Raw genomic sequence first — 72,089 nt, forward strand, 5'->3', positions numbered from 1 at the left:
TTCTAATTATTTTAATTAGACGGGGAAATTTGTTTTATCATTTTTGGATTTTTATTTATTTTTCTGCGATTTTTTTTAGATTCGGTGGAATATATTAAAAAAAACCCGCGCCCGACCGGGCCGAGGCCCAGCCGAGCCGGCCGGCCCACCTCCCTCGTCTCCCTCGCGCGCACACAGCCGCCGCCGCGCCCGAGTCCGCCTGGAGCACGGCCGCCGCCGCCTTGCCCCCTCCCCCACGCCACCAGCCCCCCCTCTCTTATAAGCCGCCGCCGCCCCCCTTCACCCCGTCCCCGCCCCAAGCCGACCCCGCCGGAGCCCGCAGCGCCGCCGCCCGAGCCCGCCGCCCCGCTCGCCGTGCGCCACCGCCGACGCCGCCCCTCGCCGCCGCGCGCCCCGCCCGAGCCCCGCCCGAGCCCCGCCGCCCCAAGCCGCCCTCGCCGAGCCCCCGCCGGAGCCTCGCCGACCCCGCCGGAGCCCGTCCCGACGAGGTACCGAGCCGCCGCCGTTTGCCGGTTTTCTAAAAAAACCGTTTGTTTTTTTTTCTAAACCCTAGATCGGTTTATTTTTTTTGGTTTTATTATTTAGTGAACGTTCACCGGCCCGTTCGTTTTAACGAACGTGTTCGTTGGATTTTCGCTGTTAAAGAACGTTCGTTCGTTTAACCGTTCGTCAGTTTTCTTTTTTGTCGGATTTTTTCCGCGATTTTCCAGATCCTGATTCCTGATCGGATCTTCGTTTTCGTTTAACTTTTCGCTCGTTTATCGGAATCAGGCGATTCAAGCGCCTAGAGTTTCGTCTCGAAATTCTCTTTCCGTTTAACCTACTCAAACAAGTTTTTGCTACTATAAAATTTGACCTAGATCCAGATTAGTAAATGAAGCTTGTTTCTTTCGCCGTTTGACTTTCGTTGCTTCGTTCGATTTGATTCTTTTTGCAAACCGGAGTTCTTAAGTTGAACTTTCTGTTTGTATCTTTTATTCGAGTTTTACCTGTGCATTAGATGAGTACTTATTGTTTGCTTGTTTGTTTGCGATAGAGTACCCGGAGTGCGCCGCTTGTTACTTCGAATCTCTAGGTTTCGCGGATCATCAGCAAGGCAAGTAACACTTTGATCATACTTTTCCATACCCAGTTTTTATTGCATTAGATCAATCCTCAAACATTGCATGGTTAGGATCTAATTAAATTGTGGGTATTGGGAAGTAGTTGAGGTAGTACCTATTACCTGTTTTATTTATCAAACCCTTGGGAGTTACTTCTACGTTGCTTATATTGCCATGCTATGCTCGTAGACGTGGATTGGGTTTGAGAGATATTCATGACAGATGTGAGATTGTTAATAATGGTTTACTTAAGGTGGCAACTAAAACTCACATCTGGGTGGATTGAGGTACCTGGGGAACCCAATGCTGCCTGTTTTTTTGGATATCCCGGGGTACCCGTGTGATCATCCTATGGACCGCCACCCAGGCTAAAAGGGATCATGAGATTTTTCATGCTAGAAACTTCTGTGTGCAGCCACAAGCTATTATGGGCTCTAGCATAGTTGATTAAGTTGTGTGAGCTCTTGAAGAGGTAGACTAGCAGATGTAGGGGATGTAGGTGGTACGGTCTACCCGGAGTAGAGAGTTAACGCTTCTGAAAGACTGTGTCTCGGTCATCCGTTTCTCAAACATCATGCAGTGCGAGAATCAAGCGGAGGCGATCGAGTCTTGTGGGGAAAAGTGCGCAAACCTCTGCAGAGTGTACAAACTAATCATGGTTAGCCGTGTCCCTGGTTATGGACAACTTGAGTATCTAGTACCTGGATTATCATGTGAATCTCATCACCATGTTACTTTAATTAATTTTGTTGGGTTAATGATGACACTTAATTGGGATTGAGTTGGAGGTACCTTCTCAATGTTTAACAACCACCATGATAGTTAAACATAACTTATTCCTTTGCAGTAGGGAAAAATTGGCTTTTCGCAAAACTGTATAGCATTATTATGTTCATTATTCTCTATGTGTTATATTGCCAGCATATTCCATGTGCTGACCCGTTTTCGGGCTGCAACGTTTCATGTTGCAGACTTTTCAGACGACGTGTAAGGTGCCTTAGGTCGTGGTCTTATACTCAGTGATGCCGTTGGAGTTGATGGACTCACTTATCTTCGAAGCCTTCCACTGTTATCGTTTTTAGATGGCCTTAAGCCATATTTATCATACTTATTCTCTTTTGAGATATTCATTGTAATAAGTGTGTGATTGCTACTCTGTTATAAATCCTCCATTTGTACTGTGCGTGTCAGCATTACTGATCCAGGGATGACACTGGTGCACAGCAGCACAGACTGTTTGAGGTCTGGTCGCTACATGAACCTCGAGCGTCGGTTGTGGATGTTGCGAACATCTGACATACACGTTTTGATGACTACATGATAGTTCAGTGCGTAATGCTAAATGGTTTAGAATTGAGGCACCAAAGACGTTTTTGAAACATCGCAGAACATATGAGATGTTCCAAGGACTGAAATTGGGATTTCGGGCTAGTGCCCACGTCAAGAGGTATGAGACCTCTGACAAGTTTCTTAAGCCTGCAAACTAACGAGAAAAGCTCAATCGTTGAGCATGTTCTCAGATTGTATGAGTACTATAATTGTTTGAATCGACTGGGAGTTAATCTTCCAGATGAGATAGTGATGGTTCTCCAAAGTCACTGCCACCAAGCTACTAGAGCTTCATGATGAACTATAACATATCAGGGTGTCACCACCCTAGTCAGTATATGCATTAGAGTGTATGCATCATGTCTACTTTACTCAGAAAGTTGAAATGGGGATGACAGAAACCCCCAGCACCCCCCTTAATCCAACTAGGGTTTACCGAAATCTTTTTCAATGAAACTGAAATGCCCTTCTAAAATGTTCATCATCTTTGCCTTGGTCTAGAACCCCTGACAAAAATGGTGCACATTTTTCTGGGACACATAAGTTCACTGAATTAAATCATATGCTATTTGCAATTGGGCATTTAAATGCTATATAATATTTTAAATGCTCAATTAATTCTGAAATTAAGTGAGGGCTGTTGGGAATATTCCAAACAGAGCCCACAATTCTTTTCAGGATTTTTGGAAACGTTCTGGTATTTTTAATAAAGCCCAGAAGTTACAGAAAAATAGAAAAACATTAAAAAGAGAGAGAGAGAGAGAGAATACCTGGCACTTACCTGGCCGGCCTGGCACTGTAGCAGCCCACCAGGCCCATCTGCCAGTCGTCTCCCACCTCGCGCCAGAAGGACGCGAGGCGTGTGTTCGCCGCACGCCGGACGCGCCCGTGCCACCTCCTGCTTCCGCCGCTTCTGGAGCCAGCACCGAGTGCCATGCACTCCCCCTCGCCCCCCTGCACCTCTCCTCAATCCCCCTGGACCCCAACCCCTCCTCTGCTCCCCTCTCGCACGCACCACCGAACGGAGCTCGTCGCCGCTTGCCGTTGCCACGACCACAGCCTCCGCCGTGCCTCTCCGACGCGACTTCGAGCTCCGCCGTCGACCCCTACGCCGTCTCCACCGAGCCACGCGACGGGATGAGCCCCGGAGGCCGTCCCCGACGTTTTCTTCCTCCTCGGGTCACCGAGATCTCCGGCGACCCTGCGCTGCCCCCGATGCACCCCCGGCCTCGTCTCCGCCTCGGTTGGATCCGCTGTGAGCTCCTTCTTCTTCTCCTGTGCTCGCCCCCTCCGTTCCTGTCCCTAGCTCCGTCTTCCACCACGGCCGACGCTCGCCACCGCCGTGCCTCGTCGCCGTCGTGGCCAGAGCCACAGTGGCTCGAAGCCGGGCACACTACCGTGCTCCACACCTCACCAGGAGCATGTAGCACACACCAGCGCCTCCCCTAGCGCCCTGCATCGCCTAACCCGCATTTGGCCGAACTCCGGCCGCCGCCGTGAGCTCGCTTCCGATGAGCTCGGTCCACCCCAGCTGCTCCCGCTTGCCCCGTTAGATGCGCGCGATCGCCAGCTCCCCGTAGAGCCTCTCCGCCGCCCATTTGGACGCCCGTGGGCGATTTCCGAGCCGCGCCGCCGTCTCGGGCCTCGCCGGCGTCGAGTCGCCGGCGGGTTTGACCCCGTTGACCAGGGGTTTGACCTCCCCTGACGTGTGGGCCCAGGCGCCTGTTTAATTAGTGTTAGGTTTAGTTAGTGTTAATTAACTTAGCTAATTAGATGAGTCAATGACAAGTGGGACCCGCCTGCTAATTAAGTTACGATTAGGACTAACTAAAAATTAGTTGGACTAATGACACTGACATGCGGGACCCACTAGTCAGGTTTGACCTGGACCGTCCCCATGGACTGCTGACGTCACCCTGACGCACTGCTGACGCAATAAAGCATTTACTGGATTTATTCTTATATAGGAAATTCCAGAAAATGTTGCAAACTTCAAAAATTCATAGAAATTAATCTGTAACTCCAAATGCAAAGATTTATATATGAAATTTGATCAGAAACCCAATCTTTCCATCTGTAATGGTTTCATGCATGTCAGTACACGTTAACCTTGCTGTTCAAGTGAAACAAGTTAATGCACCTTTATGACTTCATAAAATGGGTTTGCATTTGAATCTTTGGTTCAAATGGACTCATTTCAATCTGTTCTAGCTTGCATTAGCCCAAAACACACCCATATTGCCATGTCATAGAATGCATCATATTGTTGCATATTGGCATGTGATGATTGTGTTCCGATGTGTCTTTCGTGGTAGGTTCTGCCTCCGAGGATACCCACGAATATCCGACTGAAGGGCAGAATTCCACTACCACTCTGTCAGGCAAGCAAAACCCCCTTGTTCATTCCGATACAATCCACTCTCTCGCTCCTGCTCTCTTTTACTGCATTAGGACAACAACGATTCAACTGTTACATGTTGCGGTAGTTGAACCCCTTTCCTCTGCATGACCTGTCATTGCCACAGTAAATAGATGAAACCCACTAGCATGAGTAGGAGTTGTTTGAGCCCTGATGTGCCTACTCATTCATGCTTGTTTGTCATGCCTGCTACTGCTTAGAGTTGAGTCAGGTCTGATTCATCGGGAATGAATTGGAATGGTGATGAACATGTCCTACTCTGTGTGAGCTAAGTGTGTGAACACGATTTGGTAAAGGTAGCGGTGAGAGGCCATGTAGGAGTACATGGTGGGTTGTCTCATTGAAACCATCCTCAGGAACTGAGTTCTGTGTTTGTGATCCATGAATAGCTACTACCACACATTGGGATCCTTAATTGACTCTCTCAGCTTCTTAACCACCCTTGTCCTCTATCCAGGAGTTGCAAGTAGTTTCTGGTGTTTGTAGTATGCTGGAGGCCCGTGCGCAGCGCTGACCTGCGGGGTGGGCTGTGATGCGGTAGGCACGTGGCACGGTGTACCAGGCGCCCGTTTGGTGTCTCGGGAACCCTGCTCACATCGTTCGGGGTCGTATGTGGAAACTTCGGCCGGACTCCCTGCGGATGGAACCTGAATAGGTGATAAACCTGGACCAGAGACTTGAGTGTTTAGGTAGGCCGTGGCCGACACCCTCGCCAGGCTTCCGCTTGAAGGTTGCCGAGATACATGACGTGTACATGGCGGTAAGTGGCGAGAGCGTGTGTGAAGAAGTACACCCCTGCAGGGTTAGCATCATCTATTCGAATAGTCGTGTCCGCGGTAAAGGACTTCTGGGTTGCCTATAACAGTTCATAGATAACTTGAAGTGGATACTCTAAAATGCGCAAGATAAGCGTGAGTGCTATGGATGGCGTTCTTGTAGGGAGACGGGAGCGGATCCATAGTGGTGTATTGATATGGTGAATATGTGGACTCGTGTGCGCCACCTCAAAGAGTTATTTGCAGTCGTATTTCAGGATAGCCACCGAGTCAAAGCTGGCTTGCTGCAGTCAAACTCCACCACCCCTTTATTGATACTGATGCATATGTAGTTAGTTCTGATGTAAGTCTTGCTGGGTACATTTGTACTCCCGTTTTCCTATTTTATGTTTTGCAGAGAGACGTCAGTCTCGCTAGTAGTTCCACGTGGACTTTGACGTTTAGCTTGTTACCTCAGCTACGATCTTGTACCCTTGGGAGGGTCTTGTAGATAGTCAGGCTTCTCAGCCTTTTTCATTTATAGATGTCTGTACTCAGACATGTTAAGCGTCCGCATGTGCTTGCCTTGTATGCTCTGAATGTGGGGCCATGAGACCCATGTTTGTAATATCTCGCTCCTCGGAGCCTAATGAATAAATACTTGAGTCGTAGAGTCTTGTTGTGATGCCATGTTGTATTTACACATATCGAGCATATTGTGTGTATGATTGAAATGCTTGGTATGTGTGGGATCCGACAACCTAGTTGTTTATCCTTGGTAGCCTATCTTATGGGGAAATGTAGTCTTGTGCTTCCATGAGCCATAGTAGTCCGCTACAGCCCGGTTCACCGGAGTCCTGCTAGCCCAGCACTACTGCTCCGGAACACTTGACTGGCCGGCATGTGATTCACTTCGTTCCTGTGTCTGTCCCTTCGGGGAAATGTCACGCGGTGACATCCAGAGTCCTGCCTAGCCTGCTACAGCCCGGTTCACCGGAGTCCTGTTAGCCTAGTGCTACAGCCCGGATTCGCACGCTGCTGACCGACATGCTCGATGTTGATTCATGTATGCCCGTCCCCGTAAGTTAGTGCCACTTTGGGTTCACGACTAGTCATGTTGGCCTGGGTTCTCTGTCATATGGATGCTAGCGACACTATCATATATGTGAGCCAAAAGGCGCAACTGGTCTCGGGCCATGGTAAGGCGACACCCGTGGGAATACCGTGCGTGAGGTCGCAAAGTGATATGAGGTGTTACCGGCTAGATCGATGTGACTTGGAATCGGGGTCCTGACACAGGGATAGATATGATGATCCTTGAGCTATTCGCGACACCGCGAAAGTAGAAATCAAATAGGAGCATCAGTTGTTGATTGTTAGTAAAACCACTAGTTTCAAGAAGGGCAAGGGCAAGAAAGGGATACTTCATGAAACGGCAAATCAGTTGCTGCTCTAGTGAAGAAACCCAAGGTTGAACCCAAACCCGAGACTAAGTGCTTCTGAAATAAGGGGAACGGTCACTGAAACAGAACTACCCTAGATACTTGGTAGATGAGAAGGCTGGCAAGGCCGACAGAAGTATATTGGATATACATTATAATGTGTACTTTGCTAGTACTCGTAGTAGCACCAGGGTATTAAAATACCGGTTCGGTTGCTAAGTGTTAGTAACTCGAAATAAAAAGCTACGGAATAAACGGAGACTAGCTGAAGGTGAGATGACGATATGTGTTGGAAGTGTTTCCAAGGTTGATGTGATCAAGCATCGCATGCTCCCACTACCATCGAGATTGGTGTTAAACCTAAATAATTGTTATTTGGTGTTTGCGTTGAGCATAGACATGATTGGATTATGTTTATCGCAATACGGTTATTCATTTAAGGAGAATAATGGTTACTCTGTTTATTTGAATAATACCTTCAATGGTCTTGCACCTAAAATGAATGGTTTACTGAATCTCGATCGTAGTGATACACATGTTCATGCCAAAAGATATAAGATAGTAATGATAGTACCACATACTTGTGGAACTGCCATTTGAGTCATATTGGTATAAAGCGCATGAAGAAGCTCCATGTTGATGGATCTTTGGACTCACTCATTTTTTGAAAAGTTTGAGACATGCGAACCATGTCTATTGGTTTATACGCATGAAAAAACTCCATGCAGATGGATCGTTTGGACTCACTTGATTTTGAATCACTTGAGACATGCAAATCATACCACATGGGCAAGATGACTGAAAGGCCTCGTTTTTAGTGAGATGAAACAAGAGAGCAACTTGTTGGAAGTAATACATTTGATGTGTGCAATCCAATTAGTGCCGAGGCACGCAGTGAATATCGTTATGCTCTTACTTCACAGATGATTTGAGTAGATTCTAAGTATATTTACTTGATGAAACACAAGTCTGAATTATTCAAATGTTCAAGTAATTTCAGAGTGAAGTTGAAGATCATCGTGACAAGAGGATAAAATGTCTATTATATGATCATAGAGATGAATATTTGAGTTACGTGTTTGGTACACAATTAAGACATTATGGAAATTGTTTCACAACTAATGCCGCCTGGAACACCATAGTGTGATGGTGTGTCCGAACATCATAGCTGCACCCTATTGGATGTGGTGCATACCAGGATGTCTCTTATCGAATTACCACTATCGTTTATGGGTTAGGCATTAGAGACAACCGCATTCACTTTAAATAGGGCACCACGTAATTCCGTTGAGATGACACCGTATGAACTATGGTTTAGAGAAACCTAAGCTGTCATTTCTTAAAAGTTTGGGGCAGCGACGCTTATGTGAAAAAGGTTTAGCCTGATAAGCTCGAACCCAAAGTGGATAAATGCATCTTCATAGGACACCCAAAACAGTTGGGTATACCTCCTATTTCAGATCCGAAAGCAAAAGTGATTGTTTCTAGAAACGGGTCCTTTCTCGAGGAAAAGTTTCTCTCGAAAGAATTGGGTGGGAGGATGGTGGAGACTTGATGAGGTTATTGAACCGTCACTTCAGTGTAGCAGGGCACAGGAAGTTGTTCCTGTAGCGCCTACACCAATTGAAGTGGAAGCTGATGATAGTGATCATGAAACTTCGGATCAAGTCACTACCAAACCTCGTAGGTCGACAAGGATGCGTACTATTTCAGAGTGGTACGTAATCCTGTCTTGGAGGTCATGTTGCTAGACAACAATGAACCTACGAGCTATGGAGAAGCGATGGTGGGCCCGGATTCCGACAAATGGCTCGAGGCCATAAAATCTGAGAGGATCCATGTGTGAAAACAAAGTATAGACTTTGGAAGAACTACTTGATGGTCGTAAGGCTATTAGGTACAGATGGATTTTAAAAGGAAGATGGACAATGATGGTAAGTATCACCATTAAGAAAGCTCGACTTGTCGTTAAGATGTTTTCCGACAAGTTCAAGGAGTTGACTACGGTGAGACTTTCTCACTCGTAGCGATGCTAAGAGTTTGTTGGAATTGTATTAGTAGTTACTGCATTATTTATGAAATCTTGCAGATAGGATGTCAAAACATTGTTTCCTCGACAATTTTCTTGAGGAAAGATTGTATGTGATACAACCAGAAGGTTTTTGTCAATCCTAAAAGATGCTAACAAGTATGCAAAGCTCTAGCAATCCTTCTAAGGACTGGAGTAAGCATCTCGGGGTTGGAATATACGCTTTGATGAAATGATCAAAGATTTTGGGTTTATACAAAGTTTATGAGAAACTTGTATTTCCAAAGAAGTGAGTGGGAGCACTATAGAATTTCTGATGAGTATATGTTGTTGACATATTCTTGATCAGAAATGATGTAGAATTTCTGGAAAGCATATAGGGTTATTTGAAAAGTGTTTTTCAATGGAAAACCTGGATTAAGCTACTTGAACATTGAGCATCAAGATCTATAAGGATAGATCAAAAACGCTTAATAGTACTTTCAAATGAATACATACCGTGACAAGATTTTGAAGGAGTTCAAATAGATCAGCAAAGAAGGATCGAGTTCTTGGTTGTGTTATAAGGTGTGAGCATTGAGTAAGACTCAAGATCTGACCACGGCAGAAGAGAGAGAATGGACGAAGGTCGTCCCCTATGCTTTAGACGTAGGCTCTACAGTATGCTATGCTGTGTACCGCACCTGAAGTGTGCCTTGCCATGAGTCAATCAAGGGGTACAAGAGTGATCCAGGAATGGATCACATGACAGCGGTCAAACTTATCCTTAGTAACTAGTGGACTAAGGAATTTTCTCGATTATGGAGGTGGTAAAAGAGTTCGTCGTAAAGGGTTACGTCGATGCAAACTTTGACACTAATCGGGATGCCTCTGAGTAGTAAACCGGATTCATATAATAGAGCAGTTATTTGGAATAGCTCCAAGTAGCGCATGGTAGCTGCATCTACAAGATGACATGGAGATTTGTAAAGCACACACAGATCTGAAAGGTTCAGACCCGTTGACTAATAACCTCTCTCACAAGCGAGATATGATCAAACCCATCGGTGTTGGATTCATTACAATCACATAGTGATGTGAACTAGATTATTGACTCTAGTGCAAGTGGGAGACTATTGGAAATATGCCCTAGAGGCAATAATAAAATGGTTATTATTGTATTTCCTTGTTCATGATAATTGTCTATTGTTCATGCTATAATTGTATTAACTGGAAACCGTAATACATGTGTGAATACATAGACCACAACATGTCCCTAGTGAGCCTCTAGTTGACTAGCTCATTGATCAATAGATGGTTATGGTTTCCTGACCATGGACATTAGATGTCATTGATAACGGGATCACATCATTAGGAGAATGATGTGATGGACAAGACCCAATCCTAAGCATAGCACAAGATCGTATAGTTCGTTTGCTAGAAGCTTTTCTAATGTCAAGTATCATTTCCTTAGGCCATGAGATTGTGCAACTCCCGGATACCGTAGGAATGCTTTGGGTGTACCAAACATCACAACGTAACTGGGTGGCTATAAAGGTGCACTACAGGTATCTCCGAAAGTGTCTGTTGGGTTGGCACGAATCGAGACTGGGATTTGTCACTCCGTATGACGAAGAGGTATCTCTGGGCCCACTCGGTAATGCATCATCATAATGAGCTCAATGTGAATAAGTAGTTAGTTGCGGGATCATGCATTACGAAACGAGTAAAGTGACTTGCCGGTAACGAGATTGAACGAGGTATTGGAATACCGACGATCGAATCTCGGGCAAGTAACGTACCGATTGACAAAGGGAATTGTATACAGGATTGATTGAATCCCCGACATCGTGGTTCATCCGATGAGATCATCGTGGAACATGTGGGAGCAAACATGGGTATCCAGATCCCGCTGTTGGTTATTGGCCAGAGAGCTGTCTCGGTCATGTCAGCATGATTCCCAAACCCGTAGGGTCTACACACTTAAGGTTTGGTGATGCTAGAGTTGTTATGGGAATTATTGTGCAGTTACCGAATGTTGTTCAGAGTCCCGGATGAGATCCCAGACGTCACGAGGAGTTCCGGAATGGTCCGGAGGTAAAGATTTATATATGGGAAGTCCTATTTTGGCCACCGGAAAATGTTCGGGATTTTTCGGTATTGTACCGAGAAGGTTCTAGAAGGTTCCGGAGTTGGGCCCACATGAACATGGGTAGTGGGGGCAAGGCCCCACACCCCTGGTCAAGGCGCACCAAGATCCCTCCTTAGAAGGAATAAGATCATACCCCGAAGGGATAAGATCAAGATCCCTAAAAAAGGGATAACAATCGGTGGGGAAGGGAAATGATGGGATTTCTTCCCCCCACCTTTGCCAACGCCCCAATGGACTTGGAGGGCAAGAAACCAGCCCCCTCCACCCCTATATATAGTGGGGAGGCGCATCGGAGCCGCAGACCTTCCGCTGGCGCAGCCCTCTCCCTCCCCAACACCTCCGTAGTAGTAGTAGTGCTTGGCGAAGCCCTGCCGGAGAACTGCAATCTCCACCACCACGCCGTCGTGCTGCCGGAGCTCTCCCTCAACTTCTCCTCTCCCCTTGCTGGATCAATAAGGAGGAGACGTCCTAAGGCTGTACGTGTGTTGAACGCGGAGGCGCCGTTGTTCGGCGCTTAGATCGGAATCAACCGCAATCTGAATCGCTGCGAGTACGACTCCTTCATCCGCGTTCTTGTAACGCTTCCGCATCGCCATCTTCAAGGGTATGAAGATGCACTCCCCTCTCTCTCATTGCTAGTCTCTCCATCGATTGATCATTGTGATGCGTAGATTTTTTTTATTTCCGCAACGATCGCCAACACCTAAAACCAAGCATTGATCTCTTGTAGGTGTTTGCTTCTGGTGGGGGTTCATGGTTGCTCGATAGTGGAGGCACAAATCATATGACCAGAAGCAAGGACTTGGTGGTGGACGTGCACAAGGTTTCATCTATGCCCACCAATGTCGAATGGTGTGATGCCTCGTCTTCTAAGGTATTGGGTCTTGGCAAGGTTGTCATTTCTCATGATGTCACGATCGAGAAAGTCATGCTTGTTGAGTCCCTTGCATACAACTTACTTTCTGTTCGTCAACTTGCACTCATGGGATTTGCCACTTTCTTTGATATTGATACCGTGGCCCTCTTGTGGAGCAAGACTCTTGAAGTGGCCTTTGTTGGGCATGTCGAGAATGGTCTTTATGTGATTAACTTTTCGGAGTGACCCACTAAGACTGCAACATGCCTAATGGCTAAAGTTGACGTGGGATGGCTTTGGCATCGCCGTTTAGCCCACGTCAATATGATATCTTTGCAAAGTCTTCTCAAGGGGGACCATGTCCGTGGACTAACAAATGTTAGTTTTGCCAAAGATCGTGCTTGCAGTGCTTGTATTGAAGGAAATCTACATGAGAAGGCTCACCCTCCCACGACTATCATCTACTCGAAGAGGCCCTTGGAGCTCCTACACATGGATCTCTTTGGGCCTCCATCCTTTGATAGTCTTGGGGGTAGAAAGTATTGCTTGGTGATTGTGGATGACTATTCAAGATACACTTGGGTATATTTCTTCAAGAGGAAGAGTGAGACTCAACAAACTGTCATCGACTTTGCAAATGAAGCTCAACGTCAACACAATGCAAATGAAGTGATAATGGCACAGACTTCAAGAACTACACCTTGGATGAGTTCTTAGTGATGAGGGGATCAAGCATCAATATTCTGCACCTTACACCCCTCAACAAAATGGTGTAGCGGAGAGGAAGAACCGGACATTGATGGACGCGGCAAGGACCATGATGGCGGAGTTCAAGTCTTCGTACAACTATTTGGCCGAAGCCATCAACACCGCTTGTCATGCATCCAATCGGCTCTATCTCCGCAAAGTGTTGAACAAGACTCCATATGAGATTCTTATCGGCAACAAGCCCAACCTCAAGTACTTCCGGGTGTTCGGTTGTAAGTGTTTCATTCTCAAGAAAGGTGTTTGTTTGTCTAAATTTGAGGCTAGAGCTCATGAGGGCATATTTGTTGGTTATGCTACAAACTCTCATGGTTATCGTGTCCTCAACAAGTCCACATGACTCATTGAGGAGACGTGTAACGTGGAGTTTGATGAGAATAACGGATCCCAAGTGGAGAAAAGTGGTACTTGTGATGTAGGTGATTGATACGTCTCCATCGTATCTACTTTTCCAAACACTTTTGTCCTTGTTTTGGACTCTAACTTGCATGATTTGAATGGAACTAACCTGGACTGACGCTGTTTTCAGCAGAATTGCCATGGTGTTATTTTGTGCAGAAATAAAAGTTCTCGGAATGACCTGAAACTTCACGGAGAATATTTTTTGAATTAATAAAAAATACTAGCGAAAGAATCAAGACCAGGGGGCACACCCTGTCCACGAGGGTGGGGGCACGCCCCCTGCCTCGTGGGCCCCCTGGTGCTCCACCGACCTCAACTCCAACTCTATATATTCACGTTCGGGGAGAGAAAAATCAGAGAGAAGGATTCATCGCGTTTTGCAATACGGAGCCGCCGCCAAGCCCTAATCTCTCTCGGGAGGGCTGATCTGGAGTCCGTTCGGGGCTCCGGAGAGGGGAATCCGTCACCGTCGTCATCATCAACCATCCTCCATCACCAATTTCATGATGCTCACCGTCGTGCGTGAGTAATTCCATTGTAGGCTTGCTGGACGGTGATGGGTTGGATGAGATTTACCATGTAATCGAGTTAGTTTTGTTAGGGTTTGATCCCTAGTATCCACTATGTTCTGAGATTGATGTTGCTATGACTTTGCTATGCTTAATGCTTGTCACTAGAGCCCGAGTGCCATGATTTCAGATCTGAACTTATTATGTTTTCATGAATATATGTGAGTTCTTGATCCTATCTTGCAAGTCTATAGTCACCTATTATGTGTTATGATCCGTTAACCCCGAAGTGACAAAAATCGGGATACTTACCGGTGATGACCTTAGTTTGAGGAGTTCATGTATTCACTAAGTGTTAATGCTTTGGTCCGGTTCTCTTTTAAAAGGAGGTCTTAATATCCCTTAGTTTCCAATAGGACCCCGCTGCCAAGGGAGGGTAGGACAAAAGATGTCATGCAAGTTCTTTTCCACAAGCACGTATGACTATATTTGGAATACATGCCTACATTACATTGATGAACTGGAGCTAGTTCTGTGTCACCCTATGTTATAACTGTTGCATGAGGAATCACATATGACATAATTATCCATCACTGATCCAATGCCTACGAGCTTTTCACATATTGATCTTTGCCTAGTTAATTTTCTGTTGCCACTGTTACAATTACTACAAAACTGCTACTGTTACTTTTGCCACTGTTACCGTTACTTCCATACTACTTTGCTACTAAATACTTTATTGCAGATATTAAGTTATCCAGGTGTGGTTGAATTGACAACTCAACTGCTAATACTTGAGAATATTGTTTGGCTCCCCTTGTTTCGAATCAATAAATTTGGGTCGAAAATTCTACCCTCGAAAACTGTTGCGATCCCCTATACTTGTGGGCTATCAAGACTATTTTCTGGCGCCGTTGCCGGGGAGCATAGCTCTATTCTTTGAGTCACTTGAGATTTATATCTGCTGGTCACTATGGGGAACTTGAAGGAGGAAAGAACTAAGATTTTTCCCTCAACTACGAGGGGAGGTAAGGAACTGCCATCTAGCTCTGCACTTGATTCTCCTTCTGTTTTGAGTAAGCTTGCGACAACTAAACCTGCTTCTGCTATTAATTCTGATATGTCACGTGTTATTGATGATGCCACTTCTGCTTTGCATGATACTTATGATGAAACTACTTCTATGCTTGATACTACTGTGCCATTAGGTGAATTTCTTGATGAACAACTTGCTAGGGCTAGAGAGAATGAAATTATTGAAACTGATAATATTGATGAAAGTGATGATGAAGATTCTCCCCCTAGATATGAACTGCATGTTGTGCCTGAGGGTTATGTTATGGATGAAGAAACTGCTAGAGACTTTCTTGCTTGCAATGATAGATATGATCTTAAGAAACTGTTAGTTAAGCTGAAAGAAAAATCTTTGAATGCTAGAATGAAATATGACCCTGCTTTTGCTACTTCACCTATCTGTGTTACTGATAAGGATTATGATTTCTCTGTTGATCCTGAGATAATTACTGTGGTTGAATATGATCCTTTTTATGGCTATGAATCTGAAACTATTATGCACATCTTACTAAATTAAATGATATAGCCACCCTATTCACTAATGATGAGAAAACTCGCTACTACTATATCCTTAAGTTATTTCCATTCTCATTAAAGGGTGATGCTAAAACATGGTTTAATTCTCTTGATCCTGGTTGTGTGCGTAGTCCCCAGGATCCTGGTTGGTTGAATCTGATCCTTTTTATGGCTATGAATCTGAAACTGTTGTGGCACATCTTACTAAATTAAATGATATAGCCACCCTATTCACTAATGATGAGAAAACTCGCTACTACTATATCCTTAAGTTATTTCTGTTCTCATTAAAGGGTGATGCTAAAACATGGTTTAATTCTCTTGATCCTGGTTGTGTACGTAGTCCCCAGGATATGATTTATTACTTCTCTGCTAAATATTTCCCCGCTCATAAGAAACAAGTTGCTTTAAGGGAAATAAATAATTTTGTGCAAATTGAAGAAGAGAGTCTCCCACAAGCTTCGGGGAGGCTTCTCCAGTTACTTAATGCTTTGCCTAATCATCCTCTCAAGAAAAATGAAATACTTGATATCTTTTGTAATGGACTAACCGATGCTTCCAGAGACCACCTGGATAGTTGTACTGGTTGTGTTTTCAGGGAAAGAACTGTTGGTCAAGCTGAATTGCTATTGAATAATATGTTGACTAATGAAAATAATTGGACAGTTCCTGAACCAACTCCTAAGCCAACTCCGAAGAAACGGGGTATTCTATTTCTCAGTCCTGAAGATATGCAAGAGGCAAAGAAATCTATGAAAGAAAAGGGTATTAAAGCTGAAGATGTTAAGAATTTTACCACCTATTGAAGAAATACATGGTCTTGATAACCCGACACAGGTAGTAAAGGTAAATTCTCTCTATAGATTTGATGAAGGTGATATTCCTCGTTATAAGTCTGCTAGCCAATGCTTAGATGAGTTTGATAATTTTATAGTTAAACAAGAAAACTTCAATGCTTATGTTGGTAGACAATTGAAACGTAATGCTTATATGATTGAACACTTGAGTGATTATATGTCTAGAGTTAAAGGTGAACTTAAACTCATTAGTAAACATGCTTCTATGGTTACCACTCAAGTACAGCAAGTGCTTAAAGCTGAAAATGATTTGCTCAATGAATTAAATAATAAGAAAAATGATAATGTTGTTAGAGTTATTACTAGAGGGGGTAAAATGACTCAGGAACCTTTGTATCCTGAGGGCCACCCTAAGAGAATTGAGCAAGATTCTCAGAGAACTAATGTTGATGCACCTAGTCCTTCTAAGAGGAAGAGAAAGAAAGATGATAGGACTTTGCATGCTTCTAGTGAACCTGTTGTTGACACACCTGAGAATCCCAATGATATTTCTATTTCTGGCGCTGAAACACAATCTGGTAATGAACATGAACCTAGTGATAATGTTAATGATGATGTTCATGTGGATGCTCAACCTAGCAATAACAATGATGTAGAGATTGAACCTGCTGTTGATCTTGATAACCCACAATCAAAGAATCAACGTTATGATAAGAGAGACTTCGTTGCTGGAAGCACGGTAAAGAAAGAGAACCATGGGTTTAGAAACACATGCCTTTTCCTCCTAAACCATCCAAGAAAAAGGATGATGAGGATTTTGAGCGCTTTGTTGAAATGATTAGACCTATCTTTTTGCGTATGCGTTTGACTGATATGCTTAAAATGAATCCTTATGCTAAGTATATGAAAGATATTGTTACAAATAAAAGGAAGATACCGGAAGCTGAAATTTCCACCATGCTTGCTAATTATACTTTTAAAGGTGGAATACCTAAGAAACTAGGAGATCCGGGAGTACCAACTATACCATGCTCCATTAAAAAAAACTATGTTAAAACAACTTTATGTGATCTTGGAGCCGGTGTTAGTGTTATGCCTCTCTCTTTATATCGTAGACTTGATTTGAATAAGTTGACACCTACTAAAATATCATTGCAAATGGCCGATAAATCAACCGCTATACCTGTGGTATTTGTGAGGATGTGCTTGTTGTTGTTGCAAACGTTACTATTTTGACGGACTTTGTTATTCTTGATTTTCCCGAGGACGATAGTATGTCGATTATCCTTGGTAGACCCTTTTTGAATACTGCAGGGGCTGTTATTGATTGCAACAAAGGCAATGTCACTTTTCATGTTAATGGTAATGAGCATACGGTACACTTTCCGAGGAAACAACCTCAAGTCCACCATATCAATTCTATTGGAAAAATTCCATGGATTACTATTGGAGGTTTTGAATTTCCTCTTCCTACTGTCAAGAAGAAATATGATATTCTTATTATTTGGGACGTGCATATCCCCGTTGAGGTAACATAGTGTTATTCGAAATTTCTCCGGTTTCATGCGATTCGGAATGAGTTTGTTCACAAGACTTGATCAACCTTGTTAGTGGATTCCTTTTGATGAGCATGAGATGGATGATGTTAGAAAGCACAACTTTCTGTACCCTCCTTTTACTTTCTGTTATCTAGATTAAATAAAGCGAAAATAGTATTTTCTGTCTGTTTTCCGAATTATCCTTGCAATAAAAAAATACCCCGAAAATAAAAGTTCTCCAAATGCCCCGAAAATGAAATATAATTTTTTTAGAATATTTAAGAATATTTGGCACTGCGAACACATCAGGGGGAGCCAGAACCTGGCCACGAGGGTCCAGGGCGCGCCCACCCCCTGGGCGCGCCCCCTGCCTCGTGGGCCCCTGGTGGCCCCCCTCCACTTATTCCAGCACCCACACACTCCATCTTCCTCCGAAAAAAAATCACCAACCAACTCAAGCACGAGTTCTAGCTCATCTTGCTGCCATTTTTGATCTCCTTGCTCAAAACTCCACTCAAAAAACTGCTTTGGGGGATTGTTCTTCGGTATGTGACTCCTCCAATGGTCCAATTAGTTTTTATTCTAGTGCTTTATTCATTGCAATTTTTTTCTGCCTAGGTGACCCTGTTCTTGAGCTTGCATGTCAAATTTATTTGGTCCCAAGTAGTTCTAATGCATGATATAGTCTCTAGGCACTTGTGGGAGTAGTTGCTATCAATTTTGTTGAGTTTGGTTCATTTTTATTTTTATTCACTAAAATTTTCAGAAATTTTTCAGAGGAAGAAATATGTTTAGGAAAATGTACCAAGGTGGTTCTTCAAGGAAGCAAGGACCCAGGCCCGCAATACGTGAGCCGGACCATGAACTACCAAGAGAAGCTCAAGTGCGGCCTTGTGAATGGCCATCAGAAGATTCCATGGTCCGAGCAGGAATAAGGAGGAATTTGACGCATATGTGTGTAATGCTGAACTCGAGGGCTTCATGCTAGATAAGTGCCCTCAGTATTATCACCTAACTGATTCCTTTGTGAGAAGGTTTAAATTTACATCTTCACGCAATTCTCACACTGTCCTATTTGATCTTTATAATAAATCTTTTACCATGGACTTAGAAGATTTTAATACTGCTTGTAAGCTCCCGCAATGGGGTAGTGCTAGTGACCCTCGCAAAACTGAGTTTAAAGATTTTTTTGCTAGTATCACTGTGGGGGAATCTAGAGAAATAACACAAGCTACCATAGGGAGCATTCATTTTCCTGTTATACATTATTTTGCTCTCTTTATAGGTAGATGTATTAACGGTAAGGACGAGGCATGTCACATGTGTGTCCTGGACCTTAGTGTTCTCAAGAGTGTTGTATTAGGAGATAAACAATATAACTTGGGGGGGCATTGTTGCACGAAGGTTGCATCTTAATAGTTTAAGTGGAGACTTGTTTGGTGGAATTTATGCAACCCGTGTGGCTAATTTTCTTGAGATACCCATACATGAAAATGATATGGAATTGCCTCCCGCTTATCTAGATTTTAATGCTATGGTTCGCCATCAGTTTATTGAGAGGAATGAACAATCTCTCTAGTATCGACTAATTTTTGACAGACGTCGCACTGTCCATGTTGCTCTCCCTGCTCCTGGTTTCTTTGACTTTCAGGAAAAAAGGAGATATATTATAACCAAGGAAGAGGCGAACGAGTATGAGAGGAGGACAGAGGCAGCTCGCCTCCAAGCTGCAGCTCATGAGGCAATAGTTGCTGCATCTCAGTACGACCCCAGCTACAACTTTGATCCATGGGCATAGACCAACTTAGGCCAAAAGCCTAAGCTTTGGGGAGTATGTATTTCTCACCGACATTACATTCATGTTCACACACTCATTCTAGTTGTCGGTGCTCATACTTTTTCATTGTACTATCCATGCTAGTTTATTTCCTTTTCTAGTCTTCTTCTTGTGTGTTTGAAAAACCTTAAGAAAAATCAAAAAAATTAGTTGTAGCTTTTAGCTAGTTTACTTTCCATGCCTGTAGTAGTAATAATTAAAATAAAACCCCAAAAGATTTCTCGTTCTTCTTTTGCTTGTTGGGAGCTTTCCCGTGTAAATAGTTTTATTTCTTTCCTTTTCTTTGGGTCGAGAGGAGAAGACCATAATGAAAATGTTTAAGTGGCTCTTATTTGCATTATTGTTGATTTAACCAAGAGCCCATATTACTTTGTCTTCTCCCTTGTATTAAATGCTTCCAGATTCCAGCTTAGTCCAATGCACGTGCACTATTATTATTATCCACACCATTCGGTTGTGCAACTGAAAGGCAATAATGACGATATGTGATGAACTGATTGAGATGAGAAAAGCTGGTATGAACTCGACCTATCTTGTTTTTGTAAATATGATTAGTTCATCGTTCCTGATTGTCGGTGTGGAACGACACCTATGGGATCACAAGAATCCCTACTACGGTTGCCGAGGCGCAGGGTTGCGAGAAGAGCAGGATTAGTAGTCAGCACAAGGGTCGCTTACCCAGGTTCGGGCCGCGAAGATGCGTAAAACCCTAGTCCTGCTTTGGTGGGTGTATTTCAGAGAGTTCTTGAGCTCTCGAACTAGCTATGGTGGGGTGCGTGGTTCCAAAGAGCCGAATCCTTCTCCAGTATGCCATGGGCCTCCTTTTATAGTCGAAAGGGGCTGCCACAATGGCATACAGGAGGTGGAAAGGCGTACAGTATTGCGAGCTTATCGCTTGTATTACAGGACAAGACGCATTTAATGCGCCGCTGAGGTGTCCCCTAGCTTTATCAGGGACGGGGGCGAGGCCCGTCCCGTCCGTCGCTGCTCCTCCTCGCTTCGACACGCGCCCTGGCCAGCGATGCGTGCGGCGCCATGTAGGCAGGCAGGCAGCTGAGGTGGCGTGGTGGTGGAGCCTTCACGAAGATCTGCATGCTGCCATGCAGGCGCTTGATGAGTTGGCCTGGGAGCTGCATGTTGCCACGCAGGTGCCTGCTCAGCTGGTTGAGCTGCTAGCTGCATGCGAACAGCGGCGGAGACTTGGTTGGTGTGGGTCTGGCAGTGGCCCTGCTGGCGCCCTCGGTGAGGGCCTTGCCGGGTGGCTCGGCAAGGGTCTTGCCGTGGCGCGCTGTCGTCCCCGGCAAGGATCTTGCTGGGGGTCTTGTGGCCTTCCTCGGCAAGGATCTTGTCGAGGGCTGTTGTCTTTTAATCCTCATCTGATCTTGAACATTCCTTGGTCTTGACAAAGATCTGCATGCCACCATGGAGGTGCCTCCCGAGCCCTAGTTCCAATGTGGTTGGCTGAGTTGGAACCCGTGGGCTCGAGGGTGGCTCACTCCACTGGTGTGGGCGAGCCGCCCCGGCAAGGGTCTTGCCGGGGCCGCTGAGGCTGCCCCGGGCAAGGATCTTGATGGGGGGACCTCCTTCGCCTCTCTGCTTCTTTGCGGTCTTGATCTTGGCGTTGCTCTGGCCGCCTCGGGCTTCGGTTTTACCTCGGTTCACCTCCCCTGCTCTGCTTGGTGTGGCCGTGGGCGCGGCTCCGACTGTCCGTGCACAGGTAAAGGGGTACAAAGGTGCGCCCCTTCTTTTGTACTACGACAGGAGCCCCCGGGCCTGGGCCACACATAAGCGCGACACGTTGTTGGGCCAGGCCCAAAACGGTGCGCGGGCAGGCGGGGCGGTTTTTACCGCGGTAAAACTTTTCGCGCGCTGCGCTTCCCACGACCCGCGTGCGGCATGCCGCTGCGTGGAGGGGTGCGCGTGACGTGGGCGGCATGCGTGGGGCAGTTCCCGCACGCATGCGTCACATCGCAGTAAATGGGCAGCGCGACCCGCACCTTCCCCATAAAAAGGGATAACCGCGGGCGCACTGTTCCTTTTACCCTTCGCGCAATCCCAATCTCGGAAGCCTCCGTTCGCCTTCCTCTTCTTCCCCAAGCTTCGCTCTTGCTCGCCGCCGTTGCGTTCCTGTCGTTCTCTGTTTCTTGCCCCCCCTCCCCCAGCCGCCATGGCACCAAAATCCACCAAGGGCAAGGGAGTGGCCAAGGATGCCGGAGCGGCGGAGCCGCCGGAGAGTGCGCTGGCGGTGCAGCGGACATAGTCCGCCTTCTTCCCCTCGACAGTTGACGTTTTCGAGCTCCGAGAAGCCTTCAAGCCCCTGTGGGGGGTGAAGACGGGGGGAGAGAAGTCGGGCCATCCAGCCATGCACGTCATCCCCGCCAACTGCGCTGAGGCTGCTCCAAATCGGTACCCCTTCTTTGTCGACTATTTTTCCTGCGGACTTTGTCCTCCCTTCTCCGATTTCTTCAACGACATCATGCACACCTTTGGCTTCCGCCTCTTGGATTTTACCCCGAATGCGGTGGCGTGCATGGCCCTTTTCGCGCACCTCTGCAAGGGTTTTGCCGGGGTGCACCCCAACACGGTGCTCTTCCGCCATTACTTCTTCCCTCGGATCCAGACGGGAGGCGCCATTTTGGGTTGCATCGCCTGGATCCCAAGATCCAAGGGAGCGTACCCGGATGGCGCCATGAAGGAGAGCTGGGAGGAATGGCAGGGCCGGTGGTGCTGGATCAAAGAGAAGGACCCGCCGGCGTTCTGCGAAGTTCGCCAGGCGCCGCCGGTCCGCAGAGGCGATTGGAGCGACGTCGACGCTGACGACGAGAAGCTCACGGTCGCCACCACCAGGATCCTTCGGCTCACCAAGACAGGGCTCACCCTTGAGATGATCGGGGCGGACTTCATCCGACGCCGGATCGCCCCACTACACAACAAGGGGAGGCCGGCCTGGCTCTTCACGAACCCCGCCGACATCATGCGGCTTCGCCCCGGCCTCGACCACAACTTCACGGTGATGGGGCATGCCCATTTCTTCCAGCGGCTCTTCCAGCTCGATGTGGGCCACGACGGCGAGGTCGAGCGGACCGGCAAGGTCGCGAGGGCCGCCACGAAGGCCGGCAAGGTCTTCAAGGGGCCTTGTTCAAGATGCCGGCGGGAGTGGTCCCGCTGTGCAATAATTCGCGCCGGACCGAGATCATCGCCATGATGCCGGACTGCAACGCGCATGGCCCTGACCCGAGCTGGAAGGAGCCGGAGGACGTCGAGGTGTAGCAGTTCTTTGACACTCTGCACGAAGGGTACATCAACGCCGACGCCGAGCAGCTGCTCGTCCAAGACACCACCCAGGTGGAACTGGACTACATCGCCGCCAGGGCGAGGGAGGCGCAGCTTGCAGAGGAGGCCGGCAGCACTGGTGGTGTGGAGGACAAGGCTGCGACGGCCGCGGTGGAGGAGGAGCTCGCCCGGTGGGCGGCGGCCGCTGGGGAAGCCAGTAGCGCCGGCAGCGAGGCTCCTCTAGTTGAGGATGCGGCCGATGATTCGTCGGAGGAGGAGGCCGGGGCTGTTGACCCTCCGGCCACGGGGAGAAGGCGAGTCCTGCGGCAGGCCACATCCGGCGAGCCGGTGCGGCCCGTCAAGGCCGCGCGGCGGCCAAAATCCTCGGAGGAGTCCGCGCGTTAGACGAGGGCCGCGGCGGCGAAGAAGGTGGTGAAGGCCGCGGCAGCGAGGAAGAAGGCATCTGCCTCTTCTCCGCCCAAGCGCACGCAGACTCCACCCTCCTCCCCTCCTCTGGCAGATGCCAACGCGGGGGTCACTTTCGACTTCGGATCCCTCAGCCCGAGGAGGAAGAGGAAAACAGCAGAGGAGGAGGTGGACGATGAGTGAGCACCCTGCTTCTTTTCGCCATTCCTGTTTCCTCAACTTGCATCACTTGTCTTGACTTGTCTTCGTCTTTGCAGGGACGTGGAGACGCTGGCCCAGAGAGTGAAGAGGGCCAAGGTATCGGCGGGTGGCCAGCCCCCGGCTGGGACTTCGAGGGCGCCACTGGTGGTGTTGAGCAGCCCGGACAGCAGCCCCCGGCACAGCCCCCAGCGTAAGTTCATCACTCTCCCCTCGTCGACATGTGTCAGGGGCACGACACTTTGGTGCTGACCTCGCCAGGTATGCAGGAAGAGAGCAGCAGCAGGAGGAGCCGCAGAGGGCTACTCCCAACACGCCGCCCCCATCGACCACGCCGCCCCGAGGGGCGTCCCCGGCAAGGACGCCAAACACCAAGCCCACGCACACGGAGGAGGTGGAGGAGGAGAACTTGGGTGCTGGTGACTTCGCCTCAGCACCAGATGTTGGCGGGGAGGGGACTTCTGCTTCCCAGCCTGGCACTGGTAAGTCGTCCGCCCTTCGTCTCTGCTTTTTCTCTTCCTTTTGAATCTTTGGTCTTGGCTCTACCCCACCCTCTTCTTGATATCCAGATCCTCTCTCGGTGGACCGGGAGAACCTGGACACCGTCATCGAGGACGTGGCCAAAGACGCCGTGGCGGAGGCCGAGAAGATCGCCGCCAAGGAAAACGCATGTGGTGCTGCTAAGGACGCCGCCAAGGGGCCTGCTGGGGAGGCCGGCAGGGCCGCTGCCGAGGAGGAGGAGGAGGTGGCTGATGACCAACCTTCCCCTTCTGCTGCTTCCGGCTCCGGCAAGTACCTGAGGGTGAGTGACGACTTGTTCGTCCACCTTCCAGGCGCGTCGAGCACCAGGACGCCCGTCGAGGGAGAGGTGTTCGACGACGAAGTGCTTGCCGCCGCCGGGCTTGAGGTCGTCGACGAGCCGAGTGTTGGTGGCGACGGCTCCCAGGAGGAGCGGCTACTCCAGGCCATGGGTGCCAACTTCCGGAGGCTCCAGGCGCTCCACCGTGCCCGCCTGGACAAAGTCAGGTCCAGGACGGCGGTGGTGGAGAAAGCGGAGGCGGACCTCCAGAAGCGCGTCGCCGACATGCAGGATAGGTTCCGCCAGACTCACAAGGAGCTGAGGACCGCCCAGGGCGAGCTGGCCAAGCACAACATGGAGCTCACCATGAAACTGGCCGACGTCGAGAAGGCCCAAGAGACTTCGAAGAACTTGGCCGCCGCCGCCGAAGCCGCTCGGACCCAGCACGAGGCCGCACTGAACTCCCAGGAGGAGGACCTTGCCGCGCGCGAGGGGAAGCTTGCCACCACGCTTCACGGGAAGGATGAAGAGGTGGGGAAGCTTGTCTTGCAGCGGACCAGTGAGCTGGAGCAGAGGCACAAAGAGGCGCTCGATGCCCAGGCCCAGGTTCACACCGACAAGGTGAAGGAGCTGGAGGTGGAGCGGGACGAGCTGAAGGAGCAGGCCCTGAAGCTGTCCCAGGAGAAGGACACGCTCAATGGCGCCTTGACGGAGGCGCAGGGCGCGGCCATCAGCAAGGTCAGGGAGCTCTCCGAGGCCAACAAGTCCATCAAGGACCTCACGCTGAAGCTGGAGGGCCTCGAGGGGATGCTCACGGAGGCCAAAGCCCGGGAGGGGGCCCTGGCCAAGGAGCTAGAGACTGAGAAGCAACTGCAGAAGAACGAGGCCGCCGAGCATAAGGATTTCAAGGAGGGCGTGAACCGCTGGATCGGCCGCCTCGAGGACGTCGCCAGCAGGATCACCGCGCAGCTGGCTACCATGGGGATGCCAAGTGTGAGGTACGCCCCAAAGCACAGCGGGACCACCAACACCAAGCTGACCTTGTTCTTCGAGTGCGTTCTCGGGGCTCTGGAGCAGCTTCACGCCAACCAGGCGGCCTCACTAGCCGACGAGGCCCGAAGGCTTTGCCAGGGCGCCATGACCAAGGTTCTCACCAAGGTGGCATACTGGTACCCCGATCTCGACTTCGATGCCGCGCTGGAGAGCTTGCTGGAGGATACTGACCTCGCGCCACTCAGGGAGTGCATCAAGCCCATCATCAGCCGTGTCGGCGGAATTCTGAGGGTGGAGGGCCAGCGCCGGGATTAGGCACCCCGTTTCTTTTTGTTGCTGCAAGTTCACAACCAAGACAATTTTTATCTTTAGTTAGAACTGCGGCAACAAGTGATGTAATATAACTTCTGTAGTACTTTTAATATTATGCATGTTATTTTCCTGTTCGATTTTCCTTTGTATGTCCACCCTACGTTAACTGGGTAGGTTCGCCGGCGCGTAAACCCAGGGCGGCGTCTTGGCGACGGATCCCCATTGGCCTGCCGGGTGTGTTGCTGCCAGGCGAACCACCTTATCGCCCTTAGCGTGGCCGCCCAAACTGTCGAGCTTGACTCGAGTCAGAATCGAGAGCGTTGCCAAGTGCGGAAGGCTACCCCGCCACCCTCGACGCGGCCGCTTGAGCTGTTGAGCGGACTCGAAATAGAACAAGGGCGTTGCCAATTGCGGGAGGCCCCCTTTGCGTGCAGGTTTTTCATACATAGGCAGGATCTCCAAGGACGATAACCTTATATATAAGAGGAAATAACTCAAGGCTCTGAATGACTTAGCTTTTCTGTTGCTGCGCTGGCGCCCTTCACGTTCGCAGGCGGCGCCCTTTTCTCCTGGTCGTCTCCTTCTTGGGAGCCATGGCGATGAAGAATTGCTAGGCCAAATACTAGACCAGATTCTCATAATTGCGCCCCCTACCTGGCGCGCCAAAGATGTCGGTGTGGAACGACACCTATGGGATCACAAGAATCCCTACTACGGTTGCCGGGGCGCATGGTTGCGAGAAGAGCAGGATTAGTAGTCGGCACAAGGGTCGTTTACCCAGGTTCGGGCCGCGAAGATGCGTAAAACCCTAGTCCTGCTTTGGTGGGTGTATTTCAGAGAGTTCTTGAGCTCTCGAACTAGCTATGGTGGGGTGCGTGGTTCCAAAGAGCCGAATCCTTCTCTAGTATGCCATGGGCCTCCTTTTATAGTCGAAAGGGGCTGCCACAGTGGCATACAGGAGGTGGAAAGGCGTACAGTATTGTGAGCTTATCGCTCGTATTACAGGACAAGACACATTTAATGCGCCGCTGAGGTGTCCCCTAGCTTTATCAGGGACGGGGGCGAGGCCCGTCTCGTCCGTCGCCGCTCCTCCTCACTTCGACACGCGCCCTGGCCAGCGATGCGTGCGGCGCCATGTAGGCAGGCAGGCAGCTGAGGTGGCGCGGTGGTGGGGCCTTCACGAAGATCTGCATGCTGCCACGCAGGCGCTTGATGAGTTGGCCAGGGAGCTGCATGTTGCCACACAGGTGCTTGCTCAGCTGGTTGAGCTGGCAGCTGCATGCGAACGGCGGTGGAGACTTGGTTGGTGTGGGTCTGGCAGTGGCCCTGCTGGCGCCCTCGGTGAGGGCCTTGCCGGGTGGCCCGGCAAGGGTCTTGCCGTGGCGCACTGTCGTCCCCTGCAAGGATCTTGCTGGGGTTCTTGTGGCCTTCCTCGGCAAGGATCTTGTCGAGGGCTGTTGTCTTTTAATCCTCATCTGATCTTGAACATTCCTTGGTCTTGACAAAGATCTGCATGCCACCATGGAGGTGCCTCCCGAGCCCTAGTTCCAACGTGGTTGGCTGAGTTGGAACCCGTGGGCTCGAGGGTGGCTCACTCCGCTGGTGTGGGCGAGCCGCCCCGGCAAGGGTCTTGCCGGGGCCGCTGAGGCTGCCCCCCGGCAAGGATCTTGCCGGGGGAACCTGCTTCGCCTCTCTGCTTCTTTGCGGTCTTGATCTTGGCGTTGCTCTGGCCGCCTCGGGCTTCGGTTTTACCTCGGTTCACCTCCTCTGCTCTGCTTGGTGTGGCCATGGGCGCGGCTCCGACTGTCCATGCACAGGTAAAGGGGTACAAAGGTGCGCCCCTTCTTTTGTACACCGACACTGATTTAGCCTATTATGAATGAAACATGTTTGAAAAGACAATTAGAGATTATAGTTGCTTATGCCATGCTTATTTGCTAGGAGTTTATAATGGTTTACCTTGCGTGCCAACATGCTATTAAAATGGTTGTGATGTGGTATGATAGGGTGGTATCCTCCTTTGAACGATTCGAGTGACTTGACTTGGCACATGTTCACACATGTAGTTGAAACAAAATCAACGTAGCCTCCACGATATTTATGTTCATGGTGGATTATATCCTACTCATGATTGCACTCGATGTTTATTAATTTTAACGCATGTTCATGACTGTTGTCGCTCTCTAGTTGGTCGCTTCCCAGTCTCTTTCTAGCCTTCACTTGTACTAAGCGGGAATACTGCTTGTGCATCCACTTCCATAAACCCCAAAGTTATTCCATATGAGTCCACCATACCTTCCTATATGCGGTATCTACCTGCCGTTCCAAGTAAATTTGTATGTGCCAAACTCTAAACCTTCAAATAAAATTATGTTTTGTATGCTCGAATAGCTCATTTATCAACTAGGGCTGTCTGTATCTTCCATGCTAGGCGGGTTATTCTCAAGAGGAGTGGATTCCGCTCCTCACTCATGAGAAAATGGCTGGTCATCGGGATGCCCAGTCCCATGCTCAAATCAAATCAAAATAATTGCAAACAAAACTCCCCCAGGACTGTTGTTAGTTGGAGGCACCCGTTGTTTTGGGCCAGCCATGGATTGATGCTTGTTGGTGGTGGGGGAGTATAAACTTTACCATTCTATTTGGGAACCGCCTATAATGTGTGTAGCATGGAAGATATCGAGATCTCTCGGTTCTTATGTTGACAATGAAAGTATGCCGCTCAAAATATTATTCATCTCTGCTTTAAAATCGAGCTCTAGCACCTCTACAAATCCCTGCTTCCCTCTGCGAAGGGCTTATCTATTTACTTTTATGTTGAGTCATCATCCTCTTATTAAAAAGCACCAGTTGGAGAGCACCACTGTCATTTGCATCCACTACTGTTAGTTTATATTGAGTATGACTATGACTGGATCTCTTTTACCATGAATTACAATGTTTAGTCAGTCCTTGATCTTGAGAGGTGCTCTGCATTTATGTTTTGCGGTCTCAGAAAGGGCTAGCGAGATACCATCTTGTTATATCATATTATGACTGCTTTGAGAAAGTGTTGTCATCCGAGATTTATTATTATTGCTCGCTAGTTGATTATGCCATTGATATGAGTAAACATGAGACCTAAATGTTATTGTGAATATGGTTAGTTCATAATCTTTGCTGAAAACTTGAATGCTGGCTTTACATATTTACAACAACAAGAGCAAACAGCGTTCGTAAAAGTTTTTCTTTATCACTTTCAGTTTATCAACTGAATTGCTTGAGGACAAGCAAAGGTTTAATCTTGGGGGGTTGATACGTCTCCATCGTATCTACTTTTCCAAACACTTTTGCCCTTGTTTTGGACTCTAACTTGCATAATTTGAATGGAACTAACCCGGACTGACGCTGCTTTCAGCAGAATTGCCTTGGTGTTATTTTCGTGCAGAAATAAAAGTTCTCGGAATGACCTGAAACTTCACGGAGAATATTTTTGGAATTAATAAAAATACTGGTGAAAGAATCAAGACCAGGGGGCCACACCCTGTCCACGAGGGTGGGGGCGCGCCCCCTGCCTCGTGGGCCCCTTGATGCTCCACCGACCTCAACTCCAACTCTATATATTCACGTTCGGGGAGAAAAAATTTAGAGAGAAGGATTCATCGCGTTTTACGATACGGAGCCGCCGCCAAGCCCTAATCTCTCTCGGGAGGGCTGATCTGGAGTCCGTTCGGGGCTCCGGAGAGGGGAATCCGTCGCCGTCGTCATCATCAACCATCCTCCATCACCAATTTCATGATGCTCACTGCCGTGCGTAAGTAATTCCATCGTAGGCTTGCTGGACGGTGATGGGTTGGATGAGATTTACCATGTAATCAAGTTAGTTTTTTTAGGGTTTGATCCATAGTATCCACTATGTTCTGAGATTGATGTTGCTATGACTTTGCTATGCTTAATGCTTGTCACTAGGGCCCAAGTGCCATGATTTCAGATCTGAACCTATTATGTTTTCATGAATATATGTGAGTTCTTGATCCTATCTTGCAAGTCTATAGTCACCTATTATGTGTTGTGATCCGTTAACCCCGAAGTGACAAAATTCGGGATACTTACTGGTGATGACCGTAGTTTGAGGAGTTCATGTATTCACTAAGTGTTAATGCTTTGGTCCGGTACTCTATTAAAAGGAGGCCTTAATATCCCTTAGTTTCCAATAGGACCCCGCTGCCACGGGAGGGTAGGACAAAAGATGTCATGCAAGTTCTTTTCCACAAGCACTTATGACTATATTCGGAATACATGCCTACATTACATTGATGAACTGGAGCTAGTTCTGTGTCACCCTATGTTATAACTGTTGCATGAGGAATCACATCCGACATAATTATCCATCATTGATCCAATGCCTACGAGGTTTTCACATATTGATCTTTGCTTAGTTACTTTTCCGTTGCCACTGTTACAATTACTACAAAACTGCTATTGTTACTTTTGCCACTGTTGCCGTTACTTCCATCTACTTTGCTACTAAATACTTTGCTGCAGATATTAAGTTATCCATGTGTGGTTGAATTGACAACTCAACTGCTAATACTTGAGAATATTGTTTGGCTCCCCTTGTGTCGAATCAATAAATTTGGGTTGAATACTCTACCCTCGAAAACTGTTGCGATCCCCTATACTTGTGGGTTATCAGTGATGAAATTCCTCCACAAGCCATAAGAAGAATGGGTGTTGGTCATATCCTACCCATTGAGGAACCCCTTGTGTCTGAAGGAGAAGGACAATGTTCCACTCAAGTGGAACCATCACCAACCCAAGACCCACACGCTTCTGAAGAACAAAGTGAAGGCCCTCAACCAAATGAACAAGATCAAGGGCAAGATCAACCTCAAGATGGTGGTGATCCACCAAGTGATGCCCAAGGTCAAGTTCTTGCCACCAAGCAAGTGCAAGATCAAGAACAAGCTCAAGACGATGCTCATGATGATCAAGTGACCTCTCCTCAACTCTCTCTTGAGGAACAATTGGAGCGTCGTGCCGCCAAGATTGCATCCAAGCTCACTACCAAAGATCATCTCATGACGAATGTGCTTGGAAGCCTAAGAAATGGGGTAAGCGCTCGTAGACAATTAGCAAACTATTGTGAACATCATGTGTTTGTTTCTTGTGTTGAACCCTAAAAGGTCTATGAGGCACTCGAAGATCCGGATTGGCTTAATGCCATGCATGAAGAACTCAACAAATTCGAGCACAACAAGGTGTGGAGATTGGTGCCAAGGCCAAAGGAGAACCATAATGTTATTGGAACCAAATGGATATTCAAGAACAAGCAAGATGCTCATGGGATTATCATTTGCAACAAGGCTCGTTTGGTGGCACAAGGCTACTCCCAAGTCGAGGGTATCGACTACGGTGAAACCTTTGCTCCCGTTGCTCGCCTTGAATCTATTTGTTTGTTGATTGCTTATGCTTCTCATCATAACTTCAAGTTGCAACAAATGGATGTGAAGAGTGCTTTTCTTAATGGTCCTATTAATGAGTTGGTGTATGTCAAACTGTCGGAGTAAATGGCCACGGGTAGCCTAACCGACTTCCCCTGGCTCCTCAAAAAATTATCAGGCCATTTGAGCCTTCAAGCATTCGAAGCACTAGGCTGCCTTCCCCCGGCCGGCTATCCCAAGGGCAGACTCTCAGAAGGCGACCCAGTCCCAGAAACCTTCCCCAAGAAAGCTACGAAATGGCCGACTCCAGGAAGCCGGCTCCAAAAGGACCGACTCCCAAAAGCCGGCCATGAAGAACGCCGACTCCCAAAAGCCGACCATGAAGAACACCGACTCCAAGAAGCCGGCCAAGATCGCGCACACCAAGACTGTGTCCACATAATGGTGACAAGACGGGGCGTGGTCGCAGTACGGCCCACTACCCTTGAATCCCGAAGCAGGCATGGCCACAGGACGCCGTACGGGTCAGCCATCTCCCGTCCGGCTCGGCACTATAGCCATGTTGGCCTCAACGTCATCCACGACAGACGCCAGTACGGCCCGCGGGCGGCGGGCCCCTTTAGCCAGAGAGATGCACGAAGGCGGCCTGGCCTCCCCAGTCGGCCAGGGGCGTAGCCGGCCCCCGGGAGCCGGCTACCCCCTCCCTCGAAACATGCGCCACATTAAGGAGACAAGACGAGGTAAGGCTACAGTGAGGGCCCGCAAGGCGGCACACTGTAGCCACGCTTACCTCAACAAAGCCCTCGTCATTAGGGGCAAGGCAACAGTAACCAGCCGCCGACAAGACCCCCAAGCGGTGGGGCCGGCCTGTCGACCAAGAGGCCGGCAGCCGGCGGGACCCACCAGTCGGCGGGCCCCAATGGCCGGCGGAGAAGCCGGCGAACACAGACACTGACGGCTGGGACCCGCGCCCAGCCGGATTACAATTGTACCCCCGGGGGTAGGCCTATATAAACCCCCCGGGGCACCCATGCAAAGGGTTGGTCTCATAGAGTTACACTCACACCATATAGGGAGGAAAGGGAGAGCTAGCCTTGCTCTTCTTCTCCCTCGAATCCGACAGCCCAAGGAGCACTTGTAGCTACTCGTTTTGATCTAGTGATCATGCGGAGACCCCGCAGAGCAGGACTAGGGGTGTTATCTCCACGGAGAGCCCCGAACCTGGGTAAGATTCGCCGGCGTGCATGTCTTCGCCTCATCCCGTTTCCAGGCACCGGCGACGTCTTACTGGCTCCCACAATGATAAGCCACCCGTTGGCATATGTCGCACCTACCACCCGACATTTGGCGCCCACCGTGGAGCCAGGTGCACCGTCGTCCGGAGACCTGTTCTCGACGGGAACCCTTTTTCTCCCCCACGAGCGCAGCCAGCCTGCTGCACCCGATGGCGTTTGCCCCAACGCGCTACAAGGCATCGACGACGCCTGCACAGCGAGCTGCCTCGCCGATCTGCTCGGCGAGACTCGCATCTCCGACGAGCCCGCGTCCGACGCAGGCACGGACTACCCCGAGAGCCGCCTCGTCAGCCTCCTCGACCAACTTCACGTCTCCAGCGAGCCTGCTGTAGACTTGGAGTCGGTCGGCTCCACCGACCCGATGCTTGTCGATTCCGACACGGCATCGCTCGACGCCTACCCCTCCGACGTGGTGGTCTTCGACGACCCTCTCCCTCGAGCTGACAGCGGCAGCAGCGCTGTCACCGAAGTGTTGGTCATCAGCCACGTCGCCAACTCGGGCGAGAACGCCCACGACGCCCTGCAAGCAGCGATGCACGACTTATCCGTCCCCATCCCGGCCGACGCCAACGCCAAGACCTTGGAGGCACGCCGCCTCGCCCTCATCGCGGAAGGCCAGAAGATAGCATCCATGAGACGCCTCACCGAGGCTCACCAGCGCGAAGTCGACCGCGCCGCCTTTGGCACGCCGCCTCGTGGCGGGCCGAGCCGAGCCGGCTTCGTCCAGAAGCGCGGCGCGGCTATCGCCAGCATGCTGGGGGCAGACCGCCCCGTCTACGCCACCCCGCTCGAGAATCTGCGAGCCGCTCAGGCGGCCGCTGAAGAGCTAAATGGGCTGGGAGCCGATGAGCTCCCCTACATGACAAGGCGGATCCAGCAGCTGATCGACGCGGCCGCAGAACGGCACGAAGCTGGTGCCCGCGCTGAGAGTCCTCCCCCGCGTCGGGAGCACGCCGCGACATCCCGGTCGCCGACTGTGAGCGGCGCCCGTGTGAGGAAAGACAAGGAGCCGGCTGCTAGCCGCAGCCGGACTCGTATCACCATCGAGCGCGACGCGGAAGGCCGCCCTCGAGCGGTGGAGCGCCAAGGAAATCCGCCTCCTCCCCCGCCTCGAGGGGAGAGATACCCCACCCCGCCGCCTGTCACGCATCCGACTTTTGGTGGCTGACTAGGCCACCGCGAAGGAGTCAACGAGAACGACGCCCGCCACCGGATCGACCGCCTGGCTCGGTCCCTGGTGCTAGAAGAAGAAGATGATGTCGTCCACCATGCTTTGGCCCCCGCATCCGCGATGAGCCCTTCCCCAAAGGGTTCTCGCTCCCCAGAGACACGCCTAAGTACAACGGCTCTGTGAAGCCGGAAGATTGGCTCATCGACTACTCTACTGCTGTCAGCATAGCCAACGGCAATCGGCACGTAGCCGTGAAGTACGCCCCCTCATGCTACAGGGCACGGCACGCACCTGGCTCAACAGCCTCAAGCCCTACAGCATCAACAGCTGGCTGGACTTCACGGAAGTCTTTGTCCGTAACTTCACCAGCACGTACAAGCGGCCTCCCAAGCCTCGCCAACTCTCCCTATGCGTCCAAGGGCCAAACGAGTCGACCCGCGACTACCTCACGCGGTGGGCCGAGCTCCGCAACTCCTACGAGGGGGTGCACGAGGTTCAGGCCATCGAGTACTTCACTGCCGGGTGCCGAGAGGGCACCCTCCTCAAGCACCGACTCCTCTGCGACGAGCCGGCTACCCTCGACGAACTGCTGATCATCGCGGACAAGTACGCCACGGCCGACTCCTCTATGAAGACCGAGCTTCGAGTGGACGCCTCTGGGAAGGTGATCGCTCCGGCTCCCAAGACGCCGGCTGGCGACTCCAATCGGCGCCCCTACCAGAACGATAACAAGCGCAAGGCCCCTATGCCGCCCTCCACCAGTCGGCAAGTGGCCACAGTTGAAGATGAGCAGCCCGAAGAGCGGCCCGCTCCCAAGAAGAAGGGTGGCAGGCCGGCTTCGCAGCCGGCTTTCTCCTACGAGCAGACTCTCGACGCCCCCTGCAAGTTCCACAGCGGCACGAAGCCGTCCAACCACACGACCCGAAAGTGCCACTGGCTCACGCGAATCTCCAAGGGCGAGGGGCTGGTGCCGCCTCCGCCTCCCGGCCCGCCGCCTCCAGCCCCCCAGCAGCCGGCGGCTCGACCAGCAGTCGGAGCCATTCAAGATGAGTTCCCTGAAGAGCACGCCGCCTACGTCGTCTTCACAAGCCAAGTTGAAGACAAGCGTAGTCGGCGCCGTCAGCACCAAGAGGTCAACGCAGTCGCCTCTAGCACCCCCGAGTTCATGCACTGGTCTGAGAAGCCCATCAACTGGAGCCAGGCCGACCACCCAGAGGTGATGCCATCCCCTGACTCCTATGCACTAGTCTTGGATGTCACCCTCGCGACGGAGAGGCGAGCTGCCCGATTCTCCCGCGTCCTGATTGATGGCGGAAGCAGTATCAATATACTGTACCGCGATACCATGGAGAAGTTGAACATCAAGGCGAAGCAGCTCATGCCAAGCCGGACCGTGTTCCATGGCATCGTGCCCGGCTTGTCTTGTTCCCCGATCGGCAAGATCAAGATGGATGTTCTCTTCGGAGACAAGGATCATTTTCGCCGACAAGCGATCTGGTTTGAGGTAGTGAATCTGGAGAGCCCCTACCATGCTCTGCTTGGCCGACCTGCTCTGGCCAAGTTCATGGTTGTGCCCCACTACGCCTACCTAAAGATGAAGATGCCGAGCTCGAAGGGGATCATCACTGTAGCCGGCGACTACAAGAAGTCCATCGAGTGCGCTATGGCCAGCAGTCGGCTGGCCGAGTCCCTCGTAGTGGCAGAAGAGAAGAAGATGCTGGAACGGGTTGTGGCCATGGCCGGCAAGCAGCCGGCTTTGTCCCCCAACCCCAAAGATTATGATGCGCAGGGCTCCTTCCAGCCGGCTAAGGAGACGAAGAAGATACCTCTGGACCCGGAGAACCCGGAAAGGTTTGTTGTCATTGGGGCAAACCTGGACAGTAAATAGGAAGGCGAGCTCGTCGACTTCCTCCATGAGAATCGAGACGTCTTTGCATGGTCCCCAAAGGACATGCCGGGTGTCCCGAAGGATTTCGCCAAGCACAAATTACACGTCCGAGCCGACGCGAAGCCGGTCAAGCAGCCCCTCCGCCGACTATCAGAAGAGAAGCGAAGAATCGTAGGAGAAGAGATAGCCCGGCTCCTCGCTGCTGGCTTTATTATGGAAGTATTTTTTCCAGAGTGGCTTGCCAACCCAGTCTTGGTATTGAATAAGAACAACAAGTGGCGCATGTGTATAGACTACACCAGCCTCAACAAGGCCTGCCCCAAAGATCCATTTGCTTTGCCATGGATTGACCAAGTGATAGACTCCACGGCCGGATGCGAGCTGTTGAGTTTTTTGGATGCCTACTCAGGGTACCATCAAATCAAGTTGGACCCAGCAGACCGCCTGAAGACTGCCTTCATCACACCATTCGGAGCTTTCTGTTACCTGACTATGACATTCGGCTTAAGGAATGCCGGTGCCACTTTTCAGCGTTGCATGCAGAAATGCCTCCTCAAGCAACTCGGCAGAAATGCCCACGTCTACGTAGACAACATTGTGGTGAAGACAGAGAAACGTGGCACCCTGCTGGAGGACCTCAAAGAAACATTTGCCAACTTGCGCCGATTCCAAATCAAGCTCAACCCCGAGAAATGCGTATTCGGAGTACCAGCCGGCCAGCTGCTAGGCTTTCTGGTCTCCGAACGCGGCATCGAGTGCAACCCTGTGAAGATCAAGGCCATCGAGAGGATGGAGATTCCCACCAAATTGCGAGATGTGCAGAAGTTCACTGGGTGCCTGGCCTCCTTAAACCGCTTTATCAGCCGACTAGGAGAGAAGGCCCTCCCCCTGTACCGACTCATGAAGAAGTCCACTCATTTCGAGTGGAATGACCAAGCCGACCAAGCCTTCCATGATTTGAAGAAGATGCTGACCACTCCACCTGTCCTGGTGGCGCCGACTGAGAAGGATCCCATGCTCCTCTACATTGCCGCGACTAGCCGAGTGGTCAGTACAGTTGTCATGGTCCAGCGCCCGGAAGAAGGCCGAGCCCAGCTAGTCCAGAGGCCGGTGTATTATCTAAGCGAAGTACTATCCAGCTCAAAGCAAAACTACCCGCACTACCAGAAGATGTGCTATGGGGTGTACTTCGCCGCCAAGAAGCTGAAGCCCTACTTCCAAGAGCATCCCATCACGGTCGTGTGCACCGCCCCGCTTGCCGAGATCATAGGCAGCCGGGATGCATCCGGTCGGGTGGCTAAATGGGCCATTGCATTGGCACCGTACACAATCTTCTACCAACCCCGCACCGCCATCAAGTCCCAAGCATTGGCCGACTTCCTCGTCGACTGGGCCGAGACCCAGTACCTACCGTCGGCTCCCGACTCTACCCATTGGCGGATGCACTTCGACGGGTCCAAGATGCACACCGGTTTGGGAGCCGGCATCGTCCTCACTTCTCCCAAAGGCGACAAACTCAGATACACGCTGCAAATCCACTTCGCCGCCTCCAACAACGTGGCCGAGTACGAGGCGCTCATACATGGGCTCCGGCTAGCCAAAGAACTCGGCATACGCCGGATCCTGTGTTATGGCGACTCAGACTTGGTGGTCCAGCAGTCATCTGGCGACTGGGACGCCAAGGATGCAAACATGGCGAGCTATCGATTCCTCGTCCAGCAGATTAGTGGGCACTTCGAAGGGTGTGAGTTCCTTCACGTACCAAGGGCCGACAACGACCAAGCAGATGCCCTGGCACGGATCGGCTCCACCTGACAGGCTATACCAACTGGTGTCTCCCTCCAGCGCCTCCTCAAGCCGTCCATCAAGCCGTCTCCAGAGTCGGACTCTATCTTCGTACCGCCTGTCCCCGATGCAGCCGGATCCGACTGGAGGAACCCCGCAGGCGGCACGGGGACTTCGACAACTGGCCCGGGGACTGCCGTGGTCGCACCCGGATCAGGGACTTTAGAACCCGGCCCGGGGACTGCAGCAGTCGGCCCGGGGACTGCAGCAACACAAGAAGCGGTGGCCGACTCCAATTCCACGCCACCCGACCCACCCACCCACCCGAGTCATGGTGGCCGTACTAACAGTAGAAGAAGTCACAGCTCCATCATGGGCCCAGCCCATCCTCAAATTCCTAGTCAACAGAGAGCTGCCGGCTGATGAGATCTCAGCAAGACTAGTGCAACGACGAGCCGGAGCATATGCAATAATAAACAGAGAGCTTGTCAAGCGCAGTGTCACTGGAGTTTTCCAGCGCCGCGTCGAGCCAGAGAAAGGAGTGGCAATCCTCAAGGATATCCATCAAGGCGAATGCGGCCACCATGAAGCCTCAAGATCACTTGTGGCCAAAGCTTTCCGCCACGGTTTCTTTTGGCCGACTGCTTTGGAAGATGCCAAAGAGATAGTCAAGAGCTGCAGAGGATGCCAAGTCTTCAGTTCCAAGCAACACCTGCCGACTTCTGCACTCAAGACCATCCCCCTCACCTGGCCCTTTGCCGTCTGGGGGCTGGACATGGTGGGCCCATTCAAGACAGCCCGCGGCGGCTTGACACATCTGCTTGTCACCGTGGACAAGTTTACCAAGTGGATCGAAGCGAAGCCGATCAAGAAGCTGAACGAGCCGACTGCCGTGACGTTCATCACCGACATCACTACTCGGTACGGCGTACCGCACAGCATCATCACCGACAACGGCACAAACTTTGCCAAAGGAGCACTGGCACGTTTCTGCGCGACGCAGGGCATCCGACTGAACTTAGCGTCCGTTGCCCACCCGCAGTCAAACGGCCAGGTCGAGCGAGCAAACGGACTCATCCTCTCCGGCATCAAGCCCCGACTGGTCGTACCACTGGAGCGATCGGCCGGCTGCTGGCTCAATGAGCTGCCGGCTGTCCTCTGGAGTCTGCATACTACCCCTAACAAGTCAACCGGCTTCACTCCGTTCTTCCTTGTATATGGTGCCGAGGCTGTCATCCCAACCGACATCGAGTTCGACTCGCCTTGGGTCACCATGTACACGGAGGCGGAGGCCAAGGAAGCGCGAGAAGACGGTGTCGACCTGCTGGAAGAAGGCCGGCTGTTAGCACTCAGCCGGTCCGCCATCTACCAGCAGGGGTTGGGCCGTTACCACAACCGCAAGGTCAAGCCAAGATCTTTCCAGGAGGGCGACCTTGTGCTTCGGCTGATCCAGCGAATAGCCGGCCAGCACAAGCTCTCGGCCCCTTGGGAAGGCCCTTTCATCATTAGCAAGGCACTAGGCAACGACTCCTACTACCTGATCGACGCGCAAAAACCAAGAGCACGCAAGAGGGATGATTCTGGCAAGGAGTCGGAGCGACCATGGAACGCGAACCTCCTGAGAAGATTTTACAGTTAAAAGCAGTATGTATCATGCTACCCTTTTGTATTAAGTACGAAAACAACAGGCCCCCCGAGGGGCACTCGAGGACTGCCTTCATTTATCTATGAGTGACGAGTGTCATATCCATGAATGTATTATTACATTTGATTTTCTGTCTAGCACCGGGTTCGACTAGTCGGCCCGGGGACTGGCCGCCTTAAGCTATATTAAAGTTCTACCTGAAGTCAGACAAGTAGTGTGCTGGCTCCCGAGTCCTCTCTTGTTGAAAGTCGCAGCTCGAAGAACCGACTGTCCGACTAGCAAGAGCCAAGGCAGAAAGGATGCCCACACTAAAAATGGCTAAGGACTAATGAACTTGTATGGCGAAAAGACGGCCTCCAACCACGCTTGCCGGCTGTCAGAATAGCCGGCTGGCCGGCTTCCCAAACACTTCGCTATAATCCAACAAAGCTAGAGTACTTGCCCTCCCAACTGGCCAAGCACTTCTCCAGCCGTAGATTGCAGAGCAACTGTCTGACTGGGGAGGCGGCAACCAAGGGAGGGCGGCAAAGGAAGCAGCAGAAGGATAAAAAGCAAAGAACAAGGAAAAGCCAAAGACATGCATAGTCATATCTACATATAAAGCCCCCAACAGGCCGGCAATCAACATAGTTCGAATACACCCCCAGTGGGTGGAATTGTGCAAACCTAACAAAATATTGTTCTAAAAGTGATAAGATGGGAAAATAAAGATAGCAGACTAGACTAAAGGCGCGGTGTGGGAGCCGGGTTGGTCGGTGGAGACGGCGTCACCAGCTGAAGGAGTGGCCGGCTGGCGGGTCTCGGCTTGATCATCGCCGGCGGCAGGCGGTGCACCCGCGCGTGCCATGTTGCTGGAGGCACGGTCAAGCTGAGGCTGGCCGGCCGCTCCACCATCCGGCCCGGCGTCTTCACCCTCCTCCTCCTCTTCGCCCTCGTCGCTGGAGTCGATGTCCTCCGCCGAGTCTTCGCTGTCTGCCGGGTTCAGTCTGAACCATTCCTCCGGATGGGCAACACCGTTGTCGTCCCCCTCAGGGGCGAAGGCGCTGGTGTCGGTGTAGTCGGCGATCGCTGAAGCCCGCCGGATGATAGCCAGCCGCGCCGGCTCTAGCTCCGTGTCGGCCTGCTGCCGCTAGGTGGCCAGCTGGTCCAGACTCAGCCCGAGATACCAGGCCTTGACGAACTCCAGCGCCCGCCTAGCGCCGGACCGAGCCGCCGAAGCCTTCCAGGCTTCGAAGCGGCCGACCACCACCTCCAGCCAGTCGGCAGTCCGACTGGGGGTGCGGGGAACCACTTCGCCAGGCCAGAGGCCGGCCAACATCTGCGCCCCGACACGTTGAAGCCGGCGGAGCAGGCGATGAGCCGGCTGGAGGCGGGCCTGGATCGCCAAGAGCTGCTCCTCCAGCGACCGGCGAGCGTTTGGCGCAATCTCGGCGCCAGCCTGCCTCTGTGCCTCGTGGCGGGCCTCGATGATCTGGTTGGCGGCGGTAGAGTAGCCAGGGAAGTACTCTGCGCAAGAAAGAAAGAGAAAGAAGAGAAAACACCAAGTCAGAAAACGAGCCAAAAACGGCAAGCGGCAAGAAAGGACGAAGAAGAAGGCGGCTTACCGTCAACCAAATCTTCGATCTGGCCATAGCCATTGATCAGCGTCTGCTTCGCTTCAGCCCAGCTAGCCGCCTCTGTCTCGTACTCGGCCTGGAGGGCGGCCTCGCTGTCCTGCACCGCCTTCAGAGCCGCCTTGTGGCTCTCCTCTTGGTCGGCCAACCTCTTGGCCAGGCGGTCACGCTCCTGCGCCAAGGCGGCAAACTCGGCCTCCTTAGCACGAAGGACGGCCTGAGACCCTCCCAGCTGCTCCCTTAGACTGGCGTTGGCCGCTGCAGGGATGGCAGAGAAAAAAGAAGAAGCAATAAGAAGAAGTCGTCAAGGAAGATTCGACCCGACTGCTCAGCAGTCGGCCCGAATCTCGGGGACTACACCCAGTGGGTGCGCTGACGCGCCCCCACATGAGATAAAGGACGAAGCACTTACCCCGGCCCTCAGATAGGTCAGCAGTCTTCTGGGTTAGTTCCCGAGCCTGGGAGTTGAAGGCCGCCGCGCAGAGGTTGTGGTAGTCCTGCAAGTCAGGCAGGAGAGCGAATGAGAACAAGAATAGCAACACAAGGTCTGCTAGGGAGTTCCAAGCCGCCTGCTCAGCAGACGACTCGGAACTCGGGGACTACACCCAGTGGGTGCGCTGACGCGCCCCCACGGAAGAAATCAAGATCAAAAAAGCAAAGACAAGAAGACTAACCCGGATGGCCGCCCGCGTCGCAAGGAACTCGTCGTTGTACTTCCTCAGCGCCGTAGCCTGGGCTTGAAGCCGGGTCCGGACGTCCTGCGCGGCCACATTCATCACGGTCGTCCCTCTGCCCGGCGTCCACCCCGAGCTGGCGCTGGCCGCCTCCATATCCTGGGCCGACGAGCTGGAGCCCGCGGCCGACTGCGGCTCTGATGCAGCCTTCTGCGGCTCTGATGCGGCCTTCCCCATGCGCTGGCGCGACGTCGTCCGGACCACCAGATCAGTCCTCGCAGCCGGCTCGCCCCCGGCCGATTGCACAGGCGGCAGGTCAGGCCGGCTGCCTTGAGTCGCCCCAGTCGGCGGGGCCGGTGCCGCCACCCTCTCCAGGATGACAACGTCGTCCTCCCTCTCCAGCCCCGGCTGGTCACCGCCGGCTTCTTCTGGCGGGGGCTCTGGGGCCCCAGGCGCCGCGACGCGCAGTGGGGTGACCAGCAAGGCCCCCTCCGCCATCGCCGCAGCCGCAGCCTCTGCTTGAGCCTTGGCCGCGGCGTCAGTGCGCGCCTTCACCGCCTCCTCCTCCTGCGCCGCCTTGGCGGCGGCCGTCCTCAATGCCTCTCCCTCCCGCGCCTCCCGCTCCTCCCGCGCGTTCCGCTCCGTCGCCGCCTGAAGATCGGCACAGGGGTCCACACGGCGAGTAGTGCTCCCAGATCCTCCCGGCGACCCAACGACGGAGGCGGCAGCAGCCCGCTCGAGCGACAATGGAGCTCTGGTTTTTTGGAGAAAGGACGAGGATTTAGGAACTACCAGAGAAAAGAAAAAAGAATACACGAAGGAGTATATACTTACGCCGACACCGTCTGCGGCTGCCTCACCGCCTTGCGGAAGCGGGCCGCCTTCGCGGCCGCCTCCTCCCTCCTGGTCGCCGCTGCCCCCCCTCTGGGCTTCTTCGACCGACTACCGAACAAGCCCGGCGCGGCACGACGCTTTTGCCCGCCGCCCCGAGCAGGCGGCGCGGCGGAGGAACCCGCGCCATGGCCAGGCGCCGGCTGGCGGCGTAGGACGACTTCTGCCTCGTCATCATCCGGCCAGTCGTCGAAGTTGACTCCAAGCCCGGAGCCGCCTGCCTCGCCACCGGCTTGGCCACCGCCCGCCTCGGTGTTGTCGTCCATGGCGGCCGCCCCCAAGTCGGGGTCCTCCAGATCGTGCTCCGCCCGGTCGGGGACGAATCGGCGCTCCGCGTCCGACCCGCCTGCAGGTCGAAGAAGAGGGCTCTGTCGAGACAAGCCGACTAGTCAGAGTCGGCCAAAAGGAACTCGGCGACAAAACTGAGAGAGGAGAAAGAGAAAAAGAGAACATACCGTGGGCGGCGGGTGAGCTCGGCAATACGGCTCCTTGCCAAACTGCCACTCTGCGGAGAGCTTGCAGTTCGCGAGGTAGTTCACCATATGGGCCACTTCGTCGTGCAGCATGTCTTTGGTGCACATCCGACTCGGATCGAGCTGGCCGCTCATCTGACAGATCAGATGAGGGCGGCTCTGGAGCGGGAGCACCCAGCGCGTAACGAAGGCGGCCAGCAGGTCGGGCCCCCATAAGCCCTCCGACTGGATCATCACCCGCAGTCGGGCGACAGCTGCGGCTCCAGCCGGTGTCAGCGTCACGGCCCGATAGGACCACTGGGGCCGCCTGCCCGCCGGTGGGCCGGCTTCGTAAGCCGGCAAATTGATGTAGTCGCCCTGCGGGGCGACGTTCTTCACATAGAAGTATGACTTCTGCTATAGCTTCACCGACTGGATCAGCGTGATGACGGGGAAGGGGTTGTCGGCAGTCACCCTCCGCATCGCGATGAAGGCGCCACTCTGAGCCGGCATGCCCTGCATACGCGTGCCCAGCTTGGACTGGAAGAACTCCCCCCAGAGCTCGAGGGTGGGGAGGACGCCGAGGTAGCCTTCGCACAAGGTGACAAGGCGGACAGCAGCACCACCGTGTTCGGGGTGAGGTGGTGCGGCTGGATTGGTAGAACTCGAGAAAGGAGCGGAAGAAGGCGCTCGCGGGCAAGCCGATGCCGCGCAAGAAATGCGAGCGGAAGACTACCCGCTCGCCTTCCTCCGGCTCCGGCGTGATCTCCTTCTCCGGCGCGAGACGGACCCGCACCTTGTCCGCGCCGGGCAGCCGCCGCGTCTTGCGGAGGAACTCGACGTGATCCTCATGGACGTTGGAGCCGTCCCAATCCCCGCCGTACTGCATCGTGGCGTAGGGCTGGCGAGAATGAGCGCGGCGGCGAAGAATCGAGTGGTAGAACGGTGCGGCGGCGAGGCGCTGTTGCAAGGAAGAGTAGAAGGAAGAAAATGGCGGAGAGGAGAGGGGCGTGCGAGCGCCTGCCGCTTCCCCCCTCCCCCTACTTATAGCTTCGCACGGCGAAGCCGAGGAGGCGAGGCATGGGGTGAGACGTGGGATTGATTGCACCCACTTCCCCCACGCCCCGCGATTATTACGCCCTAAAGGCGTGCCGAAACCGCCGCAGGAAGACATGCGGGCGGCTTTGGGCCGCAGAGAATCCGCGCCTGGGCCCGGGCATAGGAGTGGTGGGCCCCCCGACCTGCGGCGACGTCTCGTCGCGCGCGTGGGCTGGCAGGCTTTTTAGCCAAGGGATGCCACGTGGTTCGCAGGCGGCCAGTGGCCGGCCCGCGGCCCAGTGCGCGCGCCGGCAGACTCCCGCCTTCCGACTTCAAATTTTTTTGCCAAAGACGGCGCGCCCAATCGAAGCCGGCTCCCGGCTGCTGACTTGTCAAGATAGGAAGCTGACCGAGTTTCTCGACTTCCCCCAACCTCGAAGCTCAGTCCGCTTCGGGGACTACTGTCGGAGTAAATGGCCACGGGTAGCCTAACCGACTCCCTCTGGCTCCTCAAAAAATTATCAGGCCATTTGAGCCTTCAAGCATTCGAAGCACTGGGCTGCCTTCCCCCGGCCGGCTATCCCAGGGGCCGACTCTCAGAAGGCGACCCAGTCCCAGAAACCTTCCCCAAGAAAGCTACGAAATGGCCGACTCCAGGAAGCCGGCTCCAAAAGGACCGACTCCCAAAAGCCGGCCATGAAGAACGCCGACTCCCAAAAGCCGACCATGAAGAACACCGACTCCAAGAAGCCGGCCAAGATCGCACCCACCAAGACTGTGTCCACATAACGGTGACAAGACGGGGCATGGTCGCAGTACGGCCCACTACCCCCGAATCCCGAAGCAGGCATGGCCACAGGACGCCGTACGGGTCAGCCATCTCCCGTCCGGCTCGGCACTGTAGCCATGTTGGCCTCAACGTCATCCACGACAGACGCCAGTACGGCCCGCGGGCGGCGGGCCCCTTTAGCCAGAGAGATGCACGAAGGCGGCCTGGCCTCCCCCAGTCGGCCAGGGGCATAGCCGGCCCCTGGGAGCCGGCTACCCCCTCCCTCGAAACATGCGCCACATTAAGGAGACAAGACGAGGTAAGGCTACAGTGAGGGCTCGCAAGGCGGCACACTGTAGCCACGCTTACCTCGACAAAGCCCTCGTCATCAGGGGCAAGGCAACAGTAACCAGCCGCCGACAAGACCCCCAAGCGGTGGGGCTGGCTTGTCGACCAAGAGGCCGGCAGCCGGCGGGACCCACCAGTCGGCGGGCCCCAATGGCCGGCGGAGAAGCCGGCGAACACAGACACTGACGGCTGGGACCCGCGCCCAGCCGGATTACAATTGTACCCCCGGGGGGTAGGCCTATATAAACCCCCCGGGGCACCCATGCAAAGGGTTGGTCTCATAGAGTTACACTCACACCATATAGGGAGGAAAGGGAGAGCTAGCCTTGCTCTTCTTCTCCCTCGAATCCGACAGCCCAAGGAGCACTTGTAGCTACTCGTTTTGATCTAGTGATCATGCGGAGACCCCGAAGAGCAGGACTAGGGGTGTTATCTCCACGGAGAGCCCCGAACCTGGGTAAGATTCGCCGGCGTGCATGTCTTCGCCTCATCCCGTTTCCAGGCACCGGCGATGTCTTACTGGCTCCCACAATGATAAGCCACCCGTTGGCATATGTCGCACCTACCACCCGACACAAACAACCCCCGGGGTTTGAGGATCCCGAGTTGCCCAATCATGTGTACCAACTCGATAAGGCACTCTATGGCCTTAAACAAGCCCCACGTGTGTGGTATTAGCACCCTACCGAGTTGTTGCAAGATTGTGGGTTTGAAATTGGGAAAATCGACCCCACTCTTTTTACTAAGAAGGTCAAAGGGGAGTTGTTTGTATGCCAACTATATGTTGATGATATTATCTTTGGTTCTCCTAACAAAGCTTTCAATGAGGAGTTTGCCGCTCTCATGACCTCGAAGTTCAAGATGTCCATGATGGGAGAGTTGAAGTACTTTCTCGTGTTCGTAATCAAACAAAGAAGAGAAGGAACCTTCATCAACCAAGCCAAATACACTCAAGACATGCTCAAGAGATTCAAGCTAAGTGATGTCAAGCCGGCTTCTACACCAATGCCTGTCAAATGCCAACTTGACATTGATCCCAATGGTAAAGTGGTGGATCAAAAGGTATATCGTTCTATGATTGGCTCCTTGCTTTACCTTTGTGCAGCTAGACCGGATATCATGTTGAGTGTGGGAATTTGTGCATGATTTCAAGCATACCTCTATGTGGCGGTCAAGCGAATCTTTCGATATTTGGCTCATACCTCAAACTTTGGCTTATGGTACCCTAGAGGAGCAAACTTCAATCTCGTGGGTTTTTCAGATTCGGATTGGGCGGGCGACAAAGTGGATAGGAAGTCAACTTTTGGAGGGTGCCAATTTCTTGGTTGCTCTTTGGTGAGTTGGTCTTCTAAGAAGCAAAGTTGTGTGTCTCTCTCCTCCACTGAAGCCGAGTATGTGGCCGCAGACAATTGTTGTGCTCAACTTCTATGGATGAGGCAAACTTTAAAGGATTACGGTGTCATTTGTGACAAAGTGCCTCTTTGGTGTGACAATGAAAGTGCCATCAAGATTTCTCTCAACCCGGTGCAACACTTCAAGACGAAGCATATTGAGATTCGGTATCACTTCATCCGAGATCACATTAGGCGAGGGGAGATTGAGCTTAACTATGTCAACACTCATGATAACCTTGCAGATATTTTCACGAAGCCTTTGGATGAAGCAAGATTTCGCGAGTTAAGGCATGAGCTAAATATCATCGATTTGAGCAATGTGGCTTGAACCCGTGCACACCCCACCATACTCATCTTGTTCTCTTGTTTAGGTGTAGGCATGGACATAGGGGGAGTGTTGTTCTCCAAATGAACTCTCCCTCCCCCCATTATGCATAAATTGATCAACTCTTTCACATTTACCATTGATGATGGTACTTGTGCTTCAAAGGCGAGTTTTTGTCATGGGCCCAAGGATAATTCTTCGCGGTGCCACACCAATTGACTCAAACATAGGTGGCTCTGGCCACCACCCTCTCTTCATGAGAGATTTTGGTTCGTTGTTTGGTCCTTGTTGTCTCTTTGCTTTCTTTTGGTCCTTGTTCGTGTTTGAGTTGCTTCTTTTGTGCTCTCTTTTGCGTGTCCAGTTGCTTGAAGTGTGCATTGCAAAGGTCTTGTTTTTCTTTTTGACGAATCTTGCACTTTCTCGGGCATGCGGTACTACTGTGGCACGCCACGGTACTACAGCTGGAGGTGGGTGGCTCCTGTGCTTGCACAGCTGCAACCATGGCACGATACTACCGCTTCCATTGCGGCAGTAATTTTTTACTGCTGCTGGTAGAGCAGTACTACTGCCCAGTGTGCGGTACTACCGCCCGAGCGGTGCTACAGCGATGATCCGCAGTACTACCACGTTGTCGAGACCGCGTGGGGGTTAAGCGCGGGCAGGGGGAGTTCCAACTCCCCCATACCCATTCATCTCTTCCCCTCACATCGTCTCTCTCTCTCTCCTGCCCAAGAACGGCGCCGGAGGACCTCGTCGGACCTCCATCTCCGGCCACTCTCCTCTCATTCCAACCGGTGGGATCGTTCCCCACCTCGCCCTCTTGCCATGGACCCTGGTATCTCCCCTAGACCTTCTCTCTTTGCCATTTTATTTTGCTTTTAGGTTTTGGGGGATGTATGAGTAGGTCTTGTGATTTTTGGCTAAATCTTTGCAAGAGGAGATTGTTGGAGAGTGCTAGTGCAGTAGATATGCTATTTGGTGTGATGCAACAACGTAGTTTTGATCAACGGTAGTACCGATTTAACTTTACGCATGTTCTCAGATCTGTTCGTGCGAGATCCGTCCCGTGCGGTACTACCGCTCCGTCTGGAGCGGTACTACCGCCCGTTCGTGAGAGATCCGCCCCGTGCGGTACTACCGCTCCTCCGGGAGCGGTACTACCGCCAGGCGCGCGGATGTAAAAATTTACTCCGCTCTAAGCGCGGTACTACCGCGCTGACCCGGTGCAATACTACCACGGTTAGAGCAGATGTAAATTTTTATGTCCGTGTCCTGTTACAGTACTACCGTTTGACTAAAAAATCCTTTGTTTTGTCACACCCAATCTCATTTCTATTTTGTTTTGTTCTTGGCCTTGGTCTTTGCAATAATCCTTCTCGCTCTTCTCGTGTGTTTGCGCTGTGTGTCATAGGTGGTGGCTCCAGTTCCGGTGCTAGGCGCTCGAATCCCAGCCGTGATACGAGCTCAAAGCGCCTTCGCAACCAAGAAGCTCCTGAGGGATCCAATGCCCCACAACGCCACGTCAAGGCCACAGCTTCGAAGATCAAGGAGCCAGTTGTCGGCTTGGATGAAATGCCTCAAGCAGAGTTTCTGATTCGAAGGAAGCTCAATCCCTACATCAAGCCTAGGGAACTCACAAGGGGCAATGACTTGTTTTGGACCAAGCAACAAAATCTCATCTTTTTAGATGTGATCAAGGCCAAGCAGAACATCTACGTACCCGTTCAGTGGATTGACATGGACCATCTGAGGAAGAATCGGGCATATTTTGGTGAGCCTATGGATTTGGTGGAGCAGTTTGGTATTGAGGGGATCCTCACGTTCCACCTTGACTTTGACCCGGAGATTGTGGCTCAGTTCTTTGCTTCTGTCCACTTCCACACGAATGAGAAGCGGAGCATGACTTGGATGACAAATGGAAACAGGATGACTGCTGAGTGGAATGAGTTCATGGATCTGTTGCACGTTCGTGATGAGGGGCTAGATGTGCCCGTTGGTGTCCGCCCGCATGCCAACCCAAAGTCTGCTTCCAAGAACAAGCTTCAACCCTACCTTGTTGAGAAGGCTTTACCCAATGGCAAGAAGTCTTATGTGCTGAACCCGTTGATACGTCTCCAACGTATCTATAATTTTTGATTGTTCCATGTTGTTTTATTATCAATCTTGGATGTTTTATAATCATTTTATATCATTTTTTGGTACTAACCTATTGACATAGTGCCAAGTGCCAGTTGCTGTTTTTTCCATGTTTTTTACATCGCATGAAATCAATATCAAACGGAGTCCAGATGCCATGAAACTTCATGATGATTTTTTATGGGCCAAAAGGAAGCAGATGGGCCCTGGTTGCACCTGGGGGGAGTCCCGAGGAGGGGACAACCCACCAGGGCGCGCCAGGAGGCCCTAGCGCGCCCTGGTGGGTTGTGCCCACCTCGGGTTCCCCCGGGACCGCCTCTTTGCTCTATAAATACCACAATATTCCAGAAACCCTAGATGTGTCGACGAAATATTCATCCTGCCGCCGCAGAGTCCAGAACCACCAGATCCAATCTAGACACCATCTAGGATGGGGTTCACCACCTCCATTATTGGTGCCTCTCCGATGATGCGTGAGTAGTTCTTTGTAGACCTTCAGCTCCGTAGTTAGTAGCTAGATGGTTTTCTCTCTCTCTCGCTGAATTCTCAATACCATGGTCTCTTGGAGATCCATATGATGTAACTCTTTTGCGGTGTGTTTGTTGGGATCTGATGAACTTCGAGTTTATGATCAGTCATATCTTTTTATATCCATGAAAGTTATTTGAGTTTCTTTGATCTCTTATATGCATGATCACTTATAGCCTCGTATTTCTTCTCTGATATTTGGGTTTTGTTTGGCCAACTTGATCTATTTATCTTGCAATGGGAAGAGGTGCCCGGTAGTGGGTTCGATCTTACGGTGCTCGATCCCCGTGACAGAAAGGGAACCGACACGTGTGTATCATTGCTACTAAGGATAAAAAGACGAGATCTATATCTACCGCCATATAGATAAACGGATCTTGTCTACATCATGTCATCGTTCTTATTGCGTTACTCCGTTTTTTCATGAACTTAAGACACTAGATGCATGCTGGATAGCGGTCGATGTGTGGAGTAATAGTAGTAGATGCAGGCAGGAGTTGGTCTACTAATCTTGGACGTGATGCCTATGTAATGATAATTGCCTGGATATCGTCATAATTATTTGAAGTTCTATCAATTGCCCAACAGTAATTTGTTTACCCACCGTTTGTTATTTTTCTCGAGAGAAGCCACTAGTGAAACCTACGGCCCCCGGGTCTTATTTCTCATATATTTGCTTGCGATCTACTTTTCCTTTGCATTTTTATTCAGATCTATTAAACCAAAAATACAAAAATACTTTGCTGCACTTTATTTTATTTGCGATCTATTATTTCAATCTATTACAACTTTCTCCCGTCAACACGCAATTTCTGGCGTCGTTACCCGAAAGGGATTGACAACCCCTTTAACACGTCGGGTTGCGAGGTGTTGTTATTTGTGTGCAGGGGTTGTTTACGTTGTGTTGCTTGGTTCTCCTACTGGTTCGATAACCTTGGGAAATACCTACCGCCGCTGTGCTGCATCATCCCTTCCTCTTTGGGGAAAAACCGACGTAGCTTCCAGCGACATCAAAAGGAATTTCTGGCGCCGTTGCCGGGGAGGATCTTCAACATAACCAGGTTCCTAATCACAAATCTTATCTCCTCACAATTTACATTATTTTCCATTTGCCTCTCGTTTTCCTCTCCCCCACTTCACAAAATTTGTCGTTTTATTCGCCTCTATTTTCCGTTCGCCGTTTTCTTGCCGCATCTATTTTTGAGTGCAATCTTGTTGTGTGGTCATCATGACTCAAGAGAACACCAAATTATGTGATTTCTCAAATACCAACAACACCTCCCGCCACTAGTGTGGAGACTTGTGATATTAATACTGCTTTGCTGAATCTTGTTATGAAAGACCAATTTTTCGGTACTCCTAATGAGGATGCCGCGCCCCATCTTAATACCTTCGTGGAATTATGCGATATGCAAAAGAAAAAAGATGTGGACAATGATGTGGTCAAGATGAAATTATTTCCTTTCTCTTTGCGTGATTCTGCAAAAAAATTGTTCTCTTCTTTGCCTCGCAATAATATCGATTATTGGAACAAGTGCAAAGATGCTTTTATCACTAAGTATTTTCTGCCCGCAAAAAATATTTCCCTTAGAACCCAGATCATGAATTTCAAGCAACTTGAACATGATCATGTTGCACAATCTTGGGAAAGGATGAAAATTATGCTAAGGAATTGCCCAACTCATGGGTTAAATCTTTGGATGATCATACAAAAATTTTATGCGGGGTTGAATTTTGTTTCTCGTGATCTTTTAGATTCCGCCGCGGGTGTAACTTTTATGGAAATTACTTTGGGTGAAGCCACCAAATTGCTAGATAGTATCATGGCAAATTATGCACAATGGCATACCGAAAGAGCTCCTACTAGTAAAAAAGTTAATTCGGTTGAAGAAATTTCTTCTTTGAGTGATAAAGTCGATGCTCTTATGAAATTGGTTGCTAGTAAAAGTGCTCCTATTGATTTTGATGATATGTCTTTGTCTACTTTGATTGAGCAAAATAGTGATGCTATTGATGTCAATTTTATTTCTCGTAATAATTTCAACAACAATGCTTATAGAGGAAATTTTAATCCTAGGCCTTTTCCTAGTAATTCCTCTAACAATTATGGTAATTCCTATGGAAATCAATCTTATAACAATAATAGGAACACCTATGATCTTGGTAATAATATTAAATAATTTATCAACACACAAAAAGTTTTCAACACTTCCATAGAAGAAAAGTTGAACAAGATTGATGATTTGTCCAGAAGTGTTGATAGAATTGCTCATGATGTGGAAAATCTCAAGATGAAACTTTTTGTGCCTACAGTAGATGAATCAATTAAAGCTCTTTATGTTTCTATGGATGAAAGCAATAAAAGAACTGCTATGCTTAGAGCTAAAAGAGAATTTTTAGAAAGCTTTTTCTAGTGATTATTCTTGCAAAGATGATGAAGATCTTAAAATGATTGGTGTTTCTTATATTGATTCCTTGTTTAGTAAAGTTAAGAATGATGAAAAAGGGACTGGAGAAGAGTCAACTTTAGGTAGAAGGCATCCCAATATTTCGGAGGGTGAAAATCTTGTTGAGAAAATTGATGAAAGTGGGTTTGGAGAGGTCAAAACTTTAGCTAGTGATGCACCCACTCTTTCGGATTACAAAGACTTTAATTATGATAGTTGCTCTTTGATTGATTGTATTTCTTTGTTGCAATCCATGCTAAATTCACCCCATGCTTATGAACAAAACAAAGCTTTTACTAGACATATTGTTGATGCTATGATGAAAGCTTTGGAAGAAAAGTTGGAATTAGAAGTATCAATTCCTAGAAAATTGCATGATGAATGGGAAACTACTATCAAAGTCAAGACAAAAAATTATGAGTGTTTTGCTTTGTGTGACTTGGGTGCTAGTGTTTCTACAATTCCGAAATCTTTATGTGATGTGCTTGGTCTTACCAATCTTGAAGAATGTTCCTTGAATTTGCACTTGGCGGATTCTACTATTAAAAAGCCTATGGGAAGAATTAATGATGTTCTTATTCTTTCAAATAGGAATTATGTGCCCATAGATTTTATTGTTCTTGATATTGATTGCAATCCGTCTTGTCCAATTATTCTTGGTAGACCGTTTTTACGCACTATCGGTGTCGTGATTGATATGAAAGAAGGCAATATTAAGTTCCAATTTCTTTAAGGAAAGGTATGGAACACTTTCCTAGAACAAAAATCAGGCCACCTTATGAATTAATCATGAGGGCATCTTATGGATCACGAACCAAAGATGACAAAACTTAGATCCTTGCCTTATGCCTAGCTAAGGGCGTAAAACTATAGTGCTTGTTGGGAGGCAACCCAATGAATAGAATTTATTTTGCTTTTTGCTTTCTGTTCTTGTGTGTTAGCACAATTATGCTACTTTTATGATTGTATTTTAATTAGTGTTTGTGCCAAGTAGAACCAATAGGATCTTCTTGGGTGATAGTTGTTTGATCTTGCTGAAATAAGACAGAAACTTTGTGCTCACGAAAACAATTGTTAAAATTCACCAGAACATGATAAAAATCTAATTCTTTTTGCAGAAGATCAATATACAAATTATACAGCTTGTCCTAGTTTTTCAAAAAAATTGGAGTTCCAGAAGTATTCGAACAAATCAGATTACTACAGACTGTTCTGTTTTGACAGATTCTGTTTTCTTTGTGTTGTGTGCTTATTTTGATGGCTCTATGGTTTTCTTTGATGAGTTTTTGCCATAGAAAAGTTGGAATACAGTAGATATAATACAAAAACAAAATATGAATTGGTTTGATACAGCACTTGTAGTAGTGATTTATTTTTCTTACACTAACGGATCTCATGAAGGTTTTGTTGAGTTTTGTGTGATTGAAGTTTTCAAGTTTTGGGTTATCTTACGATGGATGAAGGAAGGATGTAAGAGCCTAAGCTTGGGGATGACCCGGCATCCCAAGCTATTATCCAAGAATGAGAAACCAACTAAGTTTGGGGATGCCCCCGAGTGGCATCCCCGCTTTCTTCCAACAACTATCAGTATTTTACTCGAAGCTATATTTTTATTCATCAAATGATATGTGTTTTGCTTGGAGCGTCTTGTATGATATGTGTCTTTGCTTGTTTTATTTTGTGTTTTAAGTCATCAATCCTTGATGGACACACCTATTTGAGAGAGCCAAAATTATATCATGACTTGTTAGAATTGCTCTCTGTGCTTCACTTAAATCTTTTATGAGCTAGGACTTGCTCTAGTGCTTCACTTATATCTTTTTGAGCACGGTGTGCTTTGTTATTTTTCAAGAAATGCTCTCTTGCTTCACTTAGATTTATTTGAGAGTTTCAAATTTTGAATAAATTCTCTCTTGCTTCACATAAATTATTTTGAGAGAAAAAAATTGTCATGCTCATGATCTTCACTTATATTTGTTTGAGCTTATGAAAAGCAACACATGAAAATTAGTCCCAAAGTGATAGATATCCAAGAAGGATAAATAAAAAGGAAATGTCATGAAGATCACTGGACAAAATAAACTTGATTCTTAGTAATAGTTTTGAGATATGATGATGTGATATGTGAGTTATGTTGATGAGTAATTGTGCTCTAGTAAGAATATTGGTGTTAAGGTTTGTGATTCCCTATGCATGCACGAAAGTCAATAATCATGCAATAAAAATTATATCCTAATTGTGGTGCATTATTCGGTGTTAATTATGCTTAATGCTTTCTTATGAGATTATTCATTTCTTGGTTGGTCGCTTCTCAATCTTTTTGCTAGCCTTCATTTTGCACTAAGTATGACCTCTACTTGTGCATCCAAAATCCTTTAAACCAGTTTTGCCACATGAGTCCACTGTACCTACTTATATGTGGTATTGTTTTGCCGTTCTAAGCAAATTTGCATGTGCCATCTCTAATTTTCAAAATAAACTTCTCTTTTGTGTATTTGTTTCGCTCGCGGAACGGTAACGGGTGGCTAATATTTTCCATGCTAGATGTGTTATTCTCAAGATGAGTGTTTATTCACTTGTCATTGCACGAGAGTAAGGCAAAGGTTTTAAGGATGCCCGGTCTCGAAATGCAAAAAATTATTTACTTTATCTTGTCAAATAATAAATTCCTTGGAAAGTGTTGGTATGGAGGGCACCCGTGGATACGGCTAGCCATGGAAAGTGAAAGAATGGTGGAAAAAGGAATAAGCTTTATTTTCTGTTTGGGAACCGCCTATGGCATATCTAGCATGGAAAGTGTTCATAGCTCTGAGTCGTTTTTGTTGGTGGGATGGATACACCTCCCAAAATGTTTTTATCTCCAATTTTTCGCTTTGAGCTCTGGCACCTCTACAAATCCCTACTTCCCTCTGCGAAGGGCCTTTCTTTTACTTTATGCAATTTTTATATTTGAAATTTGAGTCTCCATCTTCTCTATAAAAAGCACCAACTAGGAGGCAATATGATCGTGCTCAAGTATTGGGTGTAGTTAATATTTGAGTGTGTTTCATGAATGGATCGATGTTTGAGCATGATGGGCTAGGGATAACTTATTTTAGCGTTGATATTTTGAAATACATGGTTACTTGTTAATATGCTTGAGTATCTAAATTATTATGTCAAAACTAGACTATTGCTTTGAATCACATAAAAAGTCTTAAATGTCCATGCTATAAAGAAAGGAATATGATATGACTTGATGAACAACACTCCACATCAAAAATTCTGTTTTTATCACTTACCTACTCGAGGACGAGTAGGAGTTAAGCTTGGGGATGCTGATACGTCTCCAACGTATCTATATTTTTTGATTTGTCCATGTTGTTTTATTATCAATCTTGGATGTTTTATTATCATTTTATAGTCATTTTATATCATTTTTTGGTACTAACCTATTGACATAGTGCCAAGTGCCAGTTGCTATTTTTTCCATGTTTTTTACATCGCAAGAAATCAATATCAAATGGAGTCCAAATGCCACGAAACTTCACGATGATTTTTTATGGGCCAAAAGGAAGCAGATGGGCCCTGATTGCACCTACGGGGAGTCCCGAGGAGGGGACAACCCACCAAGGCGCGCCAGGAGGCCTGGCGCACCCTGGTGGGTTGTGCCCACCTCGGGTGCCCCCCGGACCGCCTCTTTGCTCTATAAATACCACAATATTCCAGAAACCCTAGATGTGTCGACGAAATATTCATCCAGCCGCCACAGAGTCCAGAACCACCAGATCCAATCTAGACACCATCTCGGATGGGGTTCACCACCTCCATTGGTGCCTCTCTGATGATGCGTGAGTAGTTCTTTGTAGACCTTCGGGTCCGTAGTTAGTAGCTAGATGGCTTTTTCTCTCTCGCTAAATTCTCAATACAATGGTCTCTTGGAGATCCATATGATGTAACTCTTTTGCAGTGTGTTTGTTGGGATCTGATGAACTTCGAGTTTATGATTAGTCATATCTTTTTAAATCCATGAAAGTTATTTGAGTTTCTTTGATCTCTTATATGCATGATCTCTTATAGCCTCATATTTCTTCTCTGATATTTGGGTTTTGTTTGGCCAACTTGATCAATTTAACTTGCAATGGGAAGAGGTGCCCGGTAGTGGGTTCGATCTTACGGTGCTCGATCCCGGTGACAGAAAGGGAACCGACACATATGTATCGTTGCTACTAAGGATAAAAAGACGAGATCTATATCTACCACCATATAGATAAACGGATCTTGTCTACATCATGTCATCTTTCTTATTGCATTACTCCATTTTTCCATGAACTTAATACACTAGATGCATGTTGGATAGCGGTCGATGTGTGGATTAATAGTAGTAGATGCAGGCAGGAGTCGGTCTACTAATCTTGGACGTGGTGCCTATGTAATGATCATTGCCTGGATATCGTCATAATTATTTGAAGTTCTATCAGTTGCCCAACAGTAATTTGTTTACCCACCATTTGCTATTTTTCTCGAGAGAAGCCACTAGTGAAACCTACGGCCCCTGGGTCATTTCTCATATATTTGCTTGTGATCTACTTTTCCTTTGCATTTTTATTCAGATCTATTAAACCAAAAATACAAAAATACTTTGCTGCACTTTATTTTATTTGCGATCTATTATTTCAATCTATTACAACTTTCTCCCGTCAACACGCAATTTCTGGCGCCGTTACCCGAAAGGGATTGACAACCCCTTTAACACGTCGGGTTGCGAGGTGATGTTATTTGTGTGCAGGGGTTGTTTACGTTGTGTTGCTTGGTTCTCCTACTGGTTCGATAACCTTGGTTTCATTTCTGAGGGAAATACCTACCGCCGCTGTGCTGCATCATCCCTTCCTCTTTGGGGAAAAACTGACGGAGCTTCAAGCGACATCACCCGTTCCTTGACATCATGCACTGTATCTTCCGCAACTCTCTCTTTCCTCGCATAGGCGACAAGGACAAGGTGCATTCCTATCTTGTGGACATGATGCTTATTTGTGAGGAAGCGAGTCTTCAACAACCTGAACCACTTCATGTCTCTCATATCATGTGGTGTGAGCTTCAATTTGCTGTGTTTCATTGTAAGGTTCCCATCTATGGACCTTATTTGCACCTCTTGATTTTGAAGACTTGGGAGAAGCTCTTTCCGGGTGAAGATTTTCATGCTCCCAACTGGATTCACCATGAGCCCATTAAGCTACGCCAGAAGAACAAGTGGGCGAACACCACTACCCGGGCTGAGGCAGAGGATGCACGCATGGATGTCGATGATGATGAGATTGAGGAGGAGGAGGCGAAGGACAGTTCTGAGGGGTATGCACCTCCCCCTGCTGAGCCATCTTGGTCTAAGAAGCTCAAGGCCAAGGTGAAGGCTTTGTTCTGCATGCAGGCCAAGGGGCAATACCAGACTCACGTTGCTCAGAAGGAGATTCGCCAGCGCGACAAGCGGATTCTAAGGAAGCTTGGCGAGCACATCTCGAGCGGGTCTGAGAAGAACATCACTCCTGAGGCTGCTTGGATGACGAAGCAAGGCTATCAGTGGGCTGAGTCAGATGAGGAGTCCATTCTTGCTGCTTCAGAGGAGGAGATTGTTGGGTGATCACTTCAGTGGGAGCTACCACCTGTGTCTTAGGTGTCCTCTCTGCCTTTTTGGTGTCTCGATGCCAAAGGGGGAGAGTGTAGGATTTGCGAGTATTTGTCTCTTTGCTTTCATTTCGTTGAACCTTTCATTGCTTTGGTTTGTGTTTTATGCATGTGAGACCAGGACTTATTCTATCATATGGTGTAAGACATATGCCTTCACTCTTATCCGTTTATTGTCTAGTATGATTAGTAGCTTGTGAGTTTATTCTGTCTTGTGCCCTTATCTTCATGCTCACTTGCTATACCTTGCTTCCATGCTTAGTGTCACTTATATTGTTGCAAGGATTGCCTTGTCTATAAAATATAGGGGCAGTGTTGATCCTAGTGTGTGTGTTGTGCAGTCCAAAGCATATCTATAGAATGCACACATCTAGGGGGAGAGTGTAGGATTTACAAGTATTTGTCTCTTTGCTTTCATTTCGTTGAACCTTTCATTGCTTTGGTTTGTGTTTTATGCATGTGAGACCAGGACTTATTCTATCATATGGTGTAAGACATATGCCTTCACTCTTATCCGTTTATTGTCTAGTATGATTAGTAGCTTGTGAGTTTATTCTGTCTTGTGCCCTTATCTTCATGCTCACTTGCTATACCTTGCTTCCATGCTTAGTGTCACTTATATTGTTGCAAGGATTGCCTTGTCTATAAAATATAGGGGCAGTGTTGATCCTAGTGTGTGTGTTGTGCGGTCCAAAGCATATCTATAGAATGCACACATCTAGGGGGAGCCTGTCTATATTTTATATATTTTGGGTTTGCTTATGTTCATTTTATATCTCTATGTGAAAATCCCGTATTGTCATCAATCCACCAAAAAGGGGGAGATTGTAATGGCATATTTCTCCCTAAGTGCTTTTGGTGATTGATGACAGTGCATTTGTGGACTAATCGTGTGCGTTGAGCATTTCAGATATCTTATGTCTAGGCACAAGACGATTCGGTGCCCCTCGGAGCCTATCGAAGACGGCGGTTCTCTACGTTTCTTTTCGGTGGATTTGAGTCGTAGGAAAGCTGTACTATTAAGAGGGGGTCCGCTTTGGAAAGGTTATGGTGGAATCAACACGTACACATCTATTCCTTTGCACCACCTTTCCTTCGCTTCGATGGAGCACCATCCGTTTATCCTTGTCCCTATGATATGAAGGTTGCCAAGTGCTAAAGCTCTGTGGCGTGCGGTAGTACTGCTCAAGGGAGCAGTAGTACTGTCGGGGAGTGCGGCAGTACCGCTCCTGGTGAGTGGTAGTACCGTTGCTTCCAGCCCAGATGTTGTCACATGCGGAAGTAGGCGCGGATGTAATTTTTTACTTCCGCTCCCACGCGGTAGTACCGCTCCCTGTGAGCAGTAGTACCGTGCCGGATTTTTGCACAGCTCCAACCTCAGCGGAAGTAGCTACGGAAGCAATTTATTTCTTCCGTGCATTTCCAGCGCCAGTTGAGCCCTGCCTTATGGTAGTACCATAGGGGCACGCGGTAGTACCGCTCCGGCGGTTCTACCGCTTGTTGCCCTATGCATAGACCCTCATCTGGTCACTACCGCGCAAGCGGTAGTACCACAAGCCTTCGCGGTAGTACCGCGGCTCTGTGCGGTAGTACCACGTCTCGCGGGCTGAGGGAGGGGGTAACGGTTGGATCTTTTCCCTCACTATATAAAGGGGGTCTTCTTCCCTAAGAAGACCACCTCTTCCCTCCCCAAGCTCCATTGTTGCTCAAACCTCCATTTTTGCCCTATCTCTCTCCCTAGCCAATCAAACTTGTTGATTTTCTAGGGATTAGTTGAGAAGGCCCCGATCTACACTTCCACCAAGAAAAATTTGATTCCCCCCACTAATCCCTCGCGGATCTTGTTACTCTTGGGTGTTTGAGCACCCTAGACGGTTAAGGTCACCGCGGAGCCATATTCCAGTGTGGTGAAGCTTCGTGGTGTCGTTGGGAGCCTCCAATTAAGTTGTGGAGATATCCCCAACCTTGTTTGTAAAGGTTCGGTCGCCGCTTTCAAGGGCACCAATAGTGGAATCACGACATCTCGCATTGTGTGAGAGCGTGAGGAGAATACGGTGGCCCTAGTGGCTTCTTGGGGAGCATTGTGTCTCCACACCGCTCCAATGGAGACGTACTTCCTCTCAAAGGGAAGGAACTTTGGTAACACATCCTCGTCTCCACCGGCTCCACTCTTGGTTATCTCTTACCTTTACTTGTGAAAGCTTATATTGTGTTGTATCCCTTGCTTGCTTGTGTGCTTGATGTTGTTGCATCATATAGGTTGTTCACCTAGTTGCACTTCTAGACAACCTATTTGATGCTAAGTTTAATTTGGTTACGAAGAAGCTAAAAATTGTTAGTTGCCTATTCACCCCCCCCCCTCTAGTCAACCATATTGATCCTTTCAACTGCTTACCCCCTAGAGGAAGATCCGGTGGGATATTTCTAGGGGTTAGATGTGAAATGCTAGAGGCCATTAATGTAGTGAGGGGTGACTTTGCGGTCAAGTTTCGGGTGAGATCCAAGTTAGATGGATTCCGTTGGTCTCTCGTAGCTGTATATGGAGCAGCCCAACCCAAACTAAAACCCGACTTCCTAGCTGACTTGTTGCGAATATGTGGAGATGAATCCCTTCCAATCCTAGTTGGAGGGGATTTTAATATTATAAGGAGACGAGATGAGAAGAATAACGACAATTTCGATGGACGGTGGTCGCTCATGTTTAACATGATTATCAAGAGTCTCAATCTGAGGGAGAATGAGCTCACAGGTAGATAATTTACTTGGGAAAATACGTTACCTAATCTGACATATGAGAAGTTGGATTGGGTGCTTGCTAGTGTGGAATGGGAACATAAGTACCCATTGGTGTCGGTTCATGCGATGCAAATGGCAATCTCAGACCACACACCATTACTAGTAGACTCGGGGGAAGCGACCCATATTGGTAACAGAAATACTTTCTCATTTGAACTGAGTTGGTTCGAGAAAGAGAATTTTATGGACATTATAGCACGCGAATGGGCAAAGCGAGCTACTGGGCGAACAAGCGTGGAGAGGTGGCAAAACAAGATTAGACATTTAAGACAATTTCTACGGGGTTGGGCCAGAAACGAGAGCGGGAGGTATAAACAAGAAAAAGAAATACTTACTCAATTGATAGATGCTCTTGACCTAAAAGCAGAGGTGACCCTGCTGGATGTGGTCGGGCAGGCCACGAAGTCCGACGCAGAGCAGGACTTACGGGCTCTTCTTAGAGAGGAAGAGCTCAAATGGGCATTGTGGTCTAAGGTTCTCAAAGTTGTCCAAGGGGATGACAATGCACAATTCTTTCACATGATTGCGAATGGCAAACACAGGAAGAAGAAAATTATCCAACTTGAGTAGGATGAAGGGACCATAGTGGGCCATGAGAACCTTAAAGCATATATATCCAACTACTATAAACAACTTTTCGGACATCCGGTAGACAACATGGTCTCCTTGAATGAATCGGTTAGTGGGGATATCCCTCAGCTTAGGTCAGAGGATAATGAGATCCTAACTGCACCTTTTACTGAGAAGGAGGTTCTAGATGCAATATCTCAAATGAAACCGAACAAAGCACTGGGACCAGATGGGTTCCCTGCGGAGTTCTATAAGAAATGTTGGCATATTATTAAGGATGACCTTATGCCTATGTTTCATGATTTCTTCAACGGGCATTTAGAACTATTTCATCTTAATTTTGGCATGATCATGTTATTGCCAAAGAAGGAGGGAGCAGTTCGTATCGAGCAGTTTAGGCTGATTTGCCTCATGAACGTGAGTTTCAAGATATTCACGAAAGTGGGGACAAATAGACTGACACGGGTTGCGCATTCAGTGGTGCAACCTAGTCAGACGGCCTTCATGCCTGGGAGGCACATCCTAGAAGGGGTAGTTGTCCTCCAGGAAACACTCCATGAAATCCATTCGAAGAAGCTAGGTGGGGTTATCTTCAAAGTGGATTTTGAAAAAGCATATGATAAAGTTAAATGGCCTTTTCTTCAGCAGGCAATGCGATGAAAGGTTTCAATGAGACCTGGCAGAACCAAGTGGGTTCTCTAGTCCAAAAAGTTAGTGTCGGAATTAAGGTTGACGATGATATCAGTCACTATTTTCAGACTCATAAAGGCTTGAGACAAGGGGATTCGATGTCGCCCCTTCTATTTAATAGTGTGGCAGATATGTTGACCATTCTTATTGGCAGGGCCAAGGAGAGTGGCATGGTAGATGGACTCGTCCCTCATCTAGTTGACGGGGGAGTGTCCATTCTACAATATGCGGATGGCACTATTCTTTTCATGGAGCATGACATTGCAAAAGCTCGGAACATGAAATTAGTTTTATCTCTCTTCGAACAATTGTCGGGGCTGAAAATTAATTTCAATAAGAGTGAATTGTTCTGCTTCGGCCGGGCCAAAGAGGAACAAGACACGTATAGACAATTATTCGGATGTGAATTAGGTTCTTTGCCCTTCAGTTATTTGGGTATACCGATTCACCATCGCAAACTTTCCAATAAAGAGTGGAAATGCATCGAAGATCAAATTGAAAAGAAGCCTAGCTATTGGAAGGGCAAGTTAATGTCATACGGTGGTAGGCTGGTGCTCATTAACTGAGTACTTACTAGTATGCCGATGTTCCTGCTATCCTCTTTGAGGTACCCAAAGGGGTATGGAAGAGGCTAGATTTCTTTCGATCTCATTCTTCTGGCAGTCAGATGAGGCCAAGAAGAAATATCGCCTAGCACGATGGGATATATTATGTCGTCCTAAGGATCAGGGAGGGCTCGGTTTTGAGAACCTGGAAATTAAGAACAAATGCCTAATGAGTAAATGGCTCTATAGGTTATCAGTAGAACATGACGGTATGTGGGCACAGATATTACACAACAAATACTTGCAATCGAAAACTCTCGCCCAAGTAACCGCAAGGCCTAATGATTCGCCATTTTGGAAGGGGCTTATGAGAACAAAAGACTTGTTCTTTCGTAGGACCAAATTCATTCTTGGTAATGGGATGACAACAAGATTTTGGGAGGACACGTGGCTAGGGGAGACGCCATTAGCCACGCAATATCCAAGCCTTTATAATATTGTGCAGCGCAAGGAGCTTTATGTAGGAATAGTACTACAATCGACGCCCTTGAATATTCAGTTTAGGCGATCTTTGGTGGGAGATAGATGGAATGCCTGGATTCATTTGGTTCGAAGATTGATGGATGTTCAATTATCCGACCAACCGGACTCCATACACTGGAAGTTGGCTTGTAGCGGTGTGTTTACGGTCAAATCCTTTTATATGGACCTTATTAACTCTGGCCCAATCCCGAGATCGATTCATATCTGGAAGGTTAAGGTACCCTTACGTATTAAAATCTTTATGTGGTTTGTTCACAAGCAGGTGATACTCACTAAAGATAATTTGTTGAAGCGAAGATGGGTAGGCAGTTCACAGTGTTGTTTTTGTGATCATGATGAAACAATCCAACATCTCTTCATAGATTGCCCTCTCGCAAAATTACTTTGGCGCATGATTCATATAGCCTTTAACATCGTCCCTCCAGTTAGCATTGAATCTTTATTTGGGACATGGTTAGCTGGGGTGGAAAGTATTACTGCGGCGCGTATTTGAATTGGAATATGTGCTCTTATGTGGGCTATATGGAACTGCAGGAATGATATGATTTTTAACAGACAACATATTTTAAACTTCTTGCAGGTCATCTTCAGAGCTATGGCATGGATCTGTATGTGGTCCTTACTCACTCCTACGGACTCCAGGGAGCCACTGGTTACTGGGTGCAACCAATGGGAGATGGTAGCACGGGCTATTTTCAACCGGTTTGGATGGCGGTCACATAACAGGATAGGAGTTTAGGATCCTAGTCCTTTACGACATACCGGTTATGGCATTGCGGTCTTTATCTTTATTTTGATCTGCTCACTTTGTGAACTGTAATACTTTCGAGACTTTGTATTATTTTGATCTGCATCTAGAGTATTAAGTTCATAAGAACAGAGTAACGCTTTAAGCAAGATGACATGATGTAGAGGGATAAACTCATGCAATATGATATAAACCCCATCTTGTTATCCTCGATGGCAACAATACAATACGTGCCTTGCTGCCCCTACTGTAACTGGGAAAGGACACCGCAAGATTGAACCCAAAGCTAAGCACTTCTCCCATTGCAAGAAAGATCGATCTAGTAGGCCAAACCAAACTGATAATTCGAAGAGACTTGCAAAGATAACCAATCATACATAAAAGAATTCAGAGGAGATTCAAATATTGTTCATAGATAAACTTGATCATAAACCCACAATTCATCGGTCTCAACAAACACACCGCAAAAGAAGATTACATCGAATAGATCTCCACAAGAGAGGGGGAGAACATTGTATTGAGATCCAAAAAGAGAGAAGAAGCCATCTAGCTATTAACTATGGACCCGAAGGTCTAAGGTAAACTACTCACACATCATCGGAGAGGCTATGGTGTTGATGTACAAGCCCTCCGTGATCGATGCCCCCTCCGGCGGAGCTCCGGAAAAGGCCCCAAGATGGGATCTCACGGGTACAGAAGGTTGCGGCGGTGGAATTAGGTTTTTGGCTCCGTATATGGTAATTTGGGGGTACGTAGGTATATATAGGAGGAAGAAGTATGTCGGTGGAGCAACATGGGGCCCACGAGGGTGGAGGGCATGCCCAGGGGGTAGGCGCGCCCCCTACCTCGTGCCTTCCTGGTTGATGTCTTGACGTAGGGTCCAAGTCCTCTGGATCACGTTCGTTCCAAAAATCACGTTCCCGAAGGTTTCATTCCGTTTGGACTCCGTTTGATATTCTTTTTCTGCGAAACTCTGAAATAGGCAAAAAACAGCAATTCTGGGCTGGGCCTCCGGTTAATAGGTTAGTCCCAAAAATAATATAAAAGTGTATAATAAAGCCTAATAATGTCCAAAACAGAATATAATATAGCATGGAACAATAAAAAATTATAGATACGTTGGAGACGTATCAAGCATCCCCAAGCTTAATTCCTGCTCGTCCTCGAGTAGGTAAATGATAAAAACAGAATTTTTGATGTGGAATGCTACTTGGCATAATTTCAATGTAATTCTCTTAATTGTGGTATGAATATTCAGATCCGAAAGATATATTGACATAAAAATAATAATACTTCAAGCATACTAACTAAGCAATTATGTCTTCTCAAAATAACATGGCCAAAGAAAGTTATCCCTACAAAATCATATAGACTGGCTATGCTCTATCTTCACCACACAAAGTATTTAAATTATGCACAACCCCTATGACAAGCCAAGCAATTGTTTCATACTTTTGATGTTCTCAAACTTTTTCAATCTTCACGCAATACATGAGCGTGAGCCATGGACATAGCACTATATGTGGAATAGAATGGTGGTTGTGGAGAAGACAAAAAGGAGAAGATAGTCTCACATACACTAGGCGTATCAACGGGCTATGGAGATGCCCATTAATAGATATCAATGTGAGTGAGTAGGGATTGCCATGCAACGGATGCACTAGAGCTATAAGTATATGAAAGCTCAACAAAAAAACTAAGTGGGTGTGCATCCAACTTGCTTGCTCACGAAGACCTAGGGCATTTTGAGGAAGCCCATCATTGGAATATACAAGCCAAGTTCTATAATGAAAATTTCCCACTAGTATATAAAAGTGATATCATAGGAGACTCTCTATCATGAAGATCATGGTGCTACTTTGAAGCACAAGTGTGGTAAAAGGATAGTAACATTGTCCCTTCTCTCTTTTTCTCTCATTTTTTTATTTGGGCCTTTCCCCCTTTTTTATGGCCCTTTTTTTAGTCCGGAGTCTCATCCCGACTTGTGGGGGAATCATAGTCTCCATCATCCTTTCCTCACTTGGGACAATGCTCTAAAAATGATGATCATCACACTTTTATTTACTTACAACTCAACAATTACAACTCAATACTTAGAACAAAATATGACTCTATGTGAATGCCTCCGGTGGTGTACCGGGATATGCAATGATTCAAGAGTGACATGTATGAAAGAATTATGAACGGTGGCTTTGCCACAAATACGATGTCAACTACATGATCATGCAAAGCAATATGACAATGATGGAGCGTGTCATAATAAACGGAACGGTGGAAAGTTGCATGGCAATATATCTCGGAATGGCTATGGAAATGCCATGATAGGTAGGTATGGTGGCTGTTTTGAGGAAGGTATATGGTGGGTGTATGATACCGGCGAAAAGTGCGCGGTATTAGAGAGGCTAGCAATGGTGGAAGGAAGAAAAGTGCGTATAATCCATGGACTCAACATTAGTCATAAAGAACTCATATACTTATTGCAAAAATCTACAATTTATCAAAGCAAAGTATTACGCGCATGCTCCTAGGGGGATAGATTGGTAGGAAAAGACCATCGCTCGTCCCCGACCGCCACTCAAAAGGAAGACAATCAATAAATAAATCATGCTCCGACTTCATCACATAACGGTTCACCATACGTGCATGCTACGGGAATCACAAAATTTAACACAAGTATTTCTCAAATTCAAAACTACTCAACTAGCATGACTCTAATATCATCATATCCATATCTCAAAACAATTATCAAGCATCTAACTTCTCATAGTATTCAACACATTCATAAGAATTTTTTTACTAATCTTGAATGCCTATCATAATTAAAGCAAATTACCATGCTGTTTTGTAGGACTCTCAAAATAATCTAAGTGAAGCATGAGAGAACAATAGTTTCTATAAAACAAATCCACCACCGTGCTCTAAAAGATATAAGTGAAGCACTAGAGCAAAAACTATATAACTCAAAAGATATAAGTGAAGCACATAGAGTATTCTAACAATTTTCGAATCATGTGTGTCTCTCTCAAAAGGCGTGTACAGCAAGGATGATTGTGGTAAACTAACAAACAAAGACTCAAATAATACAAGACGCTCCAAGCAAAACACATATCATGTGGCGAATAAAAATATAGCTCCAAGTAAAGTTACCGATGGAAGTAGACGAAAGAGGGGATGCCTTCAGGGGCATCCCCAAGCTTTGGCTTTTAGGTGTCCTTAGATTATCTTGGGGTGCCTTGGGCATCCCCAATATTAGGCTCTTGCCACTCCTTGTTCCATAATCCATCAAATCTTTTACCCAAAACTTGAAAACTTCACAACACAAAACTCAGCAGAAAATCTCGTGAGCTCCGTTAGCGAAAGAAAACAAAACACCACTTCAAGGTACTGTAATGAAATCATTATTTATTTATATTGGTATTAAACCTACTTTATTCCAACTTCTATATGGTTTATAAACTATTTTACTAGCCATAGATTCATCAAAATAAGCAAACAACACACGAAAAACAGAATCTGTGAAAAACAGAACAATCTGTAGTAATCTGTAACTAACGCAAACTTCTGAACTCCAAAAATTCAGCCAAAATAGGAAGACCTATACAATTTGTTTATTGATCATCAGCAATTTGAATCAATATTTTATCACGTTCTGGTGATTTTTAACAATTATTTTCGTGAACAGAAAGTTTCTGGAATTTTCAGCAAGATCAAATAACTATCATCCAAGAAGATCCTATAGGTTTAACTTGGCACAAACACTAATTAAAACATAAAAACACATCTAACCAGAGGCTATATCAAATATTTATTCCTAAACATAAGTAAAAAGCAAAAAACTAAAAATAAAATTGGGTTGCCTCCCAACAAGCGCTATCGTTTAACGCCCCTAGCTAGGCATAATAGCAAGGATAGATCTAGGTATTGCCATCTTTGGTAGGCAATCCATAAGTGGCTCTCATAATAGATTCATAAGGTAATTTTATCTTCTTTCTAGGCAAGTGTTCTTCCTTGAAATCCAAGATAGTGGGTTCATTAATATCTAGAGTTTTGATCTCTTCAATCCCACTTTTACCAATTTTTGCATCAAGATCTAAAAACTCCGAATTTTTGGAACGCCTTCTAGGTAAAGGGGGATAATATTCAGTCCCATAATTATCAAGATTCATATTGCAAAACAAAGATTTAATAGGGGACACATCAGTAACTTTTAGATCTTCATCTTTATTTTCATTGAAATTAGAAGAACGCGCTTTCACAGAACAATCTTTCTTAGCACGCATCCTAGCGGTTCTTTCCTTGCACTCATCAATGAAAATTCTCATGGCTTTGAGAGACTCATTGATATCATGCTTAGGAGGAATAGATCTAAGTTTCAAGGAATCAACATCAAGAGATATCCTATCAATGTTCCTAGCCAATTCATCAACTTTAAGCAATTTTTCTTCAAGCAAAGCATTGAAATTCTTTTGCGAATTCATAAACTCCTTAACACTAGTCTCAAATTCAGAAGGCATCTTATTAAAATTTCCATAAGAATTGTTGTAGGAATTACCATAGTTATTAGAGGAATTACTAGGATACGGCCTAGGATTAAAGTTTCCTCTATACGCGTCGTTACCAAAATTATTCCTACCAAAAAAATTCACATCCATAGATTCATTATTATTATCAATCAAAGTGGACAAAGGCATATCATTAGGATCAGAAGAAACACTCTTAGTAGCAAATAATTTCATAAGTTCATCCATCTTTCCACTCAAAACATTAATTTCTTCTATCGCATGCACTTTTTTATTAGTAGATCTTTCGATGTGCCATTGAGAATAATTAACCATAATATTATCTAGGAGTTTAGTAGCTTCTCCTAAAGTGATTTCCATAAAAGTGCCTCCCGCGGCCGAATCTAAAAGATTTCTAGAAGCAAAATTCAATCCGGCATAAAAATTTTGTATAATCATCCACAAATTCAAACCATGTGTAGGGCAATTATGTATCATTAATTTCATCCTCTCCCAAGCTTGTGCAACATGTTCATGATCAAGTTGCTTAAAATTCATAATATCGTTTCTAAGAGAGATGATCTTAGCGGGAGGAAAATACTTAGAGATAAAAGCATCTTTGCACTTATTCCAAGAATCAATACTATTTTTAGGCAAAGACAAAAACCAAGCTTTAGCACGATCTCTAAGCGAAAAAGGAAATAGCTTCAATTTAACAATATCATTGTCCACATCTTTCTTCTTTTGCATATCACACAAATCAACGAAGCTATTTAGATGGGTAGCGACATCTTCACTAGGAAGGCCGGCGAATTGATCTTTCATGACAAGATTCAACAAAGCAGCATTAATTTCACAAGATTCAATATCGGTAAGAGGAGCAATTGGAGTGCTAAGGAAATCATTGTTGTTGGTATTGGTAAAGTCACACAATTTGGTATTATCTTGAGCCATCGTGACAAGCAAGCAATCCAACACACGAGCAAACAAGAAGCAAGCGTAAAAGAGGCGAACGGAAAAGAGAGGGCGAATAAAATGGCAAGGGTGAAGTGGGGGAGAGGAAAAGGAGAGGCAAATGGAAAATAATGTAGTGCGGTAGATAAGGGTTTGTGATGGGTACTTGGTATGTTGACTTTTGCGTAGACTCCCTGGCAACGGCGCCAGAAATCCTTCTTGCTACCTCTTGAGCACTGCGTTGGTTTTCCCTTGAAGAGGAAAGGGTGATGCAGTAAAGTAGCGTAAGTATTTCCCTCAGTTTTTGAGAACCAAGGTATCAATCCAGTAGGAGGCCACGCACGAGTCCCTCGCACCTACACAAACAAATAAATCCTCGCAACCAACGCAATAAAAGGGTTGTCAATCCCTTCACGGTCACTTACGAGAGTGAGATCTGATAGATATGATAAGATAATATTTTTGGTATTTTTATGATAAAGATGCAAAGTAAAGAAAGCAAAATAAAAACGGCGACAGAAATAGCTTATTGTTGGGAGATTAATATGATGGAAGATAGACCCGGGGGCCATAGGTTTCACTAGTGGCTTCTCTCGAGAGCATAAGTATTACGGTGGGTGAACAAATTACTGTTGAGCAATTGACAGAATTGAGCATAGTTATGAGAATATATAGGTATGATCATGTATATAGGCATCACGTCCGAGACAAGTAGACCGACTCCTACCTGCATATACTAGTATTACTCCACACATCGACCGTTATCCAGCACGCGTCTAGAGTATTAAGTTCATAAGAACAGAGTAACGCTTTAAGCAAGATGACATGATGTAGAGGGATAAACTCATGCAATATGATATAAACCCCATCTTGTTATCCTCGATGGCAACAATACAATACGTGCCTTGCTGCCCCTACTGTCACTGGGAAAGGACACCGCAAGATTGAACCCAAAGCTAAGCACTTCTCCCATTGCAAGAAAGATCAATCTAGTAGACCAAACCAAACTGATAATTCGAAGAGACTTGCAAAGATAACCAATCATACATAAAAGAATTCAGAGGAGATTCAAATATTGTTCATAGATAAACTTGATCATAAACCCACAATTCATCAGTCTCAACAAACACACCGCAAAAGAAGATTACATCGAATAGATCTCCACAAGAGAGGGGGAGAACATTGTATTGAGATCCAAAAAGAGAGAAGAAGCCATCTAGCTAATAACTATGGACCCGAAGTTCTGAGGTAAACTACTCACACATCATCGGAGAGGCTATGGTGTTGATGTAGAAGCCCTCCGTGATCGATGCCCCCTCCGGCGGAGCTCCGGAAAAGGCCCCAAGATGGGATCTCACGGGTACAGAAGGTTGCGGCGGTGGAATTAGGTTTTTGGCTCCGTATCTGGTAATTTGGGGGTACGTAGGTATATATAGGAGGAAGAAGTACGTCGGTGGAGCAATGTGGGGCCCATGAGGGTGGAGGGCGCGCCCAGGGGGGTAGGTGAGGGAGTCCTGGACTAAGGGGTCCTCGGGCGTCCGGCCTGTTATCCATGGGCCGGACTGATGGGCTGTGAAGACACGAAGACCGAAGACTATACCCGTGTCCGGATTAGGCTCTCCTTGGCGTGGGAGGAAAGCTAAGCTGCCGACTATGAAGATTCCCCCTTATGTAACCGACCTCGTGTAACCCTAGATCTCTCCGGTGTCTATATAAACCGGAGAGCATAGTCCGGATAGGACAAATTCATTACCATATACTCATAGGCTAGACTTCTAGGGTTTAGCCATTACGATCTTGTGGTAAATCAACTCTTGTAACACTCATATTCATCAAGATCAATCAAGCAGGAAGTAGGGTATTACCTCCATAGAGAGGGCCCGAACCTGGGTAAACATCGTGTCCCCCGTCTCCTGTTACCATCGATTCTAGACGCACAGTTCGGGACCCCCTACCCGAGATCCGCTGGTTTTGACACCGACATTGGGCTTTCATTGAGAGTTCCTCTATGCCGTCGCTAAGAGGGTCTATGGCTCGCCTTGTTGTCAAGGATAATATCATCTCCGGAGGAGCCCTGGCCCCAGGTCAAACCCTCCGTCTCGGCGGTTTCGTCATGACCGCCGGCTCGGCCCTTAAGGCGACGATGACCTCTCAAGTCATCAAAAATCACCTTCGCGTTGATCCCGAATACTCTGCCCGCATGGATCCAGTGGAGTTGTCATCCTTGAACGAACTCCTGGATCGCATGGCCGCCTTGGGGTCACTACAGACTACGATCGGGTCGGGCTTAAACCCGACCAGAGAGAAATTAAAACTCCACCGATCACCCATCAGATAGCGGTAGTCGAGGAGCAGAACAACTCTTCCACTATATTAAAGACGAACTATGTTCGGATCGCCGATCTTGAAGAGCCGGATACTTTCCGGCAGAAAGTCGTATCTCTTCCTCCGAACTTAAAGTCGGATGACGAGCCGAAAAAATCAGTCGATATCTCGGAGCCCGAACTATCCACCCCGGTAGACCTCCAAACTCTGGATCCAAAACCAGGTCAGGGTTCAGATTCAATTCCACCCACCCACCTGGACATAGATGCTCTCAGAAGCATCAAACAACAACCTCGGGAAACGGTCCACCACTTCTGGGGCAGATTCCTCCTTGTCAAAAACAAGGTAAAAGGCTGCCGCAACGAAGACGCGATAGCAGCATTCTGTAACAACTGCACAGACGAAGGCATCCTTAACGCCATCAATCGCCGCCGGATACAAAAGTTCGCCGACCTAGCAGCCATCGTACAAAAGTACAGTGCGATGGAAAGCGCCTGGAAAACTCAGGCAGCTGGCTGGGAACCATCCCGGCTCCCCTTACAGGCGAAAAGGACGCGCCCCCGTGGCACGCCCAGCCGAATAGTAAAAAAACATAAACCTATTCTGTTGCACGGCACCGTTCTGGAGGGATGGCTCAATGGCCCATGCAAAATACACACGACGCCGGATACCGTGGCGACCCACAGCCTTAGAGCATGTTGGATACTTCGGCAGGTAGCCAAGAGCGGCGAGGACATCCTTATCAAGGACAATCCAAAACAACACCCTCCAGCAAACAACGAAAATAGAGTATTGGCAGTCTTCGAGACATTAGCTTCAAACAACAAGCGTAAAAGGGCCCTGCGCGATCTCACCGAAGTTTGCCAGGTCGCTACAATCGACCCCTGGAACGACACGGCCATAACCTTCAACGCCAGTGACGAACCTGAATACAGAACAGTCTGAGCGCCAGCCGCCCTAGTCCTCAGTCCCATCGTGGATGGCTTTCGACTTACAAAAGTCCTCATGGACGGCGGCAGCGGACTAAACCTCATTTACGAGGACACGCTCCACAAGATGGAAATAGACAGGAGCCGTATCGAGAAAAGTAGCACAACCTTCCGAGGTATCATTCCCAGCCGGGAAGCTCGGTGTGCAGGAAAAATTACACTTGATGTGGTGTTCGGCACGCTGGAGAATTATCGGTCCGAAGAAATAACTTTCCAGGTGGCCCCTTTTGACAGCGGGTACCACGCCCTGTTAGGGCGAGAGGCCTTCACGCACTTTCAAGCCATACCTCATTATGGGTATGAAGCTAAAAATGCCTGGGCCTAATGGAATAATCACCCTCGTCAGCGACTCGGACATAGCCCTCCACGCCGAGAATAAAACCGCATCCTTAGCGCTTGAGGCACTGGCTGAGGCCCTTGCGGCCGAAGAACTAAGAGCACTACGAT

Source organism: Aegilops tauschii, chromosome 6, assembly GCF_002575655.3.
Source record: "Aegilops tauschii subsp. strangulata cultivar AL8/78 chromosome 6, Aet v6.0, whole genome shotgun sequence".
Classification (NCBI taxonomy): Eukaryota; Viridiplantae; Streptophyta; class Magnoliopsida; order Poales; family Poaceae; genus Aegilops; species Aegilops tauschii.